Genomic DNA, 67,024 nt, shown 5'->3' with positions numbered 1-67,024 from the left:
GGAAGGTGGGGTTTGGTGACTCAGAGGCCAGGGTCCCAGAAGCCCAGCAGTGGCGCAGTCGCCGGCTCCCCGGGAGGCCACGGCCCCAGGAGCCGCGGCTGGGACCACCCCTTCATGTGGTCTATTTAACTACCTCGTTTCTGACGCGTCCCACATGGAGTGGCCAACAACCAGTCCGTCCTCTCCCCCAGGGTCCCTTCCTTCCAGGGGACTTTGTCATCCGAGAGCATCTTGTCTCCAGAACAGGGAGGGCATGGAGCGGCGTGGTCCCAGCCAGCAGGGTCTGGGGCAGCTACCCGGGCTTTCTGGGTTTTTCCCACAGCTCATCCAGCCCAGCTCGGTTTGGAATCGGCCGTGTTTGGCACATACTGGGCTGGAATGGCGTCACGTGTCCTGAGATGCCAGAGCCGTGAGGACGGGGTGTTAGGTGTGAGGAGACCCTCCTCATCTGTAGAAACATGTCTGAGACCCTGGCCGCCGCTGGGACTGGGAGCAAAGAGTGGTCCCCAGCGGGATGTCTTGCCCAGCCTTGGCCCTTGGGCCTGGGTTGATGGCACAACTGGCCCTGGATTCAGTTGGCAGAGTTGGGTCGTATTTGTTCTCTCTGCACCACCTGGTGGCATCCAGTGCCACCTGGCACAACGGATGGTACCCCTGGCACCTCTCAGCCACTGGCCAAGACCTTCCAAGTTCACCCCTTTGTAATTTCCAGGTGTCCAGCTGTCTGGGTCCCATTTTAACTGGAAGTAGGCTGGCACAGAGCTAAGCGAGCACTCCCGGCCAACTTCCTCACCGCCTAGCTTTTGATTCTAAAGCCATCTTTCTGCCAATCCCACAAAAGGAAGCCCAAACCAGCAACAACAAGAAGGGAAAGAACAACAGTAAAAATGTGATGGACTCAGTGGATGTTTACAGCAGGTCTTGCGGGTCCAGAGAGGTCCTTTTGTGCAGTCTGGGCTCAGCCCGTGACCAGGACGGAGCATCTGGGCCGAGTTACTGGCCCGGCTACAAAGGCGTCCCCTTCACAGTGGCTCAGGACTCGCCAAATATTCCAGAAACAACAAGAGGGTTTGAGGTTGAAAAGTGCAGTTCAGGGATTTTGTTCATGTTCTTGTAAATGATACACAAGTATTCATCTGAGAGAATGGGAAAAGCTTAGGCAATTTAAACACAATGCAGCAAACAAGGGCAAGGCGATGATGACAGTCTTGGACTCAGTCCCTCGCGGGGCCCCAGCCAGGAGCAGTTTTCGGAAAAGGCCTGGTCCTCTCTGTGGCTGGTCTTGAAGTTGGGTGCTGGGACATTTCTAGAGGACTGGGAGGGGGTTAGTGACATCACACCTCTTTGTACCATAGTTTGTGCAAATTCTGAAAGGAGTGAAGGAATGAAAGGAAGAAGGAATAAATTTTTAAAATAATCTTTTTATTCTCTAAAGAAGTATGGATTTGAGCTTTGTCTCTGTCCTCCTAAAGCTGCTTACTAGGTGTTTCTCTGTTCATTTTCCCCCTATCCTTCATGCACCCACTGCCCAGGTCTGAGGTCGCCATTGGCTATTTTCTTCTGTTTGCCCATTGCCCAGTTGAGGATGTGTTTATGGTTTTTTCGAATGACCTCCCCCACCCCGGTCCTATGAATTAAACAGAGATAGACAGACAGATGAGATAAATATAGAGAGATAGATTGATATTTATATGTATCTCTCTCTCTCTGTATCTATATCCATTGATTGACCTACAGACAAAGGAAATGATCAGAGACCAGGAATGCAAGGCTCTGTCACTTACCTGCCCAGAGACCCCTGCTGGTCTTCAGCAATATTAGGGACCACCCCTGCCTAGGAGTGCTCAGGGGTGTGCTAGAAAATATTTAACAACAGGCTCCTGGGGGAAGGGGAGGGGGGAAGCCCTGATTGTAGCCTTTGCTGATTTCTGTGGTGTAAACATTCCCACCATGGCTGATGTCACACTACCAGTGTGATGCCACTGAGTGTGGAGTTGGGAAGAGATGCACATAACTGGCTCTCACATAACTGGCTGTTTGCTGGATCCAGCACACCACACGGGAGATCATTACGGGGTGGATACAGATGGCCTCTGTCCACTGCAGCCGCAGGGGTTTGAGGCCCTTTCCTCTCAGCCGGCTCTTACCCTTTCCCCTCAATTCCTGGTCCACCTTCGGCCCCTCCTCTTCCTCCAGCAAGTACAGACCAGAGGGTCAACCGTCCTTATCAATCTGCTAAACAGCCGACAGCCAGAACAACAGGCCTTTTTTTTTTTTTTTTTTTAAGGCAGAACTATAAAGCAAACCACATAAATGTATTATTTTCCCCAGATATGTAAAAAGAAAGTGTATACTTGTTACTGAAAGCAGACAGTGAGGGAAAGGACAGGGTGCCAGCCACTGCGGGAACAGACCCACTGAGGTGGCCCAGCCCCAGAAGGTCATGGCCTGTAACTTGTGGAGTTTGTGGTTGATGGGGTGGGGATGCCTCAGGAAAGGAAGAGGTGGCAGAGTGGGCGACAACGGGCCAGCCCAGAGCCCTGGGAGGTCCCACAGGGAAAGGGAGGCCGTCACATGTATGCGGGGCCGGGCTGGGGAAAGGAGCCCCAAGGACAGTCTGAGAGTCTCTTAGTACAAGGAGGTCACATCGGAAGCTCATTTAACGTAGAGGTTCAACTCCATGCACTCAAGAGAGAGAAGTGACCTTTTTAATAGTTGAGGCAATTCCACGAACCATCCCATGCAGGAGCGTACTCCCTGAGTGAGCCTGAGGGGGGCACGTGGGTCTGATCAGCTAGTGTTACTGCCCTACTCGGGGAGATCATCTTGCCCCTGCGTGTAAGTCTGCTGTTTAAAGACATGCATTTTTCACCCAGCCTGGCCCCTCCATAGAGGCGACTACTGGGCTAGGACCTGTCCTCAGACCCAGGAGTCTGTCCCACCCTGAAGGGAAACCAGACTGGTCTGTCTTCAACAGAGTGCCTTCCTGCAGGGGTTTCCAAGGGAAATTTGGACAAAGCACGATTTTCACCTGATGGGAAGGCGCAGAGGGAAGGGGGCAATGAGGCTCATGAACATAAGGGAGGGAGACGATAGGAGACTGTGGAGTAAAGTCAGTCCCAGCGGAGCCAAAGTCACCACTGGCTGACCTCGCCTTGACCCTTAGGGGGCTGAACAGCCCCCATCTCACCTTCACTGAGACTTTCACCCCTCTCCACTTCATGGTGAAATGAGGCGTATAAGGCTCCCCCTTAGAAAAATTGAGGACCCCTGAACCACATGGGCACTGTTTCCCCAGCATATAAGATGCTTTGGGGTGGTGCTCAGACACAAGCAACATTAAGTCAACATTCTAGGAAAGTGATTTCCTTCCCATTAGTTTGTGAATCTTTCTGGCTATCTTACAGGGAAAGCTGCCACTCCAAGTCCCATGGAGCAGGGGGCTTAAACAACAGAAATTCATTTTCTCACAGTTCTGGAGACTAGAAGGCCAAGAGCAAGATGTCTGTAGGGTTGGTTTTTCCTGTCTCCTTGGCTTGCAGACAGTCGTCCAGTCTTCTCCCTGTGTCATCACATGGCCTCCCCTTTGTGCACTCCTGCATTCTAATCTCCTCTTTTAAAAAAAAACACCAGTCAGATTGGACTAGGGTTCCCCCTAATGGCCTCATTTTAACTTAATCACCTCTTGGGATTTCAACACATGCATTTCAAGGGGACACAGGTCAGCCCATAACACCCCAGTTTAGTGCTGACATCACTCTGTCTCGACCTTCTCTCCATTTTAGAAAAGAGAGAGAAGACCTCAGGCTTAGAGACTTGAAGGCAAAAGAACCTGAGTCAGAGCTAATCATGTCATGTTTCCATCAACTGTACATTGTCTTCTAGGACATTTGACACTGATTGGCCACTTATAGCAGTGATTTAATTTAATTTTTTAAAATAAGTACACTTGACAAGTGAGTGAACTCTTCAGTATTATGAGGTGCATTATGAAGGTGGTACACAGAGGACTAAAGTTTGGGGAAATGTGATCTAGCCTAAGAGGCTTAGCAAATGGGATTGGACTGATGCTCAATGGCTGGCTGTGTTAGAGCAAGAACTGGAACCCAGGGCCCTCCCCCAAGCCCAGATCCTTTGCAGCAGACCCAGTGCTCTGCCAATGGGCGTTTGGTGCCATGCTCGGGGGAGTGGAGCTCTGTGGTTTGGTGTCTTAGTCCGTTTAGGCTGCTATAACAAAACACCATAGACTGGGTGGTTTATAAACAACAAACACTGGGCTTCCCTGGTGGCGCAGTGGTTAAGAATCCGCCTGCCAATGCAGGGGACATGGGTTCGAGCCCTGGTCCGGGAAGATCCCACATGCTGTGGAGCAACCAAGCCCATGAGCCACAACTGCTGAGCCTGCGTGCCGCAACTACTGAAGCCCACATGCCTAGAGCCCGTGCTCTGCAACAAAGAGAAGCCACCGCAATGAGAAGCCCGCGCACCGCAATGAAGAGCAGCCCCCACTCAACGCAACTAGAGAAAGCCCGCGCACAGCAACGAAGACCCAACACAGCCAAAAATAAATAAAATAAATAAATTTTAAAAAACAACAACAACAAACATTTATTTCTCACATTTCTAGAGGCTGGAAATCCAAGATCAGTCTGCCAGCAGCCTTCTTCTGGTTACAGATTACTGACTACTGACTTCTCACTGTTATCACATGGCAGAAGGGGCTCAGGTTCTCTCTGGATCTCTTGCATAAGGGCACTAATTATTGATGAGGGCCCCACCTTCATGACCTAATCACCTCCGCAAGGCCCCCACCTCCTAATACCATCCCCCTTGGGGATTAGGACTTCAACATATGGATTTGAGAGCCGTGAGAACACAAACATTCTGACCATAGCATTTAGAGAGAATTGTCTTACAGGTGAGCCCACCACATCCAGGCTGCAACACACTTGACACGTTCCTTAAACTCTCTGTGCCACTGTGTCTTTATCCACAGGGTTGTGGTAGAATTTAAAATGCTAATATACATATGTGCTTAGCCTAGTACCTGGTCTGCAGCGAGGCCTTGATTAATATTAGCTATTGATCACGACCATAAAAAGAATCATGGAACATCCTCTGAAACAACTGAACCCCAGGTGTGTGTGTTTATTGTGTGTGTGTTTATTTTTTAAAGAAAAAAATCTAGAAACAAACATCCTGTGAGCACTTCCCATACATGTACTCAAGCACATGTAAGCACCCGCTCCGGGTAATGAACGGAACCAGTGAACTGCGAATGAGTGATCAGTTTCCATCTGATGCTCCTGGGGCACATGTTAAAATGCAGATCCCTGGACCCAGAACAGGGACTCTAGGAGGAGGGCTTGGGAATCTGTTTTAACAAGTGCCCTGCGTCATTCTGATGTGCTCTATGTGTCAGAACTACTGACCTAGAGCCAAACTTGTCTGCCTGTATGGCCTGTGGGCTGGTCAGCCTTTTGACAAGGCCCAGTGTGGGCCCTCCTAGCTACAAGATGAAAACAACCTTTCTCAAAAATGTACATTGTTGGAAGTATTTTCCCATAATTGACTGTAATATGGAGATGTGGGGGGGGGGTTGTTTTGCTTTGTTTTGTTTCTTTTTTTAAGTGAAGTCTTTTATTTTGAGAGAACAGTAGATTCATACACAGTGGTAAATAATAGAGAGAGAGAGAGAGAGAGACCCCATGTACCCTTCATCCAGCTTCCCCCAGCAGTGACATCTTACAAAACTCTAGTACAGCACCACAACCAGGACGGTGACATGGATGCTGTCAACTTACAGGGCACATCCATCGGCACAAGGATCCTTCATGCTTCCATTCCTGCCCCACCGGATCCTTGACCCCTGACAGCCACGACATAGAAAGGGAGGCCGCTGCAGAGGGCACACAATGCAAAGCCACCAGCTCAGCGGTAGGAAGGAGAACCAGTGGGCTGAGGGTGTGGCAGCCTGAGCCAAGGGGGCTCATTTTTTTAGGAAAACACTTCAGAGACAAATCTGTTTAAGGGGAAGCCTTAAACAAGGTGTGCGTGAAATTGAAATCCATAAAGACCCAAGGGTGAGGTGGAAAGGATGCGGGAATGGGCATCAGGGTCCCATGCTTTCTGCCAGCCTCTACAGGGGGGGACGGCGAAGGGAGACAGAGGCAGGGGGAGACGTGGGTGAGGAGTGGAAGAGGGGGCTGGGTGGAAACCCAGGGAGAGATCAGATGATTTCTGCTTCTCAACATCCGAAACGAAGGAATCAAGAGATCAGCCAGCGCCTTCCCTCTCTAGACTTCTGTGATAAAGTTTTGCACAGTGAGTAGCATCTTGGAACCTGTTTTTTCTACAGTTAAAGAAAAAAACCAGTCCAGTGAACTGGTTTCACCTCTGAAGAAACTCTGCGGTTTCTACAGCTTGAACTTGAGCAAAACTGGAACATCAGAAAATTCTTTCCTTCTGTGGCATCTCTTAAAATCTTCCAGTGAGATGCCTGATCTGTTCCCCCCACCCCATTTCCATAAAGAAAGCTGGGTGAATGAGGTTGTCTCAAAAAATATATTTTATTGTCCCTCTTTCTGCTCCCTCTGCCCCCTTCCACTGCCCTTGCCTCCTCTGGGACCCACAGAAGGACGGTTCCTGCTGGAAGGGGTGACCTTCAAGCCAGTCTCTTCTTGAGATGAGCTGCCCAGCAGTTTGTTTGCTTTTCTTTTTCATCTAAACTCCAAATACCACAGAACCAGCACCTGCAATTTTCCCTAACACATCCTTTGAACTTGCTGCAAGTTAAACCATAGAAGGTTTCATTTCTCAGTTGCAATGTATGTCGCCTTCCCCCACCCAATTTGCTTCCAAGAAACACCCCGTGTTCCTCCTTTCCTACCCCGCCTCCCAACAACAACAACAAAATGGAAATACGAACTTCAACAGCGCCCTTGCTTGGCTCTATGTAAACAGCATAGCGAGAATAAAGCCCAGGCTCCCTCGCCCTCCTTCCTCTCACTTCTGAGCCGGGAACACCATAAATAGGGACCGCGCTGAGGGGCAGATAAGGCACATCCAGGCGGGAGAGATGTAATTAGTGGCATCCTTCCTCTGTGTGTGCAGAAGACAGCAGAATGCCGCCACCCACATGATGCTTTGGCAAATGTACTGTCACTCATTTTCACAAACAATTCAATGGGTTTTTAAAAAGTGCCTACAACAGGCAAAGAAAGGCAGGGGAAAAAAACCAGAATGACAACTCAGCCAGTGTTCCAAAGTTACTTGAGAGTTGCTTTGGGGACAGCGAAGCCAAACTGACTTGATGACTCCTCAAGCCAAAGTTCAGATGGTCAGAGAGCCTGGGGTTCACGGGACAGGCAGGGGGCAAAGTGCCAGATTCACAGTCAGAAAAATTAAGCTTGAATACCCCCGTGTTCTTCATGCGGCTGTCACATGCCTCTGAGTCTTACTTTTCCCATCTGCTTAATGGGCATATTGATACCAGCGTTTTACCTCTAGACTTCTGGTGAGGCTCAAAGGAGATCACTTGGAAGAGTGAGTGCTTTGGGATCTATAGGATAGGGACTGTTGTTTAAGGAAGCCAGAGTGGCAAATCACCCTGCAACACTGAGCATTAACTCTTCCACAGCGGCAATCCTTCTGGCCTCCCTTCATTAAGAACAAGGGTTAATATAGTAACCCAGAACCTACATGCTCCAGCCTCAGAGCAGCTGCACGGTTGACGAGGCACAATCCAATGTGTTTTCCTTTTATTTCCTCCAAACCCTGAAGGAGATCCAAATACCAAGTTCTGGGAACTTGTTAAAATCCCTGTTTCTCTCCCACCCTCTCCCCTCACCCCCGGCAGTCGCCCTGGCACCCCTCCGTGCTCCTCTCTCCCCTCTTCCCCACCTTTCTGTAGGACGGAGCTCAATCTAGCCTCTCTGGCCTAGAAAGAATCCTTTTTACGTGTGAGGTGGTGATCCAGCTGGCAGTGATGGGATTCTTGAGGGCAGCTGGTTACAGAGGAAGGCTCCGGGGTTAATATTTATTTTGTATGCCAAGGCGATTGTTTCTTTTGATGGTGTCCTCAAAGCTCTCCGGGGCCCAAACTTAAGAGTTTGTGCAAATGTTGAAAACAAATTATGCCTTTGGGGATTTTTTTTTTTTCTCCTAAATCTCCCTTTTAAGCTCGTTTCCTGCTTTCCCTCAGAGTGAAAATGAAGATTTGAGTTCCTGCCTTTCTTGAGAAGCGTCTTCCAGAATATAAACCTGCAGCCTCTCAGAGCTGAAAGAGGTTTCGGGGTTCAGCTAGTCCAATCACAGGTGATGTTTGAAGGCCCTGTCCCACGCCCCGCAGGAGAGTGCCCAGCCTCTGCTTGGGTGCCACCAGGGAGGGGGCATTCTCCTCCTACTTGAGGCTCCGCAGATGATGCCTGACTTCTTCCCAAGTAAGCCCTCCCTAAGGAGTACTCTGGCCTCTGTGTCCAGGCTCCACACCTTCCCAGCCCACACACCCAGCTCTCAGGGGAGGTTGTAGGAAGGAAATGACCCAGAAATACCCACATGTCCTGTACAGGAGATGCCCCCAAATGTCTGAGGAGAGGCAAGTTTTGAAGGAGAATGATTTAACCTTGATCAACCAGAATTCCAGTGGCTTCTTCTCAGATTCACAGCTGAAGTTGTTTCCGAGAAGGGAATTGGAAAAGCACTGAAGTCAAGAGCACGGGCCGCAGCCGGGACTGCTGAGAGAGGTCAGCTCCCAACATTTCAATTGAGACGTTTAAGTAATCCACCAAGGAAATATAGATATTCTCATGGAAAAAGAGCCCTCAACTCCCCTTGCCTACTGAGATTGAGGGAAATGGCCTCTTTGGTGTGGAATGGGAGGGGAGAGTCAATATCCCTGGAAAACTGCAATGACAGGGTTTAAATCCACCCTGATGTTAAGTCATGCCTTGCAGATACATTATTTATGTCCCTTTCCTCTCAGTGGCTGGAGAAACTCAAGGGCAGGGCTGGCCTTGTTCATCTCTGGGTCCCACACTGCCTGGAGCTCAGGGACTGTCACATGAGATGTATTCAACCAGCACCTATTCAAGAGAACAGGTTTTCTAGAGAGGGGCATTCACAAGGCCACTGAATCACTCTATTGGCTGGATTAAGACCCAGGCCTTGTTCACTGAAACTTTATATTGTCTTTTTCCATTTTCTTCTCTGAGAGTGAACTCTGAGTCAGAGATAACCTCAGAGGACTTGTCCTAACACTGTCTTTGGGTTACTTACACCACCAGGGATGCTCCCTTTTTAAACAGGTACCTGAAACCTACCAGGTCAGTTTCCCTGGGGCGGGGCTCAGGAGTGTTCATTGCAGGAAGGTTCCCAGATGTTTCTGATGCATAGTGAGGTTAGGAAGCACTGCTCTAGGTAAGGAGGTGGTGTTCTCTGTTCATTTAGTTGAGACAAACCTGTGCTTGTTCACTTTGTCTTCTGGCCACTTGTAATCCTTGCAGCTGAAGTTAGCAGATACTGGATTCATACTGTGGTTCCCCAACTGCCCACCGAGGCACCCAGAGGCCAGCGCAAACTGACAGGAGTGCCAGAGGATATCTTATACTTTCAAGGGAAACACAGGGATAGCTGACACTGAATTAACTCCAGGTGGTTCATGGTTTCAACACTAGATCATGCTACATTCCTTCTGATGGAGCCATATCTTTCTGAAGCTGGGTTTTCGGTGGTTGCTGTGCTAAAAAGGAAGTACCGCATGAAAATCGCTATGGGACAGGATCTAAGGGTGGTGGCGTCAAGCTGATTCCAAGGTTTGAGAAGCTGGCTGGAGCCCACAGGTGCACACATTCCATTAGTAAGTAATTTCGGTTATTTTTGAATGAAATAGAAATACTCTCTTTAAATTTTGATGTATGTGTGTGATTTTATAAATCAACTATGAAGTTGTTAGGACACAAATACTTATTAAATTGTTTGGACCTGTTTAATAAATGGAACAGTTAGTTTGGGGTTTGTTTGCTTAGCCTAAGAACACTCTGAAAAGATTTATGAGACTCCAAGGGCATCGTGAACTGAGAAAATTCAGGAGCCTCTGGACTAAGGAGAAAGGTCAGCATACATAATGTTAATTTATTCTCAGAAGTAAAGGAAATACAAGCTAAATGACACCATGAAGAAACAATAAAACAAGTCAAAAATGTGGAGCATTTTATACTATACTTAGCCTGGTTTCTTCAAAAAAGGCAACGCCGTTAAACAAAAAATAAAAAAGATTGGGAAACTGATCTAAATTACAGAGAGACATTATAATGCTAGCTCCTTGATTGGATTCTGGTTTGAAAAAAGGACACTTCAAAATATCCTGTAGTGGGGCTTCCCTGGTGGCTCAGTGGTTGAGAATCTACCTGCCAACGCAGGGGACACGGGTTCGAGCCCTAGTCTGGGAAGATCCCACATGCCGCGGAGCAACTAGGCCCGTGAGCCACAACTACTGAGCCTGCGCGTCTGGAGCCTGTGCTCCGCAACAAGAGAGGCCGCGATGGTGAGAGGCCCGCGCACCGCGATGAAGAGTGGCTCCCGCTCGCCCCAGCTACAGAAAGCCCTCGCACAGAAACGAAGACCCAACACAGCCATAAATAAATAAATAAATAAACCCAAAAGTTAAAAAAAAAAAAAACTAGCACGGCACATATTTAAAAAAAAAAAAAAAAAAGAGAGGCCGCGATAGTGAGAGGCCCGCGCACCGCGATGAAGAGTGGCCCCCACTTGCCGCAACTAGAGAAAGCCCTCGCACAGCAACGAAGACCCAACACAGCCAAAAATAAATAAATAAATAAATAAATAAAATTAAAAAATTAAAATGTCCTTTAGTTTGAGAAGTTTTAATACGGAGTTGGTATTAGATGATATTGAGAATAATTGTTCAGTTTACTAAGTGTAATAAATGTTATTACTTTAGGTGAACCATTGCATCTAATTTTCTTTAAAATAGTTTGGCAAAAAAATATGAACATATAGAGGAAACATGGCTAATAATTATTAATAATTAGTGGTAATTATTAACAATGATTAAATACAGACAATGGTTTTATTGTAATCGTATTTTTACTTTTCTGAATGTTTTGAAACTCTTCCTATAAGTAGTTTTCATAAAGTAACGGGTTAGTGGTAAACTGAGCAATGCAACTGGTCAGCACTGAAGAAGCAGGGATGTAAAGATATGGACGAATCCACTGAAATCCCTCCCAACTTTGCCACAAAATTGTACAAAGGCAGAATGGCACCTTGGCTGTTAACTATTTTGCAAAGTAACTAATTTTCTTAATTAAAAAAATCAGAGGAAAGTCTCAAAGAGTTCTGTGCATGAAGGAGGGGCCACTTTATTCTCACTCCACACAGCTGGACAAGAAGTTGGGGACAGGGTACCGAGATCTCCATCTGTGAGAACCGAGACAGGAAATACAGAAGGTAGGATGAAAAGCACAGCTTCTTGAGAAGATGCCCCTTAAAAGCTGTCCCCCAGATGCTGGCATTGTTCTGTAGCTGGACCTGGTAGTGATTCCATGTGTGTAAACAAATGTGGACAGTCACTGAGCTGCCCACTCGAGATTTGTATATTTACCGAACATTAATTATTCCTCAGTTTAAAAAAAAAGCCCTCCCCTTACCCGTAAAATAATAATGCAGCCCAGAGAGCTGGGGAGGAAAGAGTGAAATTTTAACCTCTTACTTGGAGGCTTCAGAAATAACTACATTTCAGAACAAACACCAGAGATAAAAGATGAGGGTTTGGAGATATACTTTTAAAATCCACCGATGAGAAAGAGAGAAATTTAATATCTCAACAATTTTAAACCTTTAAGCCTCTGTGCACAAAGCTAGTCATTTCTTGATCTCTTTGTTAATGCAGCTTTTGTACCAGGCAGTTTACTGTACAAAGTCCTGCAGTTCTTTAATAAACTCACATCAAAACATTGTTTCCAAGTGCTTAAAAGAAAATTAACAGTGACTTTAGAAATGAATGAAATGAACAAAACAGTCCTCTCCTGATGGCCTGTCTGGGTCTTTGGGGCCAGCAGAGGCCAAGGTTGGGGGCTGGGAGGAGCGGGGCCGGGGGGGAAGAGGCAAAAGAAAACCTCAGTGTAAACGCAGGAAGTGCCTCGTGCTCCTGCCTAAACAGCTGTGGGACCGAGGCGGCTAGGAAGGGTGCCCACCTTCCTGCCACTCACACCTAGAAGCCAGGGCGGTGGCCCTGGTCAGCGGGCATGGACCTGGCAGTTCCAGGGCTGCCCCATCCCCAGACCCAGGCTCTCGGAAGGTGATTAGCACAAAGACCCTTTCACAACTGGACCTGGGGAGGGGGCACCGCAGGGCGCCTCTGGGGGTGTGGGGACCCCTCCCCGGGGGTGAGTGTGGTGCCCAGGGCCTGGTAGGGTCCTCCCCCGCTGCCGGCCCCTCCCCTCAGAGAGCCCAGCTGCGCCCTCTGTCCATGGCTCAGCAGCTCCCCCGTGAGCCCGAGCCGGGAACTTCAGGAAAGCTGTCCCTGTGCCGGGTTCCCTCTTCTCGCAGAAGCAGAGTCGGGGACATCCTGGAAAGCACGAGGGCAGCTCCTCCCAGGGGAGACCATCATTCTCGCAGGCCGAGGGAAAGTCGCCTAGGATACGAGCAGCTCCCCAAAGGACATCTACTGGATTCCCTTCCCTTTCCTTCGGACGCAAAAGGGCTCCAGAAGAGACAACCAGCTCCCTGTTTTTCACTGCTTTTTTCCCGGGTCAGACGCCAACCCGTTCTGTCAGAGACCCTCTCTCAGACTTCCTGCCCTTTAACTTGGCCACTTGGCTGAACTAGGAACCTGGCTCCAGGTTGGCAACGGAGCCCCCTCCCGGCCTTGATACCCAATCCCAGGCCCACCCTGGTCTCCCCTTCCCTCCCCAGCTGCCCTCCATGTCCCCTGGTGCTGACCCTCTCCTGCTCTGAGACCCACTCACTTTCTACATCAATCATTTGAGCGGTATTCAGCTCCAGCTCCCTGGCCCTGGGACTCCTCCTGTGTTCACTCAAATGACGTAGAGGAAGAGCCCCAGCCAAGGAGTCAGGAATTAGCCCAGACTAGGAATCTGCTACATCTTCCCTGTGTGACCTTGAACAGACCACATGACTCTGGATCATTAATATTTATTGACCCCCACTATGGACCAGGAACTGTGCTATGTACATTATATGTATTATCTCATTAAATCTCATTGAGTCAATGTTATCCCCATCTAACAGGTGAGGAAATTTAGGCTTGGAGAGATATGTGACTTGCCCAAGATCACACAGCTAATAAACGTTGGAGCTGGGTTAGAATTTAGGCAGTCAAACTCCATGACATGATCTTAATCAAAATTCTCATGCTAGTCAATAGTAAAAAAGTAATAATAATAATAAAAATAATTGAGAGAGATTCTTCCACTGCTAAGATTCTGGGGAAAGCTGCAAAATTTAATAGAAGTGGACCCACATTTTCATGTCTCCAGATGGGCCATGACCTTAACCACCTAAGAAAATTCAGAGAAATACTGCCTCCAGGAGGGGAAAGGACAGCCCTCCTGGGAGACCAGGGTCTCACCTCTGTAATCACCAGGATCTGTAAATACAGATATTTACAAGGCAGCCAGTGGCACTATATTTCTTCCCCCATTCTTCTTACGAGGGTAAGAGGGGTGACATGTGGACCAAAAGCCACATACTTGCAAAGGCATCCTTCCTCTGGAGACCAAGAAGCAGCAAATTCTTTTCCTGGGAACATCTCCATCAAGCAGACATCTGTTACTCTTAGGCGATCTGTATGCCATAACAGTTTAAAAAACAGAGTTTAAATGCTTAAATAAGAAGGAAACAGTTTGCCCGCGTTGCAAAATAGCATATAAACTGTGCTGGAATTAGCACAAGGGAAACATTTATCTTCCCTAGATAATCTTGAAACTGGACTTTTTTTTTTTTTTTTTTTGATGGTGTATAATTATGTTTACTGGCATGGAAAGATGGTCATGATATATCACTAACTGGGGAAAAAAACGGGTTGCAAATACCAAACCAGACTTTTTAAAGGAGCATTTGACTCTACCTCCCTTGCTGGGGCAAAGTACTCTCTGCATATCCTGCCAGGGAAAAAGAAGAATGGATCAAGACCAGCTGGGTGGTGGCCTCGTCCCTGAGAGAGCAGAAAGAGAGTCCCATTTTTTTAGCTGGATTGGGCAAAGATTTGTCTGAGCTGAAACCTGGCCCAGCCTGGTATAGAGAAAGATGGTGGGCTGGGAGGGGGTGTGGGGAGGGGTCTAAAAGACCTGGGTTCCAATCCTGGCAGCACCAACCATGAGCCATGGTGACCTGGTGCAGGTTCAATGCCTCCAAAGGTCAGCCCCCTTTGATACAGTGGAAGCCACACCCACTGCCCAAGTTTGACACCATCTGCAGTGCACCTTGCACAATGCCTGGCACGTGGGAGGTGCTCAGGAAGTGGTGGGCCTCCCAATTCTGCAATCACAAGGGTTGACCATTACCAAAGGGCAACACTGGAGTGCCAGGCTGTGAGTGAGACCAACCAAAATTTGAGATCCTGACCCACTTGACATTCCTTTGTTCACTCAAGGAACATTTATGGAGGGTCTACCAAGTGGCTGCTCGGGGCCAGGGAGTAGACCCACCTCTGGGAACTCAGTGAAACACATCCCGTCCCTGTCCTTGGGGAGAGAGGTCCTAAGCTGGTAACAGAGAAATAGCCACGTGCCAGGGCTCTGAAGGCGCTGGGAAGCGGGTAGGGGGATGCTTAGTGGGGTCCTCGGGGAAGACCTCTCCCAGGAGCTGACATTTGGCCTGAGACAGGGAGGAGCCAAGGTCAGGAGGAGGCAGCCTGTGCAGAGGCTGCAGGAAGCAGCGTCCGTGCCCTGCTCACATCTGAAATGAGCTGTAGAGGGACAGAAGGTGAGCTGGGGCGGGGCTCAGCTCTCCTGGCTTTGCAGTCCTGAGGCCATGGTCATGATCTGAGCTTTCATTCTGAGCACAAAGAAAGGCCCAGAAAGGGCTTATCCAGGTGAGCAACCTGGTCATGGTTGTGCTTTTAAAAGGTGGATGCTGGATGAAGATGGGGAGGGGGTGTGGAGTGAGGAGGACTGACCTGTGAGGAGGCTCCACCGGGCAAGACACGAGAGAGGCAGCTTGGTCAGGGCCCAGGGCCGTGGAGGTGGGAAGGATGGGTGCATTCAGGATAGATTTTGGAGCAGAATCTAGAGGACTTGCTGATGGATCAGACTAGAAGTCAGGAAAGGGGAGACCCTCAGGCCTCTTCCAGGTCTCTCGTTCCAGTGGCTTTCTGGGAGTTGGGAAAAGGTCCCCTCTTTCTCCAGGTGGATGCAACACTGTGAATGCCCCTGCAAGCTCCCAGCGAGGGTACCCTGCAAGAGCCTCACTCAGAGGCCCCAAGGAGGGACCCCCAGGTTTCTGCTTCAGCAACTTTGGACTTGCAAAGTTTGCAGTGCCTGTGGGAATCCAAGGAGAACCATTTGGGGACCATTTCGACAGAGATTCTACCCCTGCCCCCATCTGTGTGTGAGGTTTCTCCCCTCCCTGCCCAGGCATCAGCCCTTTCACAGTGCTCACTGCAGTGTATGAGAAGAAACACAGTTTTAAAGCCCTGGAAGCTAATGGTACAACAAGACCATTTAGCACTTAAATAAATGAAAGTTCTAGAACATCCGCAGCCCAAATGAAAGTAAATAATGACAGAATGCGAGTCATGACTGTGCTTGCCGAGCATTTGCCAAGCGTATAAACAGCGTGCTCACAAATTCAGAGCGGGGACCTGGGAGTTGGGTACCAATTCATCAGCTCCCAACTCTAACACGTGAAGGGACATATTAGCAAAATCGTAATGGGAAACATAGTTAACTAATTCTTCATTCTCTGGAGTTAACCTGAGACTGGAATTTAAAAAGCTTATCCCCATAAGAACAGAGAGTACTCATTCTCATGTTTTTCGAATGAAATCACTTCACCGCCAGTGTCAACATGAAGCTTAATTAACTCCCTGATATTTAGGGAAAAGACAAAACAACTGAGCATGTAGACTTAAGAGATGAACACAACCAGCCGGTCCTGTCCCCTCAGTCTCTCTCCCAGGGGCTGGTCACTTTCTTTCTTGCAGCGGAGTTTTTGGTTAAAAACCCCATCTCATCTCCCGACCAGCTGCTGGCAAGGTTGATGCTCTATTCTTTATTTTTTTTTGAACTGTGTATAGTATGACTTTTGTCTATTTTATGGCTGCACATCACAGCCTGCGGGATCTTAGTTCCCTGACCAGGGATCGAACCCATGCCCACTACAGTGGAAGTGTGGAGTCCTAGCCACGGGACTGCCAGGGAATTCTCCATGCTTCACTCTTTAATCCCCCTACATTCCTATAGTTAGTATTTGGCCTGGGATGTAGTAGGTGCTCCTTAAGCATCTGTTGTACGAGTAAAGGAGCATCTTTACCAAAATGCCAGTATTCACCCCTGCCCTGGGCCTCCCTGGGGCCCTGTCCAGGCAGAGGATGAACCAAAAAGGGAGCTGGGGTCGGGAGATGGAAGGTTTGGTTCCAGCCTCAGACTCCACCACTCACAAGCAAGTGTGAGTCGTGTCCTTTGTTTTGGTTTTCCCATCTCTAAAATGGGAGAAATAGATGTTCTCCCACTTTTTAAGGTTTTGTGTATGAAGCAATGGGAAAGAAGCCTTTGGAAAGGTGTTCTTCAAGTGTGAGGTGACCCCCGCCCTGCCTTGGAGGGGAGTTCTGTGATTGAGAAGGCAAGATGGTGCAGGAGTGTGAACCGCAACTGACTCTGAGAAAGCTGGGCGGGTCAGCAGAGTGGATCTGGAGGTATCATTAATGACTGAAAAGTCGTAGAGGAAAATGTCACCAAGGCCATGCTCTCTGCATACAGGAGGTGGAGATCAGGGCACAAACTGTAGAGCCAGCAGAAAATGTAAAAGGTGAATGGCCTGTTATAAGGCAATAGGGAATGATGGGGCCTGTAGCCAGCTGGAGATTACATTTGTGCTCTGCCCAAGGCAATTGCACTGAAAGCTTTCAGACACATGCCTCATCAAACACAACATCTATGGCCTGTGGGTTGAGATTTTGAGACCCTGCAGACTGTTGTCTTAAGCGTGTTTTACTCTGATGCTTTGACCTCTGGGTCCTGGCTGGCACTGGAAGAACTGCCCCTCCCAGTGCTAGCTGATTCTTAAGAGATAGAAAACAACTGACAGATCCAGAGCTCACATCCCCAGGTCCCTTCTTTATGGGGCTCTCACACTCTGGGCCACCCGCCCTAATGACTCAGGCCCAGGTACCAGTTAGGGACAGTCCCTAAGCCCCAGAGCCCACGGAAATGATACAAACTAGCCAAACCTACCCTTTGCCCTGCCTTTTCCAAGGAAACCACAATAAAGGCTTTTGCCTACGTTTTCCTCACTCTCTCCACCTTCTGACCGACCCTGGTGATTCCCCACATGGCCCTGCATGGTGTGACCTGCTCCTTTCTCTTAAAAACTATCCTTTCAACGATAGTCGTCTCCTGATCTGCTGGGCTCACCATACCTGAATAATAATAAAAGCTACATTTTAGAACACCTGTGAACTGCAGCATGAATTGTCATGGCTGCTGTACTCCCCCCATTGAATCTTGGCACCTAACACGATCCCTAGCACATTGCAGACACAATTTAAATATTAATCAATAAATGGACGGATGGACAGACATAGGGTGAAAGTGAAAAGCTGGGTAGAAGCATCGGTCTGGCTACACAGATTCCCTACACTTCTGTCTCACTTCTGCAATGGCTTTAGGAAGCTGAATTCTGTACCTGCCTCAGTTCCGCGATTGGCAGGGATGCAGGCAGCCCGGCTAGAGCAAGCTGGGGGAAGTGCTGTGAGAAGTAAGTCATGGCTGACCATAAGCAGCTCACCCTCCCACCCGCATTCAGCTTTTCAGGCAGCTCCTAAGCCAGAGGCTTTCTTCTGGCAGACAGTCTTCCGGCTAACTCTGGCTGTTTCCTTCATGTGCTTATGAAGAGCTCACCACCTCAAAGGGCCTCTGAACCCAGGGGTAAAAGGGTAAAAGCCAGAAAGAGGGTTCCCAGCCCACCTGCAGTCTCTGGGACCCGCCCAGCACAGGCTCTCAAAAGAGAGCACCAAGCAGCTCGCTCAGTTCCCTGGCACCTTGAAATTATCCTGCATCTGCGACAGTGCAGTGGGGATGTGGGTCTGCATCCCTGCACTTTTCTGGCTAGTAAACTGCACGTTGAGCTAGAGAACCCATGTTGTTTTTATTCCTTACTCTTTCGAGTGCATCAATCTGCTCTGCTTGAAGATGGACTGAATTTCCCAGATGACAGGGCCCTTGGGTGTCATTCACAGCATTACTATCTCATCCCAGGCAGAGAGAAGGTATGTCAGGGATGACCTGGGGGAGGCAGAAAACCCCCTGTCGGGGGGATCAAGCATTTGCTGTTTCTGATGAATGCTCAGTTGGGTGGTTTGGTTGGCAGCAGTGAATGGCTCCCTAAGACCATCCCTTCCCCAGGCCCAAGATGGAAGGACAGGGGGCATTCGACCGCAGTGAATGGACAATGAGAATCCGGGGAACTGCCCAAGTGGTCGCCCTAGGAGAGGGTGGTCAGTAGGGTGACTATGCAAACTGGTTTCACCGAGAACAGAACCAGCTGATGCCTATTATCCCAGCGTAATGATTAAGCTCACTCCCCTTCTCTCTCAAGTGTCCCGGTTTGATTGATAAATCATACAGTCATGCTCAACAGCAGGGAATTTTGCAAATGGGAACGTCTGACTTGGAAGGCTCTCAAGAAAGAGTCTGGTTGCTTTGTTTGTACAAACAGGAGTTTAAGTTTTGGCAAACATGCTGGAGAAGGTCTGGCAGCAGCAGATGGCAGGAACAATGAGCAGAAGGGAACTGCACCTGACCTTGGGCTCCGCTGGGGGTACCTGGGCCCAGCAGGATTTCACTCACAGCCTCTTCACCCAACAGGGGACTTCCAAAGACAGCATTTCCTTCCTCTGGTTGAAGTCTCAAGCCCAGAGTTAACAAGTCTAGCAAGGGGTAGGCACCAAGAAGAAAGGGTTTCACCAAATGGGCTGCAAGAGAAGGGAACATCCCCCCAACTCCATCATCAGCACGGGCCAGTGCCACCATCCCATTCAGCACCACCTTGCATCACCATGGGGACCCTGAACAGTCTCCCATTTGTCTTTCTTCCCGGTTGAGATCTTGTTTCTGTCAAAATGAACTATTTATCTTTGTTGCACGAAATGTCACGGATTATGGGCAAAACCAGGACAAACCCACGCGCAAGAAATAAGAGCCCTCTGATGATACCCACACGCAGCTCCCCAGACCTTTAGAGGCTGTGATGAATTTCCTTTTCCCAGCACTGAACTTACTCTCTAGAAGTATTTAACCCAAGAGGCACCTGACAGACAAACCCCCAGTGACCTGAGTTTGTCAGATCAGTTCATTCTTGAGCTGATTCACCAAGTGAATCTGCGGACACATGTGACCCACCCACCGAGGCAGGGCAAAGACTTCATAGGTAAGAGGTGGCTGTTAAGTTTCACCTGGTGGCCTCACATGAAGTTTAATCAAGCTGTAAAATACTCAAACTGTCCAGTGTTTTAAGGACTCTTCCCCCTTTGTGTGTGTGTGAGAACTAAAACTTCAAAGCTATTTGTCTTTTTATGTAAGATTAGCCATCATGCAAAACTTACTGGTCAAGCAGGTAATAAAATACACATATCCCACGGAAGGGTTTTGCACATGTCAGTCCTTGCAGATAACAAAGAGGTTATAAACCCTGCACGGTCCTGAGAGTGAGTTCCTTCACTTCCGAAAGCTGCCATTCTTGCCAGTGTCTTGAGGGCTCATGTATTATAAATTCTCGAAGCTCTTTTCGCTGCAGTCTGGGCATCGGGTGGATCTTCGTCCTCTTCCTCCGTTCGCTTGTGTTTTAAGAACAAGTCAGACTTTAAGAAGCGGCTGTAGCTGTCATACTTCATAAGGTTGAAGATCTAAGGGGAAAAGGAAACAAATCTGAAGGGTGAGGTTCATCAGGCTATGAATCATCCAATCAAATATTTATTAAATACCTATCATGTGCTGAGGAAAATACATGCCAAACACACAAAGAAAGTTAAAGTAAGTCATGTGCTAGACAAGCTGGATTTCCTGGATGTTTTAGGTCATTATGAAATTATCTCAATGGAGTATAAGAGCTTAGAGAGTCACACGAAACAAACCTATCTATATCTTCCACAGTAGTATTAAGTTCGCACAGCACTGATTTATATCCTTGTATCAAGAGGTCCTTTAAGAATTTCCACTTTATTTGGGTAGATAATACAGGGATGTATTGCTCCAGGAACTTGAGATGGCAGAAGAGAAACCATTTCTATAGAGACGACAGTGTAAAGGCCACTGTCACTGTCATATCAGATGATGTCAATATTGTTAAGACCCCCGGAAGTCTGGCATCCAAGATCTCAAACAAACCTATTATTATGCCCAGAAACAAAATGGGGCTTATTCAATGCAGGTCAGGGAAGTGAAATGGCAGTCCTGGCGAGCAGAGGCTTCGGGAACAGGCCTTAATTAAAGAAAATAGAGGTCAGCTGCGGAATGCAAACGCTTGCTCACACAGTTCCAGGAGTGCGTCTCTGGGAAAGAAATCATTCCAAGGTACGCTCATCAGGTGCAAGGGGAGAAACCCTGACAGATTAGAGGGCTGCCGCCTGCCTCACCCCAAGTCCTCAGACAGTTGCCCCCTCTCTTCTCAGCCACGGTCCCTCTTCCCAGCATCCCCTCTCCACCCACCCCATCCTTTGCCACCACCCTCCTCCCTTGCCCTGCAAAGGGGTGGGAAGAGGAGAAGCAAAAGGGAAGCACTTTCTGGTGGTCGAGGGATACAGTCTCTTTCGAGAAATCTCTCTCCATCTCTCTCAGACCTTTCAACCGAACTTTCAGGGCATTCTGCAGACCGAAAATCTGCCCTGCGCACCCTGGTGCCTTCACTTATTGCACTACCAATGGGCTCAACAAGTGGAAAGTTCCAGGGGTCTCTAGAATGTTGCTCACTGCCAGGCAGGTTATCAAGTGGGTGGTAAAACGTCTTTTAAATCTGTCCTCTCTCAACAGGCACACAAACTACTTTGTAAATGAAATGTCTGATGGTGTCCAGGGACTCAGAACATCTACCTGGGGGCTGGGAGAACTGGACCTCGGCCTTGACACCTTCATTTTCCCAAGACAGTTTCAACCATGGGAGAACCACTTAAATCATTTTGCTTTCAGCAGAGTTTGGGTTTTCTTTAAACTCTTAAACTACTGCCTGCCCTTCCCTGGGTGTCCTCACTGCTCAGAAAGACCACACCTCTGTAAGCTCCCACCTTGTGCCTCTCCATGGCAGCCGTCTATTTTGTAGCCATCTTGTAATCCTAGACTGATTTGCTAAGGTTTGGAGAAATTATTCATTAAAAAAAAAAAAAACCTCCCAGAAAATACAAGAATCATAGCCAGGGGTGAGGCGGGGGATGAGGAATGCCATTATCATTTCATGCAGGTGTTGCCATCCCTCACCACCTGCATTATTCGGCCCTTCCAGGCACAAGAGCCCCCAAAGGGAACTTTGAGATGCCCACCAAGTTCACAGTTTGGAACGATGCTCGAAAAGTGACTAATGAAACCAGCTTCGTGAGTGCCCCTCCTGGCCCCCAGCCCCGCACCCCATCCCGACCAGGTCCGCAGCGGATGGGACCCAGCTCTGCCAGCAGGATGCGGTTCGACCCAAGTGTCTCGTCTGTCTCCACGTGTGGGAGTGGAACATCCTGTTTGCCTGCCGTGGCTCTTCAAAGAAGAGAAGCAAAAAGGCTGGGGCTGGAGGCACCTGGGCCAGGCCGGAGGCAGTGGGGGAGGGAGGAGAGGAGGTGGCTTCAGCCAAGCGGCTGGCAGGACTCACTCAGCCTCCAGGAGATGCCAGGACACTGCAGGCTCGGCTGCCCCTTTGGCACTCCTGGCGTCAGCAAGCGTGAGGGGAGGGGGCTGTGAGCTATTTAACAGGAGCAGACGGGCCACTGCCTGCCGTGGGCGGGTGTGAGATGCCCGTGAAGGGCTTCAGGATGGGGCTGCCCTCTCCATGAGCCCTCACCTGCTCCCAGGTGCAGCTCCTGGTGCCGCCAAGTCAGGGGATGGCAGCTGCAGCCATCAGACTGGGACAGATTTGAAGAAGAAAAGGGATGCTGATTCCAAGAGTCTCATTTTCTGGGGCTGTGAGCTGCCTGGTATCTCTGCATGGGGTCTTCACTGCCACCGGCAAAGGGTCTCCTGGGCACTGGCCTAGGAGCTCATGGCAATAGGCAGCTCCCATCCCAGGTCTCCTCGTGGTTGGTGCTCAGTGAAGATGGCTTAGAGGATAGAGAATGTCCTAAATATCTCTTTCAAGAAAGTGGCCAGGACTTCCCTGGTGGTACAGTGGTTAAGAATCCGCCTGCCAATACAAGGGACACAGGTTCGAGCCCTGGTCTGGGAAGATCCCACATGCCGCGGAGCAACTAAGCCCGTGCGCCACAACTACTGAGCCTGCGAGCCACAACTACTGAGACCGTGTGCCACAACTACTGAGCCCGCATGCCACAACTACTGAAGCCTGCGCGCCTAGAGCCCGTGCTCCGCAACAAGAGAAACCACCGCAATGAGAAGCCCATGCGCCGCAACAAAGAGTAGCCCCTGATCGCCGCAACTAGAGAAAGCCCAAGCTGCAAAGAAGATCCAACACAGCCAAAAATAAAATAAAAATAAATAAAAGTTTAAAAAACAAAGTGATTGATAAATTAAAAAAAAAAGAAAAGAAAAGAAAAGAAAGAAAGTGGCCAAAGACCAGGTACCCAGCTGCTGAGCACAGCCATCTTTATCACGGGGCAAATGGCCATGACAGAGGTCCAACAAACATTCACCCAGTGAATGAACAGAATCCACCCACCGAGCAATGACAGAGGGCTGGCAAAACAGTTCAGGGTGGTAGCAGCCCCACTAAGAGCACCTTCAAACCACACATCAGGCGATGCACGGAGCATCCTCTCTAATCCTCACCGAACCCGAGGACCCCAATCACACAGGGGAAGGAAGGAGGACTTGGAGATGTGGTGTTTTGCCTCAGTGGCTGGTATATTGTCAGCTCGGCTGCCGTGACAAGTACTAAGGGCTGGGTGGCTTGAAAATCAAAAATTTCTTTCCTCAGAGTCCTGGAGGCTGGACGTCCAAGATCAAGGTGACGGCAGCATTGGTTTCTCCTGGCTTGTAGGTGGCCATCTTCCCCAGGGTCATCTGGTCTCTGCTCTGCGTGTGTCTATGTCCTGATCTCCACTCCTTACAAAGACACTGGTCAGGCTGGAGTAGGGCCCACCCCAAGGACCTCATTTAACGTTAGTCACCTCTTTAAAGACTCCCATCTCCCAACACAGTCACATTCTGAGGTACTGGGGCTTAGGAGTCTGACATATGAATTTGAGGGGAGACACAGTTCAGCCCATAACAGTGAGGCAAAGAGGACGCAGGATGCAGACTCTGGCCGTCCGGCCCTCCAGCCCCCACTCCTGACCCCCAGGCTATCCTGCCACTCATATGGCAGAGCAGGAGGCAGTCATTAAAAATGAAGAGTGCATAGGAGTTTAACATGGAAAAACGTATCTGAGTGTGAAGTGACTGAACACAGAATTTTTTAAATGCACGTAAACTAAAAACAATGACCCCAAATACATTCTTTAACGAGTGCTTGTGTGTATAAATGGGAAATAAACATCCCCAAAGGTCAGTATAGTAGGTTGAATGGTGTTCTCCCCCCCAAATTTAGGTCCACCTGGAACTTCAGAATGTGACTTTGTTTGGGAATAGGGTTAGTTGAGGATCTCAAGATGACATCATCCTGGACTTAGGGTGGGCCTAAATCCAAGGCGTGTTGTCTTAAGAAAAGGAGAGACACACGGAGAGACACCCAGAGAGAGGAAGGCCATGTGAAGGCAGAGGCAGAGACTGGAGTGACGCAGCCACAAGCCAAGGAGCACCAAGGACTGCCAGAGGCCACCAGAAGCTGGAAGAGGCAGGGAAGAGTCTTCTCTCCAGCCTTTAGAAGGAGCACGGCCCTGGCGACACCTCAGTTTCAGGCTTCTGGCCTCCTGAGCTGTGAGAGAAAAAAATGTCTGTTGTTTTAAGCCACTCAGTTTACAATAATCTATTACGACAGCCCTTGGAAAGGAACACAGTCAAATTATTGATTTCACCTCACTCCTGCTTGAGCACAGAAAATGAGATGGCCCTAGGGGTTCCAGAAGGTTCCACAAAACCAGGACTCTCTGATGGGGAGGACTGGCCTCACCGGGGCTGGATCGTGACCATCCCCTGACCATGCGCCTCTCGTTGTCCGCAGGGAAGCGAAAGAAGAAGGTGGAGACCCAGGTGGGCGGGGGGCGGGGCTGCAGGCAGCCTGAGGAGCAGAAAACTCAAGTTGGCAGCTAAGTTGCATTCCCTACCTTTTTTTTTTTTTTTTTTTGCCATCACAGTTGTGGCCCAGCAGGTTTCAGGTTTCGGCCGCCCCACATCCGGGGGCTGGACGCCAGGACTGTAAATTGCTTAGTGTCGTGACCTTGGGAGCCAACCCTCAGGCTGCTGGCGGTGGGACTCGAAGTGAAAACAGAGAAGGGGGTCTTCCTGCCAGGAGGTCCCCCCACTCAAAGTCGTTATACAAGACGCCCCGCCCTCCCCAGATCCCAGACCGCGCGACTGATTAGCATTCCCCTTTCTGCAAAGGAAAATATCCACGTGGTGCTTCAATCTGAGACTATTCTGAGTCTGCTGCTTCAGAAAAGGACTCCCTTACGGACGCATATTCATCCGTATAGACAATGAGAAGCTTAACCAGCCTTGAGGGCCCCTCCGTGAAGGTTTCATCCCTGTCTCGATCAAGTGCATTTCAAGCCTAATCAATCTTTTAACCCGTTTTAGGGGACAAGGCCATTAGAGGCCTAAACTAAACACGCATCCTACCTCCTCTTCAAAGCCCTCCACCATGTTATTTCAACTGGGTACCAGGAGGAAAAAACATGAATCCTTTACTGCAACAGAAAATTTTATTAATGGGATTTCCTATTTGCTTTAAGAACCTGGTTTAGTTTTTACATGAAAAGGACTGAAAGAACACATAACTGTCCATGAATTGCAGTTCTAGAATGCAACTGCACACCTAGACCGCAGACATGCTTTCACTCCACACGGACAGACACAAAGCGTGAAGAAAACCAGCCTCCACATCCAGCCCTCAGGCAAGTATCAGCGGGGCGCTGCAGAGACTGCTGGGGCCAGGCGCAGATGGGGACGTCCCCACCCCTGATCAAAGATCACCTCCCCCTCTGGGGATGGGGGAATGGGGTGCGCTCCCCCAGGGGATGGGGGAGAAGGCCTGAGGGCAGCTGGCAGAGAGCAAGTAAGAAGATAAAGCTCAGGTCAGCCCTTGTCCCAAAGCACCAGGGAAGGCCACACAGAAGGTTCTGTCACCTGGACAGTGCTCCTTCTTCCTGGACAGGCCCCCCGCCAAGGTGGACGCCGTGCCAGGGTGAGAGCAGGAATCCAGGAAGAGGCCGAACATGGACAGAGACAGAGACCCCTGCCCGGGGAGCAATCCCCTCGCACACCCATGGGTTTGGTGCTGTCTCACTGCTGCGGGGTGGGGAGGGGGCGATTTGTCCACTTGTTCCTGGAGTCCTTTTTTTTTTTATTTTTATTTTTATTTTTTTTATTTTTTGTTCCTGGAGTCCTTAATAGTCAAATCCAAAGCTGAAATGACATGCTTTCTACGTGGGGTGAAGGCGTTTTATTTTCGCCTTTGGCCATCAGGGAGAAAGTTCAATGCTATCTGGCACCCATCCCCCACCCCCTCTTCTTCCCCTAAACACCATTTTAAAGTTGTAAAAAAAAAAAAAAAGTATTTCAAATGCTGTCCTTCCCTCCCCACCCTCAGAAGCCAGAGGGCCATGGCAAACGCCAGGATCCAATGCTCCTTCCACTTGAATGAAAACCCACGAACCGCTCTTTCTGGCTTTGCCCGTTGGAACATGTCATTCTCTGGACTGGGCTTGACCGTTGAGAGCAAAAGGCAGCTGGCACCAAGACTGAGGTGCCCAGTAAGTCCGGTTCCAGCTCCCACCGCACCCAGACTTGGAGAAGCGAGGGGCTAGGGGAGGGAGTGGACTCCTAGACGACCCCAGAAGGTGTGGCAGCCCTTCCCCCCCAACCCCTGGGTCCTCACCAGCTGGCCCAGCCCTTCTTACTGAGGTTTACAAAGGAAGCGCTTCTCATTTCTTGGGTTCTGGGGAAATTCAAAGAAACAACACTGCTAAAAAGGGGCCTGGTGCATGGTTCCTTTCGCTGTCAAGGATGTGGCTGGGAGTGCTGACATCTCACTGAAGTCTTTCAATTTTTTTTAAACATCAGAGGTTGAGGACTTCCTTTTCAGGGGAGAAAACCACCTCCACTCTGCCCTCCCCAGACCAGACGTAGCACCAACCCCGAAGCCTGGGTGAGGGCATCCTGACAACACTCAAAATCTGCAGTAAGTGTAGGCACTGGGGTCCCTAAGATCTATGGAAGAAGAATGAGCAGCCCTGCCCGCCTCAAACCTGCAGGCTTCTCTTTCATGGTCTGAGAGAGCAATGACCTTGACCCTTCCCTCTTCTTCAATCTCCTTGCTATTCCAGGGAACCCATCATTCTACTCTGTGGAATTCAAACCAGAGGCTTCAGAGCAAGAAAGATGTGTAAATTGGCACCCAGAAACTTGCAGGAGCAGAATTCTGTTTTAAATTTTTCATATGGCACAACCTCAAGTCACTGAGCAGATTTCAAAGTGTTCCGTTTTCAAACATTCGGGGAAGGGTCTGGAAGGATACACAACATAAGGCAGAAAGTGAGAGGGAAGAGGCAGGAACTGGGGGATTTTAGCTTTTCATTTCATCTCCTCCTGGATTATGTGAATTTTCTTCTCTTCATCTTAACAATGCACGTAGTAATTTAACAATTAAAAATAATTTAAAAAATTAACTTGTCCAGAATCCTGGGCAAGGCAGTAACAGGATGTGCTCGTGGCTAGTGCTGGCTTAGCGGGTTCCTGTGCTGGCCTTCCTCCCTGGAGTTCTAGCCGTGTAGCTGAGCAGGACACATGTGTCCAGGCCACCAAGCTGACAGGGCCAGAACAGACCGGCATTGTCATTTCTTGTACATGTTAGGCTGCTGTGACTAATTTGATCCCTTCATGTCGTGGGTGACTCTCAGTGCCTTAGTGACTGATGGGAATATTCTAGAATCAGCCAGGGCTGGAGGTACAGGAGAGCACAACTGAGCAAGGGAGGCGAAGGTGGGAAAGGAGAAGAAGGTAAGAGCGTTGGTTGGTCTTTAATCAAAGACCATGCTGCTGTCCCAGCGCCCAGGAAAGGAAGATGGCGGCACAGACCAGAAGGAGAACAGTAAGAACAAACACCACTGCTTCCCGTGGATCATGGGCCTCAGTGTGGCAGAAGAGTCCGGCTGAACCAGAAGCTCTGGGTTCACGCCCCGTTTCCCCTCTTCCAGCTCTGGGACCTCAGGCCAGTCAGGTCACCTTCCCCTCAAGGGAACTTTCTCCCATAAAGTGAGGTGCCAGGTTCCACCTTCCCCAAGACTACTTGATAGTCAGATGAGATGCACACACAAAAGCACGGTGTAAACTGTGAAGAGGTTCCGCCTTAATGTTTTCCCAGAATTCACTGAAGTGTAGAAAACTGACATAGACATTATTTGGTGCTTTTTAAAAGGTGGGGACCTAGCCAGGGTAGGGCACGTGGATTCTGCTACATTTCTGAAAGTTACGTTGAGCCAGGGTTTCTCCACCTGGGCACCACTGACGTTCTGGACCAGATACGTGTGTGTGTAGGGGGTCGTGGCGGGGGGGGCGGGCGGTCAGTGCTGTCCTGTGCATTGTAGGGTGTTTTGACAGCAACCTGGCCTCTGCCCATTAGGTGCCAGGAGTGCCCCCCCACTCCGATCATGAAAACCGAGAATGTCTGCAGACATTGCCCCATGTCCCACGAGGGGCAAAATCACCCCCAGTTAAGAACTACTGCATTAAGACAATTTAAAGGACATGCACAATTAACACCTGTGGAGGGCTGGCTGCACGCCAGGCGCTGCACCAAGTCAGTGTTTCATAGACGTGAGTGCATTTCATCCTCACAACTGCCTTATCATAACCTGCATTTCACAAATGAGGAAACTGAGGCTCAGGGAGGGATGGCATCTTAGCCAAAGCTTCAAAGCTGCTAAATTCTAAAGTCAAAGAAAACTCGGCTCTACGGAAACAAGGTTGTGGGCATCAGGGAGCAACTTTTTAAAATGGGGGCATTGGGACTTCCCTGGTGGTGCAGTGGTTAAGAATCCGCCTGCCAATGCAGGGGACACGGGTTCAAGCCCTGGTCCGGGAAGATCCCACATGCCGCGGAGCAACTAACCCCGTGCGCCACAACTACTGAGCCTGCGCTCTAGAGCCTGCAAGCCACAACTACCGAAGCCCGTGCTCCCCAACAAGAGAAGCCACCGCAATGAGAAGCCCACGTACCGCAACGAAGAGTAGCCCCCGCTCACCGCAACTAGAGAAAGCCTGTGCACAGCAACGAAGACCCAACGCAGCCAAAAGTAAATAAATAAATAAGTTAATTAATTAATTAATTAAATGGGGCATTGAAGGCTTGTGGACTGTTTTGCTGCTTGGAGAGGCAGCCGTGTTTGCCGAAAGCCCCACGTTACCGATGAGGCCACAGAAGCCACACCGAGAAACAGGACCCACCTGGGGTCAGATGGAGGCAGTCCTGGAACATGAGCTCCCACTTCCCCCTCCGGCCTAACTTAACATACAGTGACAGTGACAGTAAATCTGAGCTCAGCGTCCAGGAAGTGATGGGCAGGGAGGGGTAAGGGAGGGGGCAGGGGGTTAGGTCATCCGGGTACAAACAATGAGCCACGGTCAGGAGACTGCGGGTTCGCAGCTGAGTTTCTAGTAGCAGAGATGGCTCTGCACCGAGTCATCTGCATTCTCTTGCCTGGCTGATGAGGGACGGCCACAGCCGGAGCTGGGGATCAGAGCCAAGGTGCCTGGCTTTCAAGAGGACCAAACCTTATGAGCCCAGCCGGTACATTCTATAAATAGTCACCGTTGAAATTAAACTGGTTGCCATGGCCTCAGGGCCTAACCCCAGCCAGTTCCTCCCAACTTAGCTTCTTCATCTCCCTCCCTCACTCCACTGCAGCCACATACCCAGTGGATTCCTGCCCCAGGGCCTTTGCAACTGCCATTGGCTCTCCCTGGAAGGTCCTGCCCCCAAGTCTTCTCACCCAGCTTCCCGTTGCCACTCAGATCTCAGGCATCTCTTCAAGGAGTCCTCCCTGACCACTAGACCCAAAATAGGCCCCTCTCGGTCACTCTTAGCCCATCATCTGTTGTACCCCCTTCTGAGCATTTATCTCTGTCTATCCTCTTGGGTGGACAGGTGCTGATTTCCTCACTGCACACACAGTTCCTAGCACAGTCCCTGGTACATAGGAGGCCCTGCATCAGTATTTATAGCATAAAGGAATGAAAGAAAAAACAAGTTCACACACCAGCAAACCAACCAGAACTGAACTAGACCTCCCAGGGGAGTTTTTAAGACAAAAAGCCACTGCAGTGAAGTGCAATTCATTGAAGAAATCAGCTCTTTGTAAGATCACCTCCTTCCTGCTTCCCACAACTTAAAATTGTCCAACAGCAGCCTTTGACTGTAGGCTAAAGTTCCAGGGAGATGCCCCCAGTACTACCCTCACCTCTCCTGGCTTTACCTGCACGTGCCGGGCACACAACTGGGCCACGTTGGCAGAGCAGGATTAAATCAGAGAACAGTCTCTCTAATTATGAATTTTCCAGGTAATAAAGTTTTAAGCCCCCAAACTTCTCTTAAGATATCATTTATGGGGACTTCCCTGGTGGTCCAGCTTTAAGACTCCACGCTCCCAATGCAGGGGGCCCGGGTTCGATCCCTGGTCAGGGAACTAGATCCCTCAGGCCGCAATTAAAGATCCCACACGCTGCAGTGCAGATCCCACGTGCCTCAACTAAGACCAGGCACAGCCAAATAAATAAATAAATAAACAAATAAATAAATAATTTTTAAAAAAGATATCATTTATGATGAAATTCTTATTAAAACGCCTAACACATTCTTCAGTGAACACGCTGACCACAATTTAAGTTTTGCTTTATAATCTGGGGTCATTAGGATCACTAACTGCATCACCATCCTGTAGCACAGGGATGCCCCCAGTGCGGTGTGTGGGGCTGTGAGATTCCCCACGCTCAGTGGTTCCCAATCACTGTGCTGTGGTTTTGTGTTTAGTATCATTTTTCTGCTTCCTCCCTGGTTGTCAGCCATCACTTCTTGCTGCCCCTCACTCCACAGCCTCTACCAGCACTTCAAATGGGCTGTGAACTGAAAAACCAGAACCTGTTAGAACTGTGTGTAAACCAAGAATCAACAGGACCTGAATGAAGACCTGAGAAGCTCTCCTTTAAATGAGATTCGTGGATGTCAGGTCATCTCATCTGATGCTCAGGGAAGATCTTCCCATCCTTCTAGGCTCCAGCTGTGTCCCGAAGTCCACGCTGCCCTCTCAGCAGCCTCAGGGGCTCGGGGTCACTGCCTGCCATGGGAAGGGGCTGTGGCCCCTGGAGTTTTCCTGGTGAGCCGGTGCTGAAAGCAGCCTGCTCAGACAGCTCGGCGATAAAGCCAAGTGGTGCTCAACGAAGCCAAAGCCGCTGAGGAGGTTTTTAAGTTATGTGAAATCTTGTGGTTCCAAACATGCTCCCCTCAGCTCCACTCTCCTTCACTTAGGAAAGCAGGGCTCTTGTGAGGGGCTTTGGGGAGCAGAGACCCATAGACTCTGCTGAGCATACATTTTGACAGTTGCCAGCAAGGGCCCCAAGAGGCAGAGGTTTCTGAAGTGAAACAGAACCCAGAGGCCTTCGCAGGGACCCACTGTGGACTCAGCTCAGATTCCAAATACCTTCTTTCCACCCAATTATGCCCGAGGAAGATAGTTAGTACCTCTGTCTTCCCTCAAATAAATGACTTTTAACAACAGGGTATAAAAGTACTTTCTTTACAGTAAGTAGTTTGAACTGCATTGTGCCACATTTGTTAGATATGTGTGCACATGCATATTTATAGAAAAAAAAATGATGGAAAGTCTAGACATTAAATGTTATCTCCAGGCATAAAATTATGAATTGTTTTTATCTTTATATTTTGGTTTCCCAAGTTTCTTTTGTTGAGCATGTATGATTTTTCTAGTTAGGTCAATAAAAGTTTTTCTTAATAAAAGTTATTTTTAAAATATTTTGTCACTTAAAAAAATTGTCCTTGGTCCCTTGTATTTCCTCCTTTCTGCACCAGCTCAACCTCCCACAGTCTGAATCCAACGGGGGTGCCCTGGTCACAGAGGCCTAGCTCCATTGTGAGATGTGTCACAGGCCTAACACAAGGAGAGCTGGTGGGACGGGACAGCTGTCCTACCGCGTGGAGAGACAGCAGTCCACCTCGTTCCTTGCGGCTACCTTGCCTTCTGCGATCCCAGAAGAGGACTGTAGTCACGTGGCAACCCCTCTGCTCCAACCGGTTTCATGCGGCTTTGAGGAGCCGTGAGGGGCTGCCCACGAGGCTGGGACAGCTGCACAGGCTGTGAGTGTGTGCGGAGTACAGTCTTTGCAGGCAGGTGCATCGGCCTCCAGCACGCCCTGTACCTATGGGACTCTGTGCTAACAAACCACTTAGTCTCCCTGAACCTTGCTTTTCTCACCATCAAAATGGGAATACTACTACTCACTGGAGATTAAATGAAATAATATATGCCAAGGGGGCACAGAAGGGCACCCCTGGAGGGTAGATATTGTTCTTATTGAGAATACCTAGAACACAGGGGCTTCAGTGCAGGTTCTCAGTCCTGGCTGCATTTCAGAGTACCCTAGGAAGTTTGTAAAAGATTCTGAGGTCCGGGTAGGGCAGATACCCCCGTGTGGCTACAGACACAAGAACTGCCTTTAACCATGCATTTCTTTCCCTCCACAAATCCATGTCCATGGCATCCCTCCCATTGGCTCAACATCACCACCTCCAGGAAGCCCTCAGCAAGTCTCCCATGCTAACTGGAGTCCCTTCAACACTCAAATTTGACTTAGAATTCATGTGGAATTTGCACTTGCCACTGTATCAACTGGAAAACATTCTCAAGCTAATATTTTTATTTTCTACCTGTCTATTTGTTTTCTATCTGATGCTGAGCAAATGAGGCCTTCTGCATGCTGGGACATGGCTCTGGGCTCTGTGCGCACTCCAGGTGATCAAAAAAATGCCAACTGATGCCGTGGACCAGGGGTTTTCAAAGTGTAGTCCCAGGACCTGCAGCATGAGCATCACCTGGGAACTTGTTAGGACGGCAAAGTCTCAACCCACCTGGGAACCATCAAGTCCAGGGGTTAACTCTGGGGGTGGGACCCAGCTTCTGTTTTAACAACAGGTGGCTCTAGGCTTGCTCATGTTGGAGGAGTGCTGAATTAAGCTAAGAGCTGGTCTCCACTTGTGTGCCAAGTAAGGCCTTTGCTTCCCCAATAAGAACAGGGCCAGCGGAAGTTTGAAATCTGTCAGTGTTCCATGGTCCACATGTGTGCATACGACGTTTCATAAGAACAGAGCATGCTGTGAACAGTCACATCTGCAAATTCATGCCTAAAAAAATCTCTGCAATGCAGTTTCACCCCTCTTGCCTATTTTACTGCTGGCATTCCTCATACGAAAATTTGCCAGAACCCTAAAGTTTACCCCTTCTAGGTCCATTTTTTTAAACCTAACTTTTCCTGCTTTAAGTGGACTACGTTGGCAAAGTGGACTACGGGGCCAGCTGAAGTAGGAGGCGATGTCTGCACAAAAGCCCCAGGCTCCCCGCCACTCCGAGTCCACGTGCTTTTGCTTTTCTAGATTTTTCTGGCTGCTCCTACCTTCAGCGGTTACCACTCGTTGCTTCCTCAGTGTGGGTTCCTCAAAGAGCTCCAGCCTCCCTTCTCATCTGGTTGAGGAGACAGATAACCCTGCTCGGTCAAACTACGTGTAGACCAAGAGTAACGAGGCCGGAGGGCGGCTCCAATGGGTCAAAACCTGGGCCTGGCAGGCCAGCCTGCTCTTTCACCAACCACGGCCCCTTCACATGCCACAGCCTGCCCAGTTGGGTGGGACGGCTTCTAGGGTGTCGAACATTTGGTTTTAACTGAATTCTTCCAGGCTGGGAAAAAAATGCCCGTTTTCAAATCAAGGTGCATGTAGGGAAATCAGGTTACCTGGTCCTGGAGCTTCTGGAACATCAGTGGGTGCGGTTCCTCCAGTATCGTCTCACTGAGCCGGGACTGGCCCTCGACGTTGACTTGTGAAGAGGCCTTGCTGGACAGAAAGGTCATGTAGATCTCCTTTGCCTTTTCCTGCATCTGGGGAAGACATGGAGAGCCTGTTATCGGCGAGCACAGCCCTTCCCGGCCTGAGCCCAGAAGGAGCGCTGCTCTAAGAGCCCTGGGGGATCTGGCTGTGGCTCCAGAGCTGAGCTGGATGGGAGGTCAGGGGGCGGGGGGCTCATGGTCAGTCTGGCCCCTTCCTCTCCTCTTCCATGCATCTGTAGGCACATGTCCTGTCTCAAAACCGCTACACTATCCATTCCAAAATGATGTCGGAAAGAATCCCAGCCCAGAGTGAGGGACATTCAGTAGCATTCACAGCCATCCCGTGAATGCTCCAAACCAAGGCCTCATGGGAACATTATTCAGCAATAAAAAGGAATAAAGTACCGACACATTCTACAACATGGATGAACCCCGAAAGCATTATGCTCAGTGAAGGAAGCCAGACACGAAAGGCCACACGTTACATGATTCTGTTTCTATGAAATATTCAGAAGAGGCAACTCCATAGAGACAGAGACATGAGTGGTCGGCTGGGGGAGGGGGAAACGGGGAGTAGCTGCTTAATGGGTAAGGGGGTCTCTGTTTGGGGTGATGAAAAAGTTCTGGAACTGGATAGTGGTGATAGCTGTATAACACTGTGAATGTATGTAATGCCACTGAACTGTACACTTTAAAATGGCTAAAATGGTAAACATGAGAGCCCTAAAAAATGGTCAGCATGGTAAGATGTATGTTGTGTCTATTTTACCACAATACAAAAAGATCAAGTTAAACCATGAACACATATCCCAACCAGTGATCAAGCCCCTACTATGTGCCAGACACATGCTAGGTGTTTTACAACTATGGTCCCATTTCCTTAATCCCTTGGGCGCCCATAAAGTGCCATTTTTCCTGTTAGTGTCACATCCCTGATGAGGACACAGAGGCCAGGAGGAGTGATGTGGCTTATCCAGGGAGCCTACAGGGAGACATAGGACCATCTGATTCCAAAGCCTGGCATTTCTGCTCAGTTCCACGCCTGCGCGATACATCATCCCCCCAGCAGGCGATGCACTGTCAGCCTTCCAGGGCTGGGGGTTGTTTTCAGGGAAGGAGGTATGAGAATTAGCAAGAGAGAGAACACTTGCTGCCTGCTCAAGTGCCGTCGGGCCGGAAGGCATCAACCCTAAGGAGGCACTGCCCTGGGAGGGCTTGTCAGCGGGGTTCGAAAAGGTGTGCACATCTGCACTTAGGTTGCACCAAAACCCAGCAGTGGCTGGTACAGGAATGCTCGCACGGCGAGTGCTCTTAAACACAGCAGGCCTCTGTGCTGGGGTCCTGCAGGGCGTCCCCTGAGGATTCTATGTTCTCTGACTTCCTGTGCTGGCACCTCACAGGTGGCAAATATGGGGGTTTTCTCCAAACATTAGAGCCTCAGTATTAGCTCACCCTACAGAGGAAGCCAGACAACAAATGCCTCTGACATGGAGCCACGGAGCTATGATTTGCGGGGGGACGCAAGGAGGCTTTTCGGGGTCTGCCTAGAAACCGCCATTCTCTCCAGAGAGCCCACCTGGGGCCTCACACGTGCTGCAGAGCTTGGCTTGGGAAACCCCAGGCTCTGAAACCCTTTGGCCTCATGGAAACCACCAGAAGGCTTCAATAGCAGGTGCTTGAAAGAAGGCGAAAAGCAGTCCTTTAACTCCTTTAGGTACCGGGACTAGTTGACAAACGACTGCACGAGACGGAGGCCTGACCACCTGCCATCCCCCCAGAAAGAAAGCCTTGGCAAGACGTGCAGGAAGGGGGGCCTTAACATGGCTACTCCAGGGGACAGGCCTGGAGACCGCTGTGGAGACCCGGATGGGGCAGTACTTTGGGCCCACCCGCCTCTTGAAGACCCACTCCCTCCAGGAAGCCATGAGCTTCCCTCCCACCACCCCCATCTGTCAGGAAGGAATGTTTTTGGAAAACCACTTCCTGTTTTAACAATACTTCATGAAAGTAGACTTTCAGCCAGTCAGATTAGCAAGCTCCATGTGAGGCCCTGGAAGCAGAAATCACTTTAGGCCTCCCCTCCTCCTTCCCTCCCCCCTGAACACACACACACACACACACACACACACACACACACACACAGTTTTCCAGATGGATGCAGGCTGCCTTGGGTGGTTCTGAAAAGAAGAAGTATGAGTAGCTTGAGGCTTAGACTGGGGCGGGAGGGGGCGGGAGGGAGGGCAGGAAGTAGGTTCCGGGGAGGCGGGGCCTGTAGGTGTATCAGCCTCTGGCCTCTCAGCAACCCCTGCATGTCCCCAACACCCCGAGTCTCTGGGAAGAGTGCAGGGCCCCCGAGGTGCCCAGGCCAGGGCCACCCTCATTTCTGACCGGCTTCGTGGGCAGAGCTTATCTGGCTGGGCTAGGAAGCGTGACTGAGAAGGGAAACCCTGAGACTGCCAACCGCAGGCCGGTCATGGGAAGGCCTGGTGTCCACGCCAAGAACACTTAGCAAAAAAGAAGAACCGGGTCTCTTGAGTTATTCTGGTATATTTTCCAGAGCTTGGTTAACCCTATTGCAGCTCCTGTCGGGACAGGGTGAGAACATCCCCCACTGGTGAGGCCGCCTGGGTCTGGGACCCTCGGTGTGACCTGGAAGGATGGTCGGCCGCTCTCCTACCAGACTCTACCAGAGCAGCTGCCCCACCGTGGACGGCAGCTGTGCCCAGCGCCCAACCCTGCCCCAGACGGTGCTGGAAAAGGATCCCCCCTGGGCCTGTGTGATGACTCCCGGCATCAACCTGAGGACTGCCCGTGGGAGCGTGTGCGCCCAGGTCTGCCTCCCAGACACCCCCCAAGCCCGGGACCTTCCTCCCCGCCTGGCAGTGCATCAGCCTCAGCGATGCCCAGCAGAAGCCAGCACTCCAACGCTGCGCCCAGGAAGTGCACGTTTAGGAGAAGCAAACTCACTTTAGCATCAGCCCCAGAGACAAAAATCGAGCCAGAGCAAAGGCAAAGGCATCGGCAGCCCACGCTCCGACGAGCGTTCCGCTGTACATTCTGGCTCCTCTCCCTCATCCAATAAGCGTGCTTTCAATTTTTCCATTGGGAAAGTAAAACAAAACCTTTTACCCCACATCCCCCTATAGTTAGTGACTTGTTACTGAAACATCTCAAAAGAAAAAAATGTGCATTTTGTGTCTCCACTTTCTCCCTCCCACCTTGCTCCCCGGCCCCTGGCTTCTGCCCACCCTGCCAGCTCGGCCTCCCACCAGCTCACTGACGTCCTTCTCCTGGACTGCTCTCTGGCCCCTGGCCCTGCTCAGCGCCGCTGCCCTCTCAGGATTCCCCAGCACCTCCGTGCTTCTGTCTCCTTTGCCAGCTCCTGTCCCTCTGTCCCCCTCACCCCCATGTATTCTGGGGTTTCCCAAGTTCTGCCCTAGGCTGAACGCTTTCCTAGCCACATGCTCTCCCAAGATTTCAGCCCATCCCTCTCCCCGAAGCTACTGACCATGTAGCCAACTGATTTCTAGTAATGTGGGCTTGGATGTCCCACAGACACCTCACACCTAACACCAAGGAAAGAAGTGGCCCCTCCTGGCAGGGCGTCCTGCCGTCTCTACTCCAGGAAGCCAGGAACAGTGATCCCCCAATGCCTCTCTCACCCCGCACCCTGCCTGTTACTGAGTCCTGCTCGTCTCGCCAGCCCATTCCCCTCTGTCCCCATCACTCTGCCAGAGATGGACAACGGGGCAGGACACATAAGGAAATTAAAGGATCAAGCCACTACCTTTATTAATATCAGCTTCAGAAAGAGAATGAGGCAAAGAAAATGTCAAGTAAACGATTTGAGAATATTTCTGAGAACAGGCTCAGGAAATGGAAAGCAGTTGGAGGGACAGCGAATGACTCTGTAGAGAGCAGCAAGGAGAAACCTAGGCTCCGGCAAGGTTGGTGAGGGGAGGCGGCAGGGCTGGGGATGCAAAGAAATGTCCCAAAATGGCAGGAACTCAGGGGCATCTGGGAACCCAGGCAGGAGGGATAAAGAAGGCAGCAGAAAGAAGCCGTTAGACCCCCAGGTCCCGACCCCCAGCTCTGAGCAGTTATCCACCCCCCACCCCCGAGAGCCTGGAGTTTTCTTCTCTAAAGAAATTGACTCAGGGAAGCTGCAGACAGAGACACGAAGGAGGGCAAGGAAGAGATGCCAAACTGAACACAAGGGTTAAGTGAAATTCCGCACACAGACGCCCAGCAAATTTCTCCCAACCCAGCTGATTGGAGGTATGTTTAGTTTATAAACACATCGGGGGACCTCCCTGGTGGCGCACTGGTTAAGAATCCACCTGCCAATGCAGGGGACACGGGTTCAAGCCCGTCCGGGAAGATCCCACATGCCGCGGAGCAGCTAAGCCCATGCGCCACAACTACTGAGCCTGCGCTCTAGAGCCCGTGCTCCGCAACAAGAGAAGCCACCACGGTGAGAAGCCCGTGTACCGCAAGGAAGAGTAGACTCTGCTCGCCGCAACTAGAGAAAGCCCGTGCGCAGCAATGAAGACCCAACACAGCCAAAAATAAATAAATAAAATAATTTTAAAAATAAAAATACAAAATAAAATAAAATATAAACACATCTGGCTTGTGGCCACCAGGAAGAGACTAGAGGGCCCCAGTCTATAGAAAACAAAAGCAGAAAAATTCCATAGGAAGATTTAAAGATAAAGTTGAAATCTCCAAAAGAAAAAGTAGGAGCCAAAAGCCACGAAGATGAAAAACTAGGAGGGTAAAAAAGATAAAATTAAGGGCTCAGTCCAGGAGAGGAGGACCATCACTGGGAAGGAAACTAGAGAAAACGGATGGAAAGAAGTTACTAAAAAATAATGATGATAAAAATAACAACATAAGAACATCTCCCAGAACTACAAATTTCCAGATTAAAAGGTTCCACAAAATGCCCCACACGATGAATGAACCTCACCCCCCTCTAAGCCTCTGACTGTACAGTTTTAGAATACTGGTGATGAAAAAGCAAAGAAAACAAAACAGCTTACATGTAACATACTGATTCTTAACAAAAATGGTAGATAATGGGACAATGTCTTCAAAATTCTGAGTGAGTTTTAACGTAGAATTCAATTCTATGCTCCATCAGATTATCCATGAAGCAGGAGAAGAGGAAAAAAATAACATTTTCACTCAACATGATCTTTAAAGGTCTACCTGCCATGTGCCCTTTCGCAGGAAGCTATTGCTGGTCATGCTCTCCCAAAATGAGGGAGTGGCTCCAGACAGACGAGGATCTGGGTCCAGGAGGCAGGGGAGGGACAGAGGGAATGGCCACTGGTGGCAAAGGAAGACCTGGGGGCACCCCAGTGGGTGGGGTAGTCAGGGGGCCCCGGGAGGAGTCCCCAGGGGAACTCGGACTGCAGAGATGATCTGAGAGACCTGTGTAACACCGTATCGAGAAGCATTTTAAAGGGCTATCCGAGAGTATAAAAATAAGAAAAGCAAAAAATGGTCCAAGAAGAAAAAAATGTAATCGTAGCATCCTCTTTGGCTCAGCAGCAAACAGTAAACAATAAAGTTTTAATAAGGAAAATGCAGTAGACAGGGATGTAAAGTAAGTGAAACCTTGGTTACATTAAGAAGACAGTAGAGGACGTCGGAAAGTTACACAGTGAGCCAGGAAGGAGTGGAGATGCCGGGCAGGCCCACGCCAGACCCCAGCCCACGCCGTGAGCAGCTGAGTTTCTATCCGGTCCCGGCCGGACCTGGCCAAGTGCACGTCAAAGGTCAGAAAGACACAGCCCAAACCAGAGACAGTGAAATCTGGAGGGTGCTGAGGGAATGAACCCTTCTTACTCCATCTGCTTGTGAACTGAATGACTTTCATATAAGGAGCACTCATCACTTTTGGATTTTTAAGTAGTTTGTTTTTTTTTTTTAAATAAAGAAGATGGTGTTTTAGCCTTTCAGGAAAACCTTTACTATTACTTTAAATAAGAACATCAAACACTCTAAAACCCTGGATCAAGTTTTAGTGTTAAATAAATACAATAAAATTAATAAATACCATAGACCCCCTCCCCCCATAACTGTTAACTCTAAAACACTATAAAAATGCATGGTACTATTATATTTAAATATCAGTGCAAGTTGCTCTCAGAGTTATGATTATTAGACATCTTGTACCACCCCACCACTTCCCCACCCCCACTGGGTTGGTTTTTACAAATCTGTACGAGCTGCTGTATCCATCTCAATCCTTGTTTCACAGTAAACAGGCCTAATATGCATGTGCTGATGAATGAATGAATTCAGGGATAGCCAAAGAATGAACACCTTCTTGGAGCTTTTTCTGAGGTTTTATAAGACATAAATGTTGCTTTATGTTAAAAGATAGATGGCTCTCACATGCTAATTCATGGGGAAGAGGCTCTCCATAGAAAAATGCTAAACCATAAAGAAATAGCAAAGGGAGAGAACTACTTTGAAAGCTGACTGTGGGATATGAACACCTGGCAATTACGACCCCAGGGAGGGAGGGTGGGAGACATCACCCTCCCAACTTCCTAAAGCCCGAGCATCCCCACCATAAACACAGAGCGTTGAGACCCTCCCAAACTAAAGGGCTGCTTTCCTGTCTGCCAGGGGGCGAAGCACAGACCAGGGAAGGCAGCAAAGACACAGCAGCAGTCCACTGTTTGGAGCTTCTGAGAACGCAAGCCCCAACAGAAAGGATGGCACGCTCCTCTCTCAAGTCCACCCCTAAGGCTGCAACTGCAGCTCAAGGTGAGCGGGAGGGCGGGACCCTACCCACGACAGATCCTCAGGTGTCAGCTGACCTGAGTGGAGACTGGGAAGGAAACAGCGAGCCCGGCACTGTCCTAGGCACACAGTCCCAGTGGGAGAGAAGACAGACAAAGATCACAAACCTTATACAGCCCGCATGATAGAGGGAAAAGCAAACTGTACAGAAGATAAATAAATCATACAAGGTACCAGAGATCTGGCTGGATAATTATAGTAAAAAGATGAAAAAAAAAAAAACAACCAGCACAGGTCTTATTTAAATAGATGCAAAAGTGAGACTTGCATCAATCCCACAACTGCCTTAGTTCACTGTAGAGATTAATGGTCCACAAACTTCATGCTGGATCAGACGTAATAAGTCTGATTGTGAAATGCAGTTGGGCTGACTTCTCCCTGTGCTATGTCCTCTCTGCTTCTTAAAATCAGTGAAACAGAACTTACTTCTGGTTCTACTTCCCCTGCAGCCAGACCCACTACATGGTCTGGAGCGGAGACCTGGGCTGCATCCCGGCTCTGTCTGCACCGAGCTGGACGGCTGTAGGCGAGCCACAGCTTAACCTCCCAGACCACAGACCAGCATCTGGAAGGGTGGGAACTGTCACGACACTGAGTGTGATGACCCAGACCAAGATGTGGACCCCGCAGGCCTCACACGTGCTCCTCCCCTTCCCAGCTCTGTCTGCATCCTCAGGCAGCTGACGGCAAGGCAGCAGTCATTGCCCAGAAGCAACATCCAGGCCTCAGGACACAAACCTTTAAGGAGTCACATGCTAGGTGTCAGGGCTGGGGGAGCAGAGAGGGGCTGCCAGATTCTGGAAGCTCTGGCTGTAGGATGTGGACGGGCCAGTGCAATCCAACCCCGTGGCTTTTCAGTGTTCACCTTGACACCCCGGTTCTCCAGCTGTGGCCCCAGTCTCAGACCCAGCAGACCCAGCCTACCCCTCAAGAACAAGCCTCCCGCCTACTGGTCTTCCTTCAGCTCTTGCCTCCAGGCCTTCCTCCCCACAGGCTGTCCCCTCTTCCAGGAACACTCCCCCCATCTCCAAACTCCACTTAGATGTCAGCTTAGGAGTCACTTCCCCAGGGACCTTCCCGACACCCACTGCCTGTGCTCCCACGGATCCTGCACTTCCCATTTCTGTTCTCGTCACACTTGCAAAGGCTTGTTGAACAAGCAGCTTCCCCTCTAGAGGCCTGTTCCCTAAAGAGTCTCATCTGTCTTGTCCCTGTGTGTCACCCATGCTTTTCACAAGGCCTGGCCCCGAGCAGGCGCGCTGCAAAGATCTGGCAAACTCAACTGAATTGAGGGCCACGTCAGCATCACGTGCAGGGAAAACGATTGGGCGGCTCAGGGGGCAGGTTCAAGTCCCAGCGCAGCCGCGTGGGGACCTCAGCTGCCTGGGCTGTACACTGCAGGGGTGGCTGGCTGGCCTGGCAGCCCCTCTAACCTCCAACACGCAAATTAAGGCAGAGAAATGGACATCTGTCTGCCTGCTTGACTCTGAGCTAGGGTTTTAGGGTGAGGCCGGGTGAATCCACTGCCCAGGCCAGCATTTATTGACGGTTGTCCCTGGGCCCTGTGCTGGGTGCTGGGGGCAAAGGATTGCGATGGGCATCCCTGCCTGAAGGGGCACAGCCAACACCTGAGACCATTCACCAACCCAAAGGGCTCAGATAAAGTCATCCAGGGTGAAGAAGCAGGAAGGAAGCAAATGCCCAGCATCATGCCCGGGATGGCTTTCTGGGCTGACCTAGGGAATTCAGCTCAAGGGATCTTGGAATCCATCCTTGCCCCTACAGAGGGGAAGGTGATAGAGCGAAGGTCACACTGCTCCATCTTGGGGACAGGGTGTCTGAGGTGGAAAAGCCTTTGAATAAACCAATGAGAGACATTTTCTGCAAACGCATAATGGCTTTTGGCCTCATGGATTCCAGCTTTTGGAGCCAGAGGCTTAAAAACTGGCAGAGCCCACAAGCCACATCTGCCCGTGGACATGTTTTGTTTGGCAGACAAGGTTTTACATTTTTAAAAAATTAGTTCCATCATTTATAAAATTGGATGGTTTCACATAAGAATCCAAATGTCCAGCTTCTCTGGAAAAACAGGCAGCATCAGACTAAAGATGGGAGAAGATGCCTTAGGAAGCAAGGTCCCTCAGGGTTCTGGGGCAAGGGTGGGCAAGCGAAGACCTAGGTGGGTAGAACCCAAAGCAGGGAAAGCTCAGACGGCCACAGACCCCAAAGCGTTCACTGCCAAAGTCAGCTAAACAACCAGCTACAGCCTCTGGAGTCAGGGCAGGCCACCCCCTGATGGCCCCAATCCCCACCACTCCCTGCAGCCTCATACAAAAAAACCTCACTCGTGCACATTATTACCTGCTCCTGTAGGCATTTAGCCACTAGCCTCTTAGAAATACACAGGCATGAGCCTCGTAAACACACCCAATCCACCAGCCTCCTTCCCCATAATCTCCTCCACCTCCCCAACACCCAACCTTCAGTGGCAGAAAATCTGGCTGGCATTGGAGCTAAAGGCTACCTCCTGCAAAGAGCACACATCCACCCAGGAGAACAGTCAGAAACTTTCTATGTGGGATGCCTGCCAACTACAAGGTGTTTCGTAAAGATATACTGAATAATTGACAATCCATCTAATGCGCGTTGTGCTTTTATCACCACACATCTGCTTTACGGTGTCCGTACAAAACACAGACATGTCAAACTCTGGGGGAAGCATTCACACAATTTATTCATGAAAAAGAAATCATACTCGATGAGAAACTCTCAATGACTTAAATCATTATTTTTACTTTAAACATTTGTCCATTTGAACAGCTCCATTTAAAAATAGATTAACAAGGCTTCCCTGGTGGCGCAGTGGTTAAGGGACACGGGTTCGAGCCCTGGCCCGGGAAGATCCCACATGCCACGGAGCAACTAAGCCCGTGCGCCACAACTACTGAGCCTGAGCTCTAGAGGCCGCGAGCCACAACTACTGAGCCCAAGTGCCACAACTACTGAAGCCCGCACACCTAGAACCCGTGCTCTGCAACAAGAGAAGCCACCGCAGTGAGAAGCCCGCGCACTGCAACGAAGAGTAGTCCCCGCTCACTGCAACTAGAGAAAGCCCGCGTGCAGCAACGAAGACCCAACGCAGACAAAAATAAATAAATTAATTAATTTTTAAAAATAGATTAACACACTTTTTTAAAAAATTGTTAATATTTGATCAATACAACATAGGCTATTCTGAAGCTTAAATATTCCCCAAAATCCAATGTGGATCAGATTTCCCTAGGCAGTTTCAAAATTTATTGGAAAGGCAAATGTAACTTTATAAGGAGAGAAGAAAATTACCAAGAATGTGATTATAGAGTAGAAGTACCTGCTTTTTATCTTGTGTTTTCTTAAAATCTTCACATGCTAGCCAAAATAAAACATTTTCTTCACTGAATTCCTTTTTTAAAAATTCCTATGGATGAAAAGAAGAAAAAATATCAAACAGTAGTCTACTTAAAAAACAAATAATGCATTTCCCTTCAAGAACTAAGTCAAAATTCAACAAATGAGGGTGTTCATTCACCCTGTAAAAGCTCCACCCTGAAAACAAAGTGTATGTTTAATGTTAAAGCTGGAATTTCATATGCATTTGAACTTAATGGGTTTGACACTGTGAAGAAGAGTAAAAATGAAGTAGGAATCTACTCACAATTCTCAACTGACAATAAATTACCAAAAAGTAAATTAAAGTGGAAGATATATTAGTTCCTTCCAGTGTTTAAGCAAAGTACATTCCTCCAAAATCAGGCTCATTTTTTTAAACAAAAGAAAAGAAAACACACTAAGCATGTCTAAAAATGCCACAGTGAAAACTATTTCAAGCTGGAGGTGTGCTTTCTTTTGGCAGATGTTGGGGGCTCAGTGGCACAGCCAGCTATCCTGCTGTGCATGGAAAAGTTTTCTCCCCGAGATCTAGACGGTGCTCTAGATGGTGGCCCTGTGTCCAGAAATGCCTGCTACCCCCTCCTTGGAGTCTGCTACAGAGACCAACAGCATGAGGGCTTATCCTGGCCTGACCCAAGACTTAAAGACAGACGTCAGTGGGACTCAGGCAGATACAAGGCATTCTTGAAATTCACCTGTGCTTCTTCTGACACTTGGGGTTTCTGCAGGCCATTTCTAGGCAGTCCTGACACTTCCCCACCCACCTGCCCTCCTCTCTGAGTTCATCTTCACTTTGTCAGCTGATGTCCAGCCTCTTTCACTCTGTTAATATGTATCCTGAGAATCCCCAACATACAAGTGAACAAACCTTCACACCAGAGAGACCCAGACCACCCCCTCCCAGGTGTCACAGAGCTGGAAATTCTTTGTAGATTCTGCCAATGAGCACAGTACCTCTTCCTCATCACCCCACCCCCCTCCCATCCAGCTATATAAAAACCAGAAAGAGGGACTTCCCTGCTGGCGCAGTGGATAGGACTCTGCGCTCCCAATGCAGGGGGCTCAGGTTCAATCCCTGGTCAGGGAAATAGATCCCACATGTATGCCACAACTAAGAGTTCGCATGTCACAACTAGGGAGCCCATGTGTTAAAACTAAGGAGCCCGCCTGCCGCAACTAAGACCCGGTGCAACCAAATAAATAAATTTAAAAAAAAAACAAAAACAGAAACAGTCTGTGCACGCCCCTCCGTGCTGGTCCATGACTACCCAGGAAAGCATTTCCATCTTGGTCATGACAGGTGAGAAGTTCTGCTTCTCAAGTCGGGACAGACAGTGTTAAAACCTGGCCTGTGTTCCACCCACAGGCTTCTAAACTGCTTTGTATGTGCATCAAGCCCGGTGAACAACGAAAAAAGTCAAACCCTAAATCTTTTCACGCCTTCCGGGTCTTCAAGCAGATTCTCCAGAGAAGCCGCCCATTTGGCTGCGCTCTTGGGGTTCTGGTGGCCGCTGCTGGAACTCCCATCACTGTCGTGGATGTCTGCAAAGCAAAGTTTAGACTGTGTATGTGGCCCAAAGATACTGTCATCTTACAACGGGCATTATGCTCGTCATCATCACCATTATGGCTAAGATGTAATAGTAAGCTATACGCCAGAATCTACTCTCCGTGCCTAACACAGTGAATTCATTCTAGTCCTGACAACAGCCTTATGAAGGGGCTGCTGCTATTCCCTCCATTTTACAGATGCGGAAAACTGTGGCTCCCAGTTAAGAAGGGACTTGTCATTTCCCAACACTCCCCACATACCCTTCCCTCACCCACGTGTCCATTGGCTGACCCACAGGCAGCCTTCAAGTCTCCCTCAAGCCCTCCCCCCAGGGACCTTGACTCAACAGCAACTCTTCCCCATTACATTCTGTGCACAGTCTTATAATTACCCTGCTGTGTTGTGACTGCACGACTGGCTCTCACCAGTCTGAAAGCTCCTCTGCATCTTGATGTATCTCCAGCAGGTAGCTCATTGCCTGGCACATAAATTAAAGTGTGTACCAGGGCCGGGACTAGGGTGGGGAAAGGGAGGCACTGGCCAGAGGTGCAAAATTTAAGGGGGTGCCCAAAAAGCTCAGGCATCATATAAATGAGGTTTTCATGCAATATTCTGAAAAATCAAAATTAATGCAAAAAAACTCCATAATGAGCAAAATACCAAAAATTTAAATAAAGACAGGATCACTATAACTGATTTTTCCTTGTGCCTCTCAGACTCCAATACGTCTCGGCGGGACGCTGTTACGACTGGCATAGGCTAAATGAATCAGTGACTTTGCACCTGCACATCTGCTGCACTCTCTTACTCTTACCTCTAAAAAGAGCCTCTTGACTAAAGGAAAGGGGACGGGGACCTCCAACTAACACACTCTGGCTACTTGCCTGAAGGAGGAAGTAACAACACAAACACACCTCATCTACAGAATTTGGCCCCTTCCTGGAGTCAAGGGAAAATCCATGGAATGTCACTTCAGATGGGCCCAGGTTCCAAAGCCAGTTTTGCCAATTCGAACTATGTGAACATGGGCAAAACTCTGTGTAAAATGAAGATAATCCCCCTATCTCTTGGGGTTATCAGAAGGATTAAAGGAGGAAACACATCAGGCACCTAGATGCTCACAGTGAACCCTCAAAAAATATTAGTTCTTCTCTCTGCTTCCTTAAAGTAATGATTTATCAAGTGAACTATTTTTATAGCTAATACTTCTTTTCTCCACTGCTCTCTTTTTTTTTTCAAAGTAGAGACATGTCTCTCTAAAGAAAAGTTTGAATCTGGGAGAAAATAAACTTTAAATTAAGAAATCAGCAAAACAAAACATTTTAAAAGGATAAATTTTAAAAGTCTTATGAATATTAACTGCTGCAAGTAGCTAGGCGGTCGGTCATATGGTTTCAAATGTTTTTGGAGGAAAGTTGTATCAGAATATGTTGAACATGGAAGTAACTCAGCTTCTGTGATCTATTGTATTCTATTGGAGGTCAACAAACATATTAATCTCTCAAGCAGCTGAGACTCGGTCTCCTAGCATCTGGGAAAACTAACTGGGTTCTATACACTGATTGGCTGATTTGGGCTAAATAAAGCAGAAGCAATATGCATTGGTGATGGAGCACATAAGAGAGTTGTTTGGGACAAATCCATTCCTTTACTTGAGAGGCAAACTCACTCAAACATCACAAATGGACCTGACACTTCTCTAAAGTGAACCTTCAGTTCGTGGATATTAAATTAGTTCTCTGCTCTCTTTGCAAATGTTAAAACGGCAAGCTTCTGAACACTGAATTTCTTCCCAACGAAGTATAAATCAAATTAAAAGATCATTATCGTAAGAAATTTCTGCAACAGGGTTCATTCTGCCAAGCATTTCACAAATTTACTCCCTGTTCTTTACCCGAAGAATACAATTTGACAGTTTACTCCACTCCCCTAGCAGATCTTCTCTTAAGTAAATAAATTAGAGACACAAGTTCGCTGTTCCGGAAAAATCGTAGGTAGCCAGAAATTTCTCTCGCCATTGCAGAACAACCGCTTTGGCTATAACTTTTCAACCTTGGCCTGTAGTGATTCCAAAACTCTTGACGTTCTTTTCAATAATAAACCAAACCACATTTGGGTTTTCATGGCCTCACTGTCTTGCAAATAAATATACTTGGTGGATTCCCATTTAGCCAATAGAGTGCTCTGGTTAACTAGGTCTTCTGGTTAACTGAGAGATAAGATAGCCATCCCCACCATGAGACAATTGCTCCCTCACTCCCCTCTTTTATTTCATACTCTAGTCATTTTGCATATTAGGTTTCTGTGCTGGCTTTCGTGTGAACAAAAAGTTTTACAACTCAAAACCCACTCATCTGATCTAGTCTCCTTATTTAACAGACTGAGAAATAAAGGTCCAGAGGGTAAGGTGACCCAGCTAAGGAACTGCTGGATGGAACCAGTACTGGGACTTAAATATGCGGGCAATTGTCCCCACCAGGACCACCTCTATGGAACCCCAGGGTGCCTCGGAACACAGGAGTTTGCAGATGGGTGGCCCTTCCTTTCAGTTCCCTCCTAGGCTACCATTTCCCTTCCATCGATGTCATGAAATACATCTATGGCTGACACTGTTACAGAAGGCACAGAATTTTCAGGGCTGGCCCAGAAAGCATACCAAGACACAGAAAGTATCTCGAATAGCCATGGTTATTAGTTTCTGGCTTTGGTGTCATGGATAAAGAGAAATTTCTTCTTGCCCTTCTGCTTACCTTCTGCCCTAGCAGACCTTTTACTATAGGAATCTTCTGCTCAAACTCTACTGCCATGTGTTTTCACTTTTCCAGAAATACTGACTTGAATTTTGCCAAGACTTCCTGATTGTCTTTCAATTTTGATTAAGGTCTTTGGCTTAAAAGGCTTGATTGCTCTAGTTAGAGCAACATTTGCAAACTCCATACACTTAATGATGTCTCTCTTTTCCAAGTCATTATCCCCAACCTCCAATGAGACTGGCAGAGGTCCACTCCATTCGGCAATGCCCTAAGAGACTGCCCCCTAACCTGAGGCATTTCCATTTCTCAGGATCCTCGTCGGTACAAGTAGACTTCCACTATTTTCCGATGCATGTAAGTAAGGGCTTCCTAAGACAACTTGGTTCACTTTAAATGTTACAATCAGTCCAATGATGTATAGGAGAAAGAAATAACCTTTCTTCACAGCAAGCAAGTTTACTTCTGAGCTTAAGAATAAAGCAAAACCAAGAGTTCCCAGCTTCCCAACTCCTTCCCAGTTCCCGGCACTTGGAAACACAAAGGTCCAACACTCTTCTTTCCTTTTTCATTGATAAAAGTTTCCATTTTAGATGGATTACACAAGAAGGTAGGTTGGGAATGCACAGCTGGAAAAAGAGTTAAAGCTATCTTTCTAGCAGCTTTAAGATCACTCAAGCTAGTAAGGAGCAGTTGGTGATGACATTTGTTTGTTTTCATTTTGTCCAGCTCTGCTCATTTGTTGTTGTCATTTAGATCATCTGTAAAACATTTCTGCAATGAAAAAAATAATTTTTTTTTACCTCCTGGGCCCTTCAAAGCATTTTAGATCTTCAGATTTTTGCAGGCACGATACTTACGTTTCAATATACTCATTTTCAGATGAATCTGTCATTGGCTAATAATAACCATTAACACTTAACGAATTATTCACAATGTGCTGGGTACTATTCCAAGCTTTTTCCATGGGTTAAATCATTCTGTTCTCACAATGACCCTCAGATGTGGTTAGTATTATCCTCACTTCACAGATGAGGAAACAGAGGCACAGTAACTCGCAAGGGGCACCCAGCTAGAAACGGGGAGTCACGGTCCAAGCCCAGGTCATCCTGCCTCCAGAGCCCAGGCCATCTGCCACAATGGCCTGCCATTGTTAGTTTTGATATTTGCTCATCTTCACACTCACAGAAGCCAGAACATGACGGCCTTAAAAAGAATGATAACACTTATGCGTGAGAAGACTGCAAAAACTAAGAGTCCAATTCCTTGCAGACAAAAACCCACCTACGACTGGGCCAGAATCATCCAGCACATAAACACAACAGGCATACGCTTTCCATTTACGTTTACGCTGTTCTGTGTGGTAAAAGCTGTTATTTCAAAGCCGGCACAGCATCCAGGTACAGAGGGCTGAGGCTGACTGCTTGCAGCATATTGTGTGATGCATTATTTATAGATGCTATGATGTCATATCTAACAGAGACCTTCTCCAGACATTAATTCCTTGGAAATCCATACTCAAAAGGCATCTCTAACACTCATCAGAACAAATTCCTGCTATTAGTCTTCAGGAAGGTCTGGCTAATGATCCTACATAGACAATTTCCCCAAGTCAGAGATTTTAGTAAAATCTCCAGCTTCCTCATATCCAGCTTCCTCAACAGCAGAGTCAACTTACATCCTCAGAGGGTTTGTCAAAGGCACCCCCCAAACGCACAGCACATTAAAGAAAACAAACTAAACATTCAAGCCCAGGAAAAGGCAGAAATGTGAACCTTAAATTCTAACGTGGTTTGGTACCACACACACACACACCATACTCCTTTAAAATACTCAGGGAAAGTACACACCCCACAAAACTGATTTAAAACCTCATATCACCTATATCACATCAAACATTACATTTTTTTAAAAAGTCATCCCACTTAGAAGCAGAGAATCCGTTTTCACAACTGGTGATCCATGTAAGGCTCCAGAGAAAGTGGGTCATGGAAACCCTCTATCTAAATATTACTTAAGTGTTTATCAGCTCCAGTATCTAGCTTCTGAGAATAATGACCCTTCAGGCATGCAATTCCCTTGGTAGGGAGGTTTGCATGAACTGCCATTAGCAGAAAATAAAAATAAAAACGTTTTGAAATAATCATACTGATAGCAAGCATCAAAGACCGGAGCAGGCCAACAGGCTGGAGAGGTCAGCTGGGCTCAGAAACGGCCTCATGGCAGTTTTCCCACGAGGTCTGAGGCCTCAGAAAAAGTCAAGTTGCTCAGGCGAGCCCTCCAGAGGCCCCCTGTGCACCTGCGTCTGCACCACACACACCCCTACCTCTACTCTGCCCGCCAGCACCCAGCGATGGGTGAGCTGAGGGCATATCTGATAGCCAAAGGGGTGGGGACCCTTCCTTACGTGCCATGCTCTGGGGTCTTCCCGGGGAGGCCCCCGCAGCCCAAAACTCCGCTGCCTTTTCAGAGACGCTTTGTGCGAGACAGACGGTGGCTGCGGGGCTCCTGAGCACCCTTTTGGGTCCGGAGGAAAAACAAGCCTCAACATCCTCTTCTGAGTGGACTAAACAACAGATGGCCCCGGTTTCCACTTTCTACCAGAGGGAAGGAAATAAGAACGCCAGACTGTTATCTGTAGCCTCCCTAGAATCCTCACTTTCTAGGCAAAGGCCCACCAGAAAAAATAAAAACTACCCAGGAGCCCAATTCTGGAGGTGAAAGTGAAGACCCTGTCCGTATTTTTTCTCACTTTCCAGAAGCCCCCATGCTTCCTCTGGGACCTGACTTATGCAGAAATGTGTCCTTGCTCTCCCCTGGCCCCCACCTCAGGGCAAATAAGTAACTTCTTCCATCCGGTGTCAGTAGGGTAGACTGTGTATTTCTTGAGAGTAAGAGCTGTGTCTTCCTCAGGGTCTGCAGTGCCGGGCACTCATGTATAGATTTATAGTGATAGCTGTTTTCTGATAGATTGTCAGGTTGAGCGGGGGACAAAGCAGAGAGGAGGATGACGGTTGTAAAAAGAGACGGCATTTACTGAACACTGACTACATCCCATCTCAACCTCACAGCCCTTGGAGGTTGGGCCCATCGGTGGCCCATTTTACAGATGAGGAAACTGAGGCACAACAACGTTAAATCACTTGCTCCAAAGGGGAAAGCCAGGAAGTCGATGAGCTGGGACTCAACCCTAGGCTGTCTGGCTGCAGAGGCTGTTAAGGGAAGGGCAGGGACAGATGCAAGAAATAAAAGGCGGGCCCTTTTTCTCAGGGAAATTAAAATTAATTGAGAAGATGAGGCCAGGCATTCCCAGATGGCCATCTGCCTGCAATGCCACACACTGCCATGACGTTTTCTTCACTTTTCTTCCATGAAAGAATGAGAATAAGCAGAAGGAAATATTTACCAAGTGAGCTGTGCTGATCGAGTGGGACAGTCTTGGGTTGTGTTTTTTAAGTAGATAATTACATTTATTTACAGGGTACAAAAGACAAGAGCTACACAAGGAAGCACGGTGGGACAGGTCTTCCTATCACCCCTGTCCTTCAGCGACCCAGAGCCTCTCCCCTAGAAGCAACAGCCTCTGGAAGATTCTTGTGTATCAGGACAAGTTCTTTACATGAGATTATATCTCTCCTACTATTTGGGCTGTTGAAACATCCTTCATTTGTGGGATGATAAAGACAGTTGATGATGGTATTGTTGGTTTTTAATGCCCCAACTGGAGAAAGAAAGAAAGAAAAGAAAGAAGGAAGGAAGTGGAGCAGAGAAGCAGGGAGGCAAGGAAGGAAAGAGAAAAGCCCACCGCTCCACACTCACTCTCTAAATACACGCGAGCAAGATGACACACTGGATACTGTGTGAGGTCAGGCAGGCAGCTCTGGGCTCGGGTCAGAGATCTCAGTCCCCTGGTCTGTCCCTTCAGAAATGGGCAGCCTCTGCAGCTGTCCGGGGAGAGACAAGATGGGCAGGCTGCATTTCAGGTGCAGAGAGGGAGGCAGGAGGCCTGGAAGAGCGGGCCTCCTGGAGCTTTGGGAGAGGACACAGGACAGAGGTGGGAATGTCCAGCCACCCAGGGGCGGGGCGGGCAGCGGGGGGACTGGGAGAGAAGGCAAGCCAGATGAGGGGGTCCCTGAGCCCATCACAGAGCGGGGGCAGCAGAGCCGACCCACTGGCACTCGGCCGGGCCCTTGAGAGACGGGAACCTACTGGGAAGGGAAATTGGTCCCCGGAAGTCTGCAAGGGACTGTTTGGCTCCAGTGTGCGCCTCCTGACAGCTCTTATCGCAGAGCTGCTTCTGTCGCCTGCCTGGGCCCCTGCTGCCACCCCCGGGGCTGCTGCCGTGGAGAGCTATCTGGGGGAAGCAGAAGAAACTGGTGAGCGTAAATTTAGTACAATTTAAACAGCAAGTTCCCAGAGCCCAGCGGCAGGGGGCCGAGGGGATTACTCAACCCCAGGGAGGGAAATGACTCAGTTCACCCAGAAAGCCCTAGGAAATGGCCCAGCCAGGCACCTGCCTGGTTTCCACAATTTCTAACAGTGAGTAAAGGAGACATCAGTTCAAATACCAAGTCTGTGAAGGCAAGTAAAGCACCCCGAGCGCCCGGCACCCACCAGTCCGCGAGCTGCCCGTGGTGGCGTTCAGGTCGGCACCGTGGACTCAGCTGGGGGGGAGGGGCGGACCACACGTGTATAAACCACGCCCCTCGCTCAGCCCCGCTTCTCTGTGCCCGCTGCGTTCTCCCTGAATCTGAAGGCCCGGCCCAGTGATTTTCTGCAGGGAAAATTTCCCCCAGCAGCCAAGCCGGCCCTGCCGCTGGGTTGTTACAACAGAGACATTAAATTATGTCAACTGTCATCTTTAAATAAAAACTTAAGCCCTGCCATAAATCTGAAACTGGTCCCAGAGGTTTAATGGGATAATGTATAATAGGCTCAGGGCGGGGGCGTGGGGAATTCCCCTGGCGGTTCAGCCCGTGTTCTGCTCGCAGGGGGTGGTGGAAGGCCGTGGCTCTGGCTTTGCTTTTCAAGCGAAGAGCATCCTATTTACCATCAACAGTGCAAGTCGCTGTGGGGGGCAGGGTGGGTGCACAGAACCCTTGGAGGGGTCCTCACACTTCAGTGCCGTGAGAATCGACTGTCAAAAATGCAGCCAACTCTCCCACCCACCTCGGGTCCGCAGGACTGAATCCGGGACGGGGTGGGGGGGGGGGGCGGGGTCTGGGGGGGCCTGGAAAGCTGCATTTTGTCTAGCCCACCTCCACTCCCACCCCCTTGTGGTTCGTGAACACACTTCGCGAAAGCTCAGGAAGGAGAATATTTGCACTTTGAATCGCACTTCGAAACTTGGAATTAAGCCTTGGGAGCACCAAACCTCAGTTTAAAGACATTGTCTCCAATAAGATTTTTTAGAAAAGCAAGAAAGGTTTGGAGTAAAAGGAGCTGGGAGGCAGGACTGCAGCCAGGCTCAAATCAGGGTCCAGCAGGGATGGATCCGGTTTTTGTGGGGCCAGAAACTTACACAATCTGGAGAACCACTTTAGGAAAAATAATTCAAAATTACCAAAAAAAAAATCAGTCCAGGGTCCCATGGACCACTTGGCTGGCTTCCCAGTGCCTTTGCCTCGGGGCCAACATTCCCCCCTTCTCACTGCTGGGTGGTGATGACCAAACTGGCAGGGGCTCATTTGTCCTTTCCCATCAGGGGGTAGACATTAAACCTAAAAATCATAAAGAAATCAGGCTCTTGGAAGTCAGGCATTTAATACCAATCCATGATCTTTAGCTACTGATCTTTCTATCAGTGACCTAACCACATTTCATCAGCCTTAAAATGTGTTACCCTGAAAGAGGTACACTCCACTGGTGTCCCTAAAACTGCCCCCAGTCTTTCTGGGGTACAACCTGCCCATATGCAACAGCACCCCAAAACCATGTATGGCCCATAATTCATTTGTTCTATTTGGAAGACTTCAACCCAAAAGCGAACTGTGCAGGGATGTTCAAAGCAGCTCTATTTATAATAGGAAAAGGCGGAAAAGATAACAGCTAACCATTATTACTCAGTAATGCCACGCACTGTACTAGGGACTTCATATATATGCTTTCATGTATTTGATTCCACATCTCTACGGAACCCACTTTACAGATGGGAAAACAGACGCAGAGGTGTGCTGGTAAACCAGCTCTCCCTGGGAAAAACAAAAACAAAAAAACTTGATTTTTAGCATCTGCTGATTTCCACGGTGTAAATGGCCACTGGTAGCCAATCTCAAGCTACCTACGGTTTAGCAACCAGCTTCCAAATTTCCCAATAATTTAGCAATTGGCTCAGAGGAAAAGTAACTTGCCCAAGGTAGCTGAATGATAGAGTCATGGTGGGAACCAGGAGTTTAACTTCAGAGTCCAGGCTCTGACCACCACTCCATAGGCCTGTGAATATCTAACAATAAGGAATGGCTAAAATGAACACCCACAGGGGAATCCTTTGACCCACAGGTAACACAGAAAGGTTTACATGATCACTAACACTAACTCTAATATAAGCAATTTATAACTCTATGAAGTCCTACTTTATTAGAGTTGTCCTAAATATTAAATGCAATAATTTGCAAAATTTGATGGATGAGAAACCAGCTTCGATTTAGTGTTTAAAGAAGGGTATTTTATTCCCATTTTGCAGATCCTTATCTGCACAGAGAGGCTCCACAGCTAGTAGTGGTGGAGGTGGGATTTGGACCCAGCCAACCTACTTTCAGTCCATCCTCTTCACCAGAGTGTCCCTCATAAAATACATTAGGTGAAAAAAAGATATGGGCCAACATGTACAGCCTCTTGGTACTAGCAGAAGCGTCTCGGAGTGGGAGGCGGCAGAAAAGCCTCTGAACTCCAGAGTCAGGCCGAGCTGGGTTTGAAAGATTCTCCATCACCTAAGTGTGACTTGGAGCACGTTACCTAATAGCTCCTGGCTTCAGTTCCCTTCTCCGTTGTAAAGTGGGGAGAACAATGCCTATCTCAATGGGTTGCCCTAAAGGTGAAGAGAGAATTCACAAAACAGAGTGAACACAGACCCGGGCCCACAATTAGCGCTCAAAGGGGCTTAGCTATTAGGAGCAAAAAGGGTAAGATGGTTGGAATCAAGGGCATGGTTTCATCTTCACCATGGATTCTTTGTCCTATCAAATCGTTCCAAATTGTGGCTGGTCCAGAGTGACTGCCAAACTGTATCCTTTGTCGGCTCTTCCCTGGCGCGAACTGCAGATGCGCCCTTCACCTGGTATTCACCCTCCTTCTCTGCCCCATAGTTCGGCTCCTCGGCGCAGAACAGAAGGCGTCCGGCAGCCAAGGCCTGGCAGCCCTGTCGGATGCCCGGGGTCCAGGCGCGCCTTTCCTGGCGCCGCGTGGGCATCATTCGCACCAACGCCCGCAGCGGAGGCAGAGAACTCCCGAAGGGAGGGAACTCGCGCGACGTTCTGCTTTCGGAATCTAGAGCCCATACTACGTCCAAAGTTTGGAGGTGTTTTGGATCTCCTTTTTCTCCCAGACCATCACTAAAAAGAAAACTGCTGTTGTTCCTCCTTTCAGACAAACTTCCTCCCCAGCGCGCTTCTCGGGGCTCTGCGCTCCCGCCGCGGCTGGGACCATAGGGGCGCTGGACGGAGCAGGGAGAAGTGGCGCGTTCGGCCGGGGCTGCCCTCGGTGCGGCATCGCAGAGCCGCGCCCGAACCTAGTAAGGATGCCCTGGGCGGGCAGCGCCTGCCCGGGCGGTTCATCGCAGCCCCTGCGGGCGCCCCAATCCCCAGCACGCGGGGTCCCGGGAGCTTACCTGACGGCGGCCGCTTCCTGCTCAGCCGACTCACGGCGCGGTTAAACATAGCCGCGGGCACCCCAGGGAGGAAGGAGGATCCGCTGGGCAGCGCGACGGCTGAGCTGGAGGAAGGCGAGGAGGAGGAGGCCGAGGAGGAGGAGCCCGCTCAGCACCGCCCCGGAGCGTGCGGCCCCCACCCTGCCGCCCTCCTCCCAGCCAGACGCCGCGTGGCGCGCTCCGTGCGCCCTACCGGCCCGCCCAGGAGGGGGCCCTGCGGCCCCGCGCCGGGGTGCCTGGGCGGGCAGGGCGCAGCCGGGTGACTCCCAAACGCCGGGACCTGGCCCAGATCCCAGGACGGAGCGCACTCTCTCGGAAGTAGTCCGCGCCGCCCGGGACTTAGGAACCCTGCCCAGGCGGTTCGCGGGTCCTGGGAACCCTTCGCCGCCCGGCGGGGTTCTCCAGAGAAGCCGCCCGAGCCCCGCCCTACCCCCAGCTCCAGCGTCCATCCCTGCCTCCCGCCCTCTCCCTGCAGCCCTGGGAAACGGACGCGGCGCCTTCGGCGCACTGCGCTTCGTGGCTCCGCGCGCTTTTGCCGGGCGGCCGGCGAGGGTCACCTCCTGGTCCAGAGACCGGGAAACTGAGGCCTCGTGGTTCTGCAAAACCCAGGTGCGGCCCACGGCCTTCGCCTCCTTGTCCTCGGGTTCCAGGATCCCTGCGCGCCCGGGCTTGCCCGTCCCGCGACTCCGTGGGCGCTGGGCCTTCCCACGGCCGCGAAAGCCAGCGAGGCGTTGCCAGGACCCGGGCCGCGGTGTCCGCGGGCTGAGCGAGCCGAGCCGGAGCCGGTGGGCGCCCTCTCCCGGGCCGCGCTGCGCGGGCTCCGAAATTTGGGCGCCTTCTGCCCTTGGTCTTGAGGCTCCAAGGGCGGACCTCGGGGGAATTCCGTAGGAACCCCTCAGGTTCCAGCGCGGAGCTATACCTCTGCCCCGCACACCGGCTGGCCGGAGACACTAACTTTCGGGACACGTGGCGCACCTTTCGGCAGGGCCTTCGCGCTCAACGCTCGGAATCACTCGGGCCGCACTGCGCTCTACTTCTGATTTCTCCTCTCCCGCCGCCAGTCACCTGCTCAGGGCCGCCAGCTCCACTCGAATCTATTATCTCATTTCTTCTGCAAAACAGCCCAAGAGGAAGTATCATTAGCCCCATTTTCTTCAGGATTTGGTTTACGAGGAATTGTCTTTCCGGCGAGTCCTAGTTTTCTCCTCTGTATCAGGCTTTGTCTCTAAATTGGTCTTTATTTTTAGCTGTACTAATTGCTATTTTTCTTAACTGTTCCCCAGTCGTCGGTCCCCCCTCCACCCATCCTTTCTCAGTATTTTCACTAGTTGGCATTTTCTTTTATGTCTTCTATTCTGAGCTTTCCATTCCGCTAATTTTTCCTCCCTCCCTCTACCCACCCCTTCAGCCCCAATCCCACCCCCATCTCTGGCCTTCTATGTTCGTTTCTCATTTCTCTCCCTACCTTCCCTTCCCCTCTCAAAGTATTTTACTCAGAGTATTTCTAAGCACCCTGCCCCTCTGCTGCGGGTTTGCAGCTGCAACTCGAGGAGGCAGGCTATTGTGACCAGGAGCCGAGTTAGAATCCAGCTGAAAAGCTCGATTTTTAAAGCGTCTCCTGTTGCCGGCCTCCTCCGGCCCTGGGCTCCTGCCAGCTTCCTCTCCGTTATAACGGGATTGAACCATGATGCTTAAACTCCAGGCAGCCTGTTCAGCCATTGTAAGAGTAGGACTTTCAAACTCTACAGAGTCCTGCATACAAATGAGGTAACAATAACCAGGGAATTTGTGCAGCACCTCCCCAGAAAGCGTCTCCAGAGACCAAATTACAAGTAATTCTAACGCAGGAAGTAGGGAGACTGGCACAATGGGTGAAAGTTAGGCACAGCTAAATGTTATGCCACTTTCCAGGTCCACCCCTGCTGTGTCTGGAAAAAAACCTGCTGTGGCCTAGGACATCCTTAGGAATCTGTCCTGAGCTAAGACTGCGGCCAGTCTTAGCTGGAACAGCTTTCTGAAATGAAGGGAAAATAGAACAGCTTCAAATCACTTTTACTGTCCTGTTAGCATATCAGATAGTGAGTACAAAAATAAAGACCCATGGTTTAATGTTCACAGTTTAAAATTTGTTTCGGGGCATGAAAAGACTGTCCTCATGAAATTGCTATAAATACCTGTTTCAAGTGTCTGAAAATCCAAAAGCCAGTTTTCAACATGTGCTGTGCAGAAGACCATGTATAGAAGTATAGAGCCGCACAGTTCCTATGGCTTGCCAAAAGAAAACACACACACACACACACACACACACACACACACACACACACACACACACCCCTCCCACGTGATTCAAGTTCTGCCTGTGGTTTGCAATGGCTGAAGGTACTCTCCATCCAAACAGCATTGCTCAGGGGCTTCCCTTGTGGTCCAGTGGTTAAGACTCCGTGCTCCCAATGCAGGGGTCCCGGGTTTGATCCCTGGTCAGGGAACTAGATCCCGCACGCCGAAACAAGGATCCCACGTGCCACAGCTAAGACCCAACGCAGCCAAATAAATGAATATAAAAAAGAAAAAATAGCATTGCTCACTTTCTGTAGCTCATCTCAAGCCTTTACAAACACTGGTAGCCAGTCTGAGCAAGAAGAGGACAAGTGGTTTGGCCCCTTCCTACCCCTGCTGGTCTTACCCCTGCTGGTCTCACCTTTGGTTGAATAACTTTCACTGGGGACTAGGATGTCTTCTGGTGAAGCAGAATTTCAGAGTGATCATTGACTCTATAGAGTTTGACATTTTTAATTCTCAAAAACTTAAAAAAAAAACTGGTAAGCTGGGAATACGTTATAGTCTTTTACAATAAAATATATTTTAGTCTCATAAAGAATATGCTCAGCCATTTGAAGCAGATGAGATATAGTAAACTAAGTAAATACATAAGTGCACAGCTTGAAGCCAAGAGACCTGGTTACCAATCCTGGCTATATAGCAGACCAGCTGTGTGTCTTCCCACACCCCATCCCCCCACCCCATCCCCACCCCGCAGCCTGTGGGATCTTAGTTCTCTGACCAGGGATCGAACCTGCGCCCTCAGCAGTGAAAGTGCAGAGTCCTAACCACTGGACTGCCAGGGATTCCCCAGCTGTGTGTCTTTAAACACAGCCTCCTAGGATTGGACAAGGAAAGGATGCCACCCACATTCTAAGGGTGTGGTGTTCACTAGCAATAAACAAGAAAGCACCTGGTATAGTGCCCAGCACATGTAGGCACACAAAAATGTACTGGAATCTGAATTACTCCCCCTACAATGCTGTTTTAATAAATAATAAACTTTAGCTTATATGCGGTGAAAAGTGGCATTTTAAAAAGGAATTATAGGAAGTTGGCAGGGTTAGTAACAGCATGATGCAATTGACACACACAGTGAAGGCGGGAAAGTAAATTGTTAACAACCTCTCTGGAAGGCAAGAGAGGCAGATGTGTTAAGATGATGTTTGGCAACATGCATAAGAGCCTTCAAAATGTTTATACCCATTGGACCAGTGAATAATTCTACGACTGGTAATTTATGCCAAAGAAAGAATAGAAATACAAAGATTTGTGTGCAAAGTTGAACATCATAACACTTCTTTTATCAGTGCTATTTATGGTAGCTATAAATGTCCATTAATAGAATGACTAAGTTACAGTATATTCCTATGATGGAATATTGAACAGTTGTAAGAACTGAATGAAGAATATTTGGTGATGTAGGGCAGGGGTCCCCAGCCCCCGGGCGGTGGATGGGTACCAGTCCGAGGCCTGTTAGGAGCCAGGCCACACAGCAGGAGGTGAGCGGCGGGTGAGCCAGTGAAGCTTCATCTGCCGCTCCCCATCGCTAGCATTACCGCCTGAACCAAACCCTCCGGCCCCCGCCCTCCCTCCCCCATCCGTGGAAAAATTGTCTTCCACAAAACCGGTCCCCTGTGCCAGAAGGGTTGGGGACTGCTGATGCAGGGAACGTGCTTGTGAAGCTGTCATTGAAAAAAAGCAGGATAAAAATATAGAGAGTTTTCAGTAGGAGAGGAGAGGAAATATAGTACATTTATGGATAGAAAGCTTTATGGAAACGATTCCCAAATGTTACTAGCATTTATCTCTAGATGATGGGATAATGGGTGATTTTAATTTCCATTATTATATTTTTGTGTTTTACAAAATTTCTGCAGTGAATATGCTTTTCAGTGGGGCGTGGGGGAGGGGATCAGTAGTTGGAAACATCAAAATCTCTACTGTAGGTTTAATCTGTAGGTCTACTGTAAGTTTAATCTACAAATATTTAAGCCCACATCTTTACAGCATTAGTTGTGCTTTCTTTAATTTCCCGTGGAAGAAGCAAGCAGACATTGACTGCCTTTCCCATCTTTGATCTCCCTTGCTTTTCAAGTCACACATTCATGGCATATCACAGCTGGATGGATCCTTGGAGATCAGCATATTACGCTGCAGATCAGGAAACTGAGGCCCAGATGGCTTTGGCTAGGAGTGATGCTAGGTTCATGAGTCATAGGAAAGTGGTCTTCCTGGCACAGCGCTCTCTATCGTGTACCATGCTGCATCCATGAAGATACACCTGCAAAAGGAAGACCTTTATGTACGTTTAAGATTCAAGTCGGGATTCCTGCTAAACAAAGGCAGGTTAATTATTTCAGTATGCAATCATACTTGTATTTCTCCCATCTCAAAGCAAAAAAACCCAAAAAAACAAAAACAAAACAAAGCAGTTCTCTATTGCTCTATTTCACTGCAGCACTTCTCAGCAAAGTGCCTCAAGTGAGTTCTCTGTACTCATCGTCTCCCATCCCTCTCCTCCACTCTCCTAAGCTCTCTCCGGTCTGCTTGCCTCTCCACCACCCCACTCAACTGCTCTTGCAAAGTCACAGTGGCATCCCCCTTGGGAAATTTAAGTCAGTTCCATCTCTGTCTTACTTGAGCGACTGTCAGCATCGGACCCTGTTGATGCCTTCCTCCCTCGAACCACTTTCTTCCTTTGACTTCCAAGATACCACTCCCTCCTGGTGTTCTTTCCACCACGTTTGCTGTCCCCACTGCCACCTCTCCTTCCACTTAAAGGTGGGCACTGCATGCTTAATTTTAGGATCTCTCGTCTTGCACACTTACTCCCTTGACCATCTCATCAAGTCTCATGGCTTTTAATACCATTTAAAAAAATAGACTTTGGGGACTTCCCTGGCTGTCCAGTGGTTAAGACTCTGCGCTTCCACTGCAGGGGGCTCAGGTTCGATCCCTGATCGGGGAGCTAAGATCCCGCAAGTCGCGCAGCGCTGCTAAAAATATAAAAAATAAAAATAGACATTGTTTTTTAGAACAATTTTGGTTCCACAGCAGAATTAAACAGAAAGTCCACAGAGTTCCCACGCACCCCTCACTCCCCGCCCCCAGTACAGCCTCCCGCACCATCAACCTACCCCACTAGGGTGGTACATTTGCGACAAGCGGTGAACCTGTATCGACACATCATTTTCACCCAAGTACGTGTGAAATACCATTTTTAACTTTTTTTTTTGGCCGCACCACTTGTCTTGTGGAATCTCAGTTCCCCGACCAGGGATCGAACCCGGGTCCTCAGCAGTGAAAGTGCTGAGTCCTAACCACTGGACCGCCAGGGATTTCCCTGGAATACCATTTTCAGACCACAGAACTCCCACCTTTCCATCTCCAGCCTGGACTTGCCTGTTTGACATCTCCTCTTGGATGCTGACTAAGACATCTCAAACTGAGTGTGTCCAAAACGGACCCGCCTCTTCCCGCCCACACCCACACTACCTGCAGCCTTCTCCTCTCCCCTGAAGACAGCTCCACCCTTGCAGTTGCTCAGACCAATTATCCTGGAGTCCCTTCTGATCATCCTTCTTCTCACACCTCACATCTAGTCCATCAAGTAACTCTGCAGGTTCCACCTTCAAAATAAATCCAGAAGCCCACGCTTGCACCGTCTCCATCTCCACATCAGCCCCACCCAAGTCACCATCCAGTGCCCTGGTTTACTACAGCATCCTCCTAGCAGGTCACTCTGCTTCCAATTGCCATAGTCTATTTTAAACGCAGCAACCAGAGTGAGCCTTTAGAAACAAGGGAAGTCTCACCATGTCAACCCTCTGTTCAAAGCTGCAGTGGCTCCCCATGTGGCCCCAAGAGAAAGCCCAAGACCTTATAAAGACTGACAAGACCCCACATGACTGGGACCTCTCTTCCCCTCTGACCTCCTTTCCCGTTCTCCCGCCTCACTCATCTGTTCCAGCGAAACCTCCTCCTATCCCTCAACCCCACCTCCCAACAATCCCACCTCAGGACCTTTGCATTGGCTCTTCCCTCTGTCTAGAACACTCTGCCCTGGGTATGTGTGGCGCGTGCTCTCGGTTTCTTCAGGTATTTAGCCAAATGTCACCTCATCAGTGTTTAAAATGGCAATCCCACGCCTGTACTTCCACGCCCCGTTTTCCTCCACTCCTGCCATGTTTCTCTACAGCGCACACCACCTTCTAACGTACTGGAACTTACTTCCTATGTTTGTGTATTGTCTGTTTCTCTGTACAGTACCTACACTCACTCTACTCTCCACTCTCCCTAGAATGTAAGCCCTGCTTTCCCAGCATCTAGAAGAGTGCTTGTCACATAGTGAGCACTCAACAAAAATGTGCTGATGAATCAAGAGGAGAAATACTTATCCCCTCTCTCCCAAAACTCCACTAAGATGACAGAAAAGACCTTACAAATACAGTATATTTTTATCATAAGGTACAAACCTGCCTGGGCGAGGGTACTGGAAAGGAGGCAATAATGGAAGAGATATTTCTTCTTTTTTAAATTGAAGTATAGTTGATTTACAGTATTATAAAATGTCAACCAATCTGAAAGCAGATAGAGCAGCAGAAACTGCTTTAACAAGATAAAGGAGCTACCACCAGATGCAGGCAGCTGGGCGCTGGTGAGGAGGCCAGGGTACACTGCAGAGCCGCACGTGAGTTCTGGACCACAGGGCAGGCAAGGGCTGAAAACGGGTTTTGGATCAATCTCTGTATAAGGAGGCCTCAGCCTCCCTCCCACCCTAGCCCAGGAAACCAGAAATTATTGTGGGAAATGTGGAGGCACAGAGGCTGTGGACTTAGGGACCACTGGCCAGGCTGAGGTGCAAATGAGACTCTGGGCTGTATGAGAGTTAAGTGAAGGGCTGCATCCTGAAATGGGAGGCCCCTTCCCCTCCCTGCATCCAGAAAGCCAGCAGCAAGTTGCTGATAAATAAAACAAAACACAATAGATATGAATGTTTAGGGATTCCCCAAAGTTATCACATCTAATTAATCATAAAGAAATACACCGTCCACAAGCCTCTTTCACACACATACAGCTTCTGAGAGCTTTTGATGCCTCCCTCTCAAATATGAGGGGTATGCGAGGATCACAGACGTTTAAGGAATGCCTCTGACATAAGAGACCAGAACAAACAAGATAAGAATTCAGGGGAAAGACAATAGAGAGAGTAGAATAAATCTTTTTTAAAAACTGTATTTACCTAAGAGAGAGTGAAGTTATTGCATCGCATCCATAAAACAAGAAACAGAGCCTGGAATATAAATATAAAGACAAAATATTTTTTAAAGGAGGTTGGAAGAAAAAGTCAAGGAAATCTCCTAAAAAGTAGAACAGATGAAGAAATGTATAATAGGAGAGAAAAAAAACTAGTAGAGAACCCGTCCAAGTAATAGGAGTTCTAGAAACACATTACAGGGAAAATAGTGGAGAGGAAATTAAAGATACAATTCAACAAGATTGTCCAGACTAGAGAAAACTCATCTCCAAACTGAAAGAGCCCACAAAGTGAGCACAATGACACACCTACAACAAAGTACACCAGCATGAAATTTCAAAACAGACAATTTCCAAAAAGCTTCCAAAAAGCATACTACTGGTGGGAATATAAAATGGTATAACCACTTCAGAAAGCAGTTTGGAAGTTTCTTTAAAAGTCAAACATGGGCTTCCCTGGTGGCGCAGTGGTTAAGAATCTGCCTGCCAATGCAGCGGACACGGGTTCGAGCCCTGGTCAGGGAAGATCCCACATGCTGCGGAGCAACTAAGCCCGTGAGCCACAACTACTGAGCCTGCGTGTCTGGAGCCTGTGCTCCGCAACGGGAGGGGCCGCGATAGTGAGAGGCCCGCACACCGCGACGAAGAGTGGCCCCCGCTCACCACAGCTGGAGAAAGCCCTCGCACAGAAACGAAGACCCAACACAGACAAAAATAAAAAAAAACAAAAAAACAAAAAGTCAAACATATACCGAGTGTATAATTCAGTCATTCCACTTCTATGTATTTACCCAAGAAAAATAAAAGCATATGTCTACACAAAGACTTGTACATGAATGTTCACAGCAGCTTTATTTGTAATATTCTCAAACTGGAAACAACCCAAACGTCCATCAACAGCTGAAGAGATGGACACTCTGTGGTATATACATACAACAGAATCAATATTTTAAAAAATGAATTATTGATACATTCAACAACATGGATGAATCTCAAAACTATTATGCTCAGTAAAAAAGCCAAAAGGGGTACATACTGTATGATTCCATTTATGTAAAATTCTAGAAAATGCAAACTAAACTATAGTGACAGGAAGTAGATCAGTGGTTGCTTGGGGATAATAGGGAGTGGAATGGGGTTGGGGGGTCAGGTGGGAAGGATGGATTTCAAAGGGGCACAAGGAAAGATTAGAGGTGATGGATATGTTCATTATCTTGATTGTGGTGATGGTTTCACAGGTGTATACATTTGTCAGAACTTGAATCGCATACTTTATGTATGTGCATTTCATCGTATATCAAGTATACGTCAATAAAGCTGTTTGTAAAATCACCTATGAGTTGAGAATGTAAAATGGTGTAGCCCCTTTGGAAATAGTTGGGCAGTTCCTCAAAAAGTTAAACATGAAATTACCGTATAACTCTGAAATTCCACTTCTGTGTATCTACCCAAGAGAAATGGAAACAAACGTCTACACTAAAACTTGTGCGTATGAATGTTCAAAGCAGCATTATTGATAATAGCCAAAAAGTGGAAACCCAAATGTCCATCAACTGATGAAGGGATAAACAGATGTGGTGTATCCATACAATAGAATATTATTAAGCAATACAAAGGAATGAAGCCCTGATGTATGCTACATGCGTGAACCTGAAAAATATTTCACTAGGTGAAAGAACCATCACAGAATACCACATGTTGTATGACCAAGTTTAGATAAAGTTCGAAATAAGCAAATACGTAGAGACAGAAAGTAGATTAGTGGTTACCTAAGCCTGGAGGCAAAGAAGGAATGGGGGGTGACTGTTAATAGGTACAAGCTTTCTTTTGGGGATGATGAAAAAGTCCTAAAATTAGGATATGGTGACGGTTGCACAGTTCTGTAAATATACTTAAAATCATGTAATTGTATGCTTTAAATAGGTGAACGCTATGGCAGCGGTCCCTAACATTTTTGGCACCAGGGACCGATTTCGTGGCAGACAATTTTTCCTCGGCGGGGAAGGGGGGAATGTGGTTCAGGTGGTAATGCGAGCGATGGGGAGCGGCAGATGAAGCTTCACTCGCTCGCCCCCCACTCACCTCCTGCTGTGCGGCTCGGTTCCTAACAGGCTGCGGACCAGTAGCGGTCCACGGCCCGGAGTTGGGGACCCTTGCTCTATGGTATATAAATTACTTCTCAACAAAATTGTTAAAGAAAAAATTTTGGGGGGCTTCCCTGGTGGCGCAGTGGTTGAGAATCCACCTGCCAATGCAGGGGACACGGGTTCGATCCCTGGTCCAGGAAGATCCCACATGCCCGGAGCAACTAAGCCCGTGCGCCACAACTACTGAGCCTGTGCTCTAGAGCCCGTGAACCACAACTACTGAGCCTGCGTGCTGCAACTACTGAAGCCCGCGTGCCTAGAGCCCGTGCTCCTCAACAAGAGAAGCCACCGCAATGAGAGGTCCACGCACCGCAACGAAGAGTAGCCTCCGCTGGCCGCAACTAGAGAAAGCCCGCGTGCAGCAACAAAGACCCAACACAGCCAAAAATAAAAATAAATAAAATAAAATAAATTTTTTTTAATTGCAAAGATCAAAACCAGCTCACATACAAAGGTTCAGAAGTCAAATTGTCATTGGACTTCTTGGAAAACTACTGGAGGATATGGTGCAACAATATAAGAAAATGCAAAAAGAGGGGAAAACTCAGGCTCCTAGGAACAGGGGACCCAACATCAAAGAGAGGCAAAGTCCCTGTTGGGATGCCAGTGGGCATGTGGTAAAGTCAGGACAGCCAGTCCAGAGGGAAGCTCCAGGAGCCTCATTTGATGAGTTTGAATGTTTTGACATTGTATTGAAAAGCATTTGATACATCTGTGGCTCTATTTGGTTAAAATTAGTGACAAGTTTATAGAAAACTAAGCAAAGAAAAATCAGTCATTAATTAACTCCAGGAAAAACCCCAAAAAGCTCAAAAAAGAAAACAACCAAAAATATACGACTTGTAATTAGTAATGACAGAGTCATAAATGCTATTAACTGAAAACGAATACATTTGGGGGAAGGGGATTGAAGAGAACGAAAAGTAAGACAGCGAAATACTCATCTACCATAATGGGAAGTCAGCAGCAAAATTCTAAGATTGTTGCCTTAAGAGACAGCAGCATTGTATATTGTTCCTGTTATGTGGAGGTAAATATCAGAAGAAACAGTTAAAAATTTTAAATGATGGCCTCTGAGGAGTAAGCTTGGGAGAGGATGGTGAAGGGGAGTGCTCTTTTCCTTGACTTTTTGTACTGTTTGACTTTTTAAGCTATTATATATGTATATCATTTTAAAATAAAAATTAATTTAAAAATTCTAGTAATCATCATGTGTCTAATACATAACAAAAGAGGTAAGAAGACTTGGTGATATCACCAATAAC

The 67,024-nt window shown here is 48.7% G+C and overlaps 1 protein-coding gene across 1 annotated transcript; it reads right to left on the bottom strand.

Moving 5' to 3' along the window:
• Positions 1-19,753: 19,753 nt before the first annotated feature.
• Positions 19,754-56,126, bottom strand: RGS10 (regulator of G protein signaling 10). Its single transcript, XM_036827775.1, has 5 exons — positions 55,996-56,126; positions 45,292-45,410; positions 43,810-43,896; positions 33,525-33,668; positions 19,754-20,104 (listed from the first exon to the last, which is right to left on the bottom strand). The coding sequence occupies exons 1-5, from the start codon at positions 56,042-56,044 to the stop codon at positions 19,958-19,960; spliced, it is 546 nt and encodes a 181-aa protein (XP_036683670.1). The 5' UTR covers positions 56,045-56,126; the 3' UTR covers positions 19,754-19,957.
• Positions 56,127-67,024: the final 10,898 nt, after the last annotated feature.

The sequence above is a fragment of the Balaenoptera musculus genome, chromosome 16 (assembly GCF_009873245.2).
Source record: "Balaenoptera musculus isolate JJ_BM4_2016_0621 chromosome 16, mBalMus1.pri.v3, whole genome shotgun sequence".
Classification (NCBI taxonomy): Eukaryota; Metazoa; Chordata; class Mammalia; order Artiodactyla; family Balaenopteridae; genus Balaenoptera; species Balaenoptera musculus.
This window is presented reverse-complemented; position numbering and strand designations above follow the sequence as displayed.

What these genes read in the sequence shown, in the direction of transcription:
- RGS10 (XM_036827775.1), bottom strand. Translation starts at nt 56,044, where the DNA reads ATGTTTAACCGCGCCGTGAGTCGGCTGAGCAGGAAGCGGCCGCCGTCA. An exon ending in CAGGAAGCGGCCGCCGTCAG is followed by an intron (nt 45,411 to 55,995) that starts GTAAGCTCCCGG and finishes TTTGCTTTGCAG; the next exon opens with ACATCCACGACAGTGATGGG. An exon ending in TCCAGAAGCTCCAGGACCAG is followed by an intron (nt 20,105 to 33,524) that starts GTAACCTGATTT and finishes TTTTCCCCTTAG; the next exon opens with ATCTTCAACCTTATGAAGTA.